This window comes from Marmota monax, unplaced genomic scaffold, assembly GCF_021218885.2.
Source record: "Marmota monax isolate L192 unplaced genomic scaffold, Marmota_monax_Labrador192_F-V1.1 WCK01_AAM20220418_F8-fsc00038, whole genome shotgun sequence".
Lineage (NCBI taxonomy): Eukaryota > Metazoa > Chordata > Mammalia > Rodentia > Sciuridae > Marmota > Marmota monax.
In genome coordinates, this window is record NW_026692498.1 from 11096828 (window position 1) to 11163813 (window position 66986).

General features: G+C 41.9%; 3 protein-coding genes across 7 annotated transcripts; 1 reads left to right on the forward strand and 2 right to left on the reverse strand.

Annotated features, from left to right (window-relative positions):
- Positions 1 to 3183: 3183 nt before the first annotated feature.
- Sdhaf2 (succinate dehydrogenase complex assembly factor 2) lies at positions 3184 to 25064 on the reverse strand. Of its 2 annotated transcripts, none has more exons than XM_046445607.2 (4): positions 24907 to 25064; positions 18142 to 18359; positions 17954 to 18063; positions 3184 to 3917 (listed from the first exon to the last, which is right to left on the reverse strand). In XM_046445607.2, the coding sequence occupies exons 1-4, from the start codon at positions 24940 to 24942 to the stop codon at positions 3787 to 3789; spliced, it is 495 nt and encodes a 164-aa protein (XP_046301563.1). In that variant the 5' UTR covers positions 24943 to 25064; the 3' UTR covers positions 3184 to 3786. The 2 variants fall into 2 exon arrangements, with proteins under 2 accessions (XP_046301563.1, XP_046301564.1); XM_046445608.2 differs by lacking the exon at positions 24907 to 25064 and adding an exon at positions 24109 to 24433.
- A 20-nt stretch (positions 25065 to 25084) lies between these two features.
- On the forward strand, positions 25085 to 47502 carry Cpsf7 (cleavage and polyadenylation specific factor 7). 3 transcript variants are annotated; one of them, XM_046445601.2, is made up of 10 exons: positions 25085 to 25174; positions 25805 to 25913; positions 31229 to 31447; positions 32287 to 32390; positions 32782 to 32954; positions 36344 to 36758; positions 37235 to 37353; positions 39551 to 39719; positions 40412 to 40579; positions 45433 to 47502. In XM_046445601.2, exons 2-9 carry the CDS (start codon positions 25860 to 25862, stop codon positions 40572 to 40574), a joined length of 1416 nt encoding a protein of 471 aa, XP_046301557.1. In that variant the 5' UTR covers positions 25085 to 25174; positions 25805 to 25859; the 3' UTR covers positions 40575 to 40579; positions 45433 to 47502. The 3 variants fall into 3 exon arrangements, with proteins under 3 accessions (XP_046301557.1, XP_046301558.1, XP_046301559.1); XM_046445602.2 differs by having other exon boundaries at positions 32782 to 32927; XM_046445603.2 differs by lacking the exons at positions 25085 to 25174; positions 25805 to 25913; positions 31229 to 31447 and adding an exon at positions 31714 to 31783.
- Positions 47503 to 50837: 3335 nt separating this feature from the next.
- Positions 50838 to 55059, reverse strand: Tmem216 (transmembrane protein 216). 2 transcript variants are annotated; one of them, XM_046445605.2, is made up of 5 exons: positions 54876 to 55059; positions 54155 to 54256; positions 53382 to 53474; positions 51629 to 51830; positions 50838 to 51420 (listed from the first exon to the last, which is right to left on the reverse strand). In XM_046445605.2, exons 1-5 carry the CDS (start codon positions 55042 to 55044, stop codon positions 51405 to 51407), a joined length of 582 nt encoding a protein of 193 aa, XP_046301561.1. In that variant the 5' UTR covers positions 55045 to 55059; the 3' UTR covers positions 50838 to 51404. The 2 variants fall into 2 exon arrangements, with proteins under 2 accessions (XP_046301561.1, XP_046301560.1); XM_046445604.1 differs by having other exon boundaries at positions 51655 to 51830; positions 54876 to 54996.
- Between the last annotated feature and the right edge of the window lie 11927 nt (positions 55060 to 66986).

Sequence of the window (66986 nt, forward strand, 5' to 3'; positions counted from 1 at the left end):
GGTGAGGATTTTATTAAATACTAACAAAACTGAAATCCACTGGGAAACAGCGCATACCTTAACTTTGTTTGCTTTTTAAAATCACATGCTGTGGTGCTTAGGGACATAAAATGATGTATCTACTTTACCCTTTGTAAAAAGAACACTCTCCTTGGCAGGAGTATCTGCAGTCAGGAGAGACTGGGCAAAAGGCTTTAATTCTTTCATTATGGGCTGGAGGCAGTAGATTTCTTCTTGAGGAGTCTTGTTTTTTTTTTGTCCTGGGGATGGAACCTAGGCAAGCATTCTACCATTGAACTACATTGAGCTACGTCCCTTAGTCCTTCTTTCTAGTTTTCATTTTGATACAGGGCCTCACTAAGTTGCAAGGCTGGCCTTGAACTTATGATCCTCCTTCCTCAGCCTCCCCAGAAGCTGGGATTACAGGGTGCACCACCACACCTGCATGTCTTCTCTTTTAGACTGATAATGTCTTGAACAGGTTAAACTTCTCTACACTCCCCTTAATGCCCCAGTAACTCCTACCAGGCATTTTTTTTTTTTTCCTTTTTGAGACAGGGTCTTGTTCTGTTGTCCTGGCTGGTCACAAACTCCTGGAATCCTCCTTCATCAGCTTCCTGAGTAGCTGGGACTATGGGTGCAAGCCCCCATGCCTGGCTGGACATGTGTCTCCCCAAGCCAGAGTACTACTGGCCTTCAGCTACATTCTTTGACTGGACTGAGGAAGATGCTAACATTGCCCCTTGACCCCAGGGGCTCATGGGAACCTGAGGTGTCTATCATGAGGTAGTTTAGTCAGTGCCGTCAGTGGACAGCCGTAAGGAGGAGTCCAGCACAGGGGCTGGCAGCTTCAGTCTCACCAACCCTCTTGCTATGCATCATGGCTGCTGGAGCTCACCTGCCATCGGGCCTTCCTCTCCTTAACTAGCCACGAAACAGCAGACAGACTGAGAAATGAATGTGAGACTCTCAACCATCTCAGTGGAGTCGCTTTCCCTGATAATGTTCAAAAGTACGAAGTAGGCTGTGCAGCCACCCTGGCTGAGCAGGACAGACAGACCAGATGACCTCCAGATAGTGCTCAAAGCCAGTAAGAGAAGGCACCTCTTCAGTGAACCCCAAGAGATACTCTACCTAAGCCACGGAGAGCTGGGCACAAGGTATTTGGCATATTGATTTTTAAGACTTAAAATGATGACGCAAGGAAATTGGGGGAGAAGGGTAGAGCCTGTCCCAGGCCAGTTTCATGTGTCACGCGGAGGCCTGTGCAGGACTCACGAGACCACTTCAGACTGGCCAGGGGAGGCAGTCACTCATGTGCCCAGGGCAGGCTCTGAATGAGGTCAGTGAGCGGTGGTGTGCCCACCAGAGAGGCGTGGGCCTAGCTGCTGTTCCACACGGCTCCTCCGGGGCTACTGGTCTTTGCTATATGTTTATTAATTTTTTGAAAATGTACTGTGGTCGGCCTAGTTTTACTTAATGCCTAATAAAGGCAAAAACTGTTGACATAGCACCCCTGGGTCTGACACTGAGCAGCTGAGGTTAGCAAGACCCTTCACTTTCAAAGATGACAGAAGCCAGCAGCCTGGGAGGAAAACAATTCCTTTAGAAGCATGCCACTCCCAGGTGAAGTGGCAGCTGCTGAGCGTCATGTTAAATGAGACAAAATCAGGGTAAGAAGGGATCAAACCCAAGAGGGGAAAAAGCCCAGCGGCATACTTGGCTTCTGGGGTTTGTTGCATAATGTGCTCAGGATAAATGGGTAAGTCACTGCCGATTCATGTGCACTCCTCACAGTCCAGATAGAGTTCTATATATAAACTCTGCCTGTTTAACATTCTACCCACGGTGCATCAGAAGAGACCCGAGAGAATGGCCAGTCTTTGGTAAGCTCCTGCTGCTGCCTCCCAAGTCTCATTCCCCTTCCTCGCTTAGGTGAGAGTGCTAGATTTTTCCATCAAAGGACCTGTTGTCACCAAGATCTGTTTTGTTTCCAGTTTTCAGCAGCTGGTTAGAATCCTCTGTGGTTACTTTAATAGGCTCAGTTTTCTGACCTGCAGATGAGACTGCGCTGCCTGTCCCTATGATGACCTCACTGATATGCCAGGCAATCTGTGTTCGGGCACAACTTCTCATCTCAGGCAGAAGCCAGGACCAAATGCTCACATTCACGTGTTCCAAGTGCATGCTGTGTGCTAGGTGCCACAAAAGAGAGTGTGAGTTTCATCTCATCTGATCTCACCTATCCAAGACAGGCAGGATTACTGTGTCCAGGTTCACAGATGAGGAAACTGAGGCTCAGCTCCATTAGCTTGGCCAGCAGGTAAGCAGCAGAGTCAGGATCTGAACTTCCGACCAGGGCACTGCACAGTTTCTGGCCAACAAAAGCTACCTGGGTGGCCAGGTTCAGAGCTACTCTCTTCAGGAGCACTTAGTGGCCTTCTAGCCTGTGATAGAGGTCATGTCTCAGAATTTAGTTTCTTCCCCAAGTTTCCCAAGTGCAGATTTCTACTAAATTTTCAGCAATAAGGTAAAGACTTTTAGCAAAAAGTTCAGGAGCTGTGTAGGCAGGCTGGATTACAGTAAATTCTGGCTTTTGACTAACTAACTGCCTGAACTTGCAGATTACTCACCCCCCACCCCCACCCAGCCCAGCACCATGTGTCTGTGGGAGCGCTATGCAGCTTCCATGAGATGAGGTAAGTAAGGGCTGGTTCCCTCCCTGGCTAGGGCCACTAAAGGGGGAGCCAGATCCACGCGGAGGCTCCAAGGGATTCACGGAACTCAACAATGCTGGGAATATACTTCCTCCACTCGGCTCTGTGCTCATCAATTCTGGCCATTTTCTGGCCAACACTTAGATGCTCCCAGCCGGTCTGAGTGCCTGACTCAGTTCTAACAGGTCTGAGGGCAAAGCCCCTCCACGAGACCACCTTTAGCAGCACAGAGCTCTCTGCAGAGGTTTCAGAACTAAACACTCCCAACTAATTCATTCTAACTACTGCATATAATGTATTGTTACTATTTGACTAAAATAATTGTGACGACTACAGAAATGAGGGGGAAAGGGTTACTTGGAAAGAAAACCTATGATTATGACCTTGCAAAACTCCATAAACATATGACTATGGGTTATATGAGAATAGACAAAATGAAAATAATTGTGAGTTAGAAAACCATCAATTTCCTTTTTTCAATATCCTTTAATATTCATGATCTTTCAACTTACAAAGTGCACGTTTTAAAAGAAATCTGATGATGAAGACGTTGACTCTTAGGCCCATGCCACTCCCGCATGCTGCCCTCATTCTGCCCGCTGTGTCTTTGACGGGTTCCACTCAGGGGGCAGAAAGGATCATCCCTGGTTGGAAGGGGGGACTTCACTTCTACAAAGCCCAGGGCCACTGGGGTGAAGGGGTGGGAGGGCAGCTTTTCATTCAGCACAGCCTGGCTGAGGCCTTTCACTGAGCACACCTGGGGCAGGAGAAAAGCAAGGCGCAGTTGCCTCTCCTACAGTGCCCTCTTGTGGCAGACCTGCACTACAGCAGCCAGACAAAGCAGGCCGAGTGCCCACAGCACTGACAAACTACATTACAGGCTCAGAGTCCAACAAAAAAATGTCAGTGCGAGTCACAGTGCACATTTACATGTCTGTCCTGGGAGAGAGATGTGTCCATCACTTGAGGGGGCAATGTCTAAGAGCAATAGGAAGCTGAGGCCAATGTCATAAATGGTTACCGTCCACAGCCAGAGTCCCAGGGCAGGCAGTGGTGCACAGTTCACAATTCAACGTGGCTTCTCAAAGAGGTATTCAAGATCTGGGGCACGCAGTCTCTGTTCTTTGTTTTTGTTTTTAGCAAAGTCTCTCAGCAGTGCCATGACTTCATTTTCAAATATTTCTGGGGCTGGTTTTGCTTCTGCAAGAGAATAGTGGGCAGAAAGAATTATGCCACAAGCAGTCAATGCTCAGACTAAAGTTTTTTTTTGTACCGGGATTGAACTCAGGGGCACTCAACCACTGAGTCACATCCTCAGCCCTATTCTGTATTTCACTTAGGGACAGGGTCTCACTGAGTTACTTAGCACCTCGCTTTTGCTGAGGCTAGCTTTGAACTCGTGATCCTCCTGCCTCAGCCTCCTGAGCTGCTGGGATTACAGGCATCAGCTCAGACTAAAGATCTTAAAACTTGAAACTCTGGCCTTGGCCAGGAACCACAGATAGATATACAGACTGTCTCCATTCCACAAAATATATGTAACATTAAACTACACCAGGGGTGACAAACCATGTCAGCCTCTATTTGTAAACAGTTATATGGAAACAGCCACTCCTATTTATTTGCACCTGATCTATAGGTCTCTTTTTTCTTTTGCATTACAATGGCAGAACTGAATGTGGTGACAGCATATGGATGCAAGATTAAAACATTTACTATCTGGTTCTCTGTGAACAAATTTGCTGACTCCAGACCTGCACAATTTTGGCTCTACTACTTTGCTTTACATTTAGTCTGTCAGTTGTTTTCTGCGTACAGTAGTCTCTCCTGTCCTATAGTTTCATTATCCATGGTTTTAGTTACCTGTCAGAAATATTACATGGAAAGTTCCAGAAATAAAAAATTCATAAGTTTTAAATTGCATGCTATGCCAAGTAGCATGATGAAATCTCATATCATCTTGCTCTAGCCCACCTTAGATATGAATCACCCTTTATCCAGTGTATCCATGCTATACCCACCCATCAGTCACTCAGTAGCTGTTCTTTTCAGATTGACTGTAAAATTCTATTTACTTAATAATGACCCCAAAGGTTAAATGTAGTGATACAAAGGAGGCACCAGGGCATAAAACACAGGAGGACAGATTAACTTTGGTACTATGCAGTGACACGGCAGAGCACATAGGGAAAACGTACGCTATCCAGGATTCGGTATTACCTAGTTTCAGGCCTCCACTGGGATCCTGAAATGTATTCCCCATTGCAAAGAGGGATTAATGAATTGTGTTTCTTCTATACATTCCCTCAAATAAAAGCTCTTTATCCGTTAGAAGTCCTTGGTTATAAGTGAAAAAAACTTAATAACTCTAGCAACTGAAGCACAAAGGAATTTATTGGAGGATTATTAGAACTCATAAAACTAACCCGAACCTGGAAAACCACATGTCGGTGAGCAGGCAACAAGGCAGCACGGAGAGCAGAAAAACAAGAGTGCCAGGCTCAGCCAAGCGGCGGCAGGCACCAGTCTGTCTTTCACCCTTGCTTAAGATGCCAATTAGAGGGGGGCTGGGGCTATAGCTACAGCTCAGTTGGTAGAGTGCCTGCCCAGCATTCGCAAGGTCCTGGGTTCAATCCTCAGCACTACCCCCCACACACACACACACACACACACACACACAGACACACACACACGATGCCAATTAGAAACAAAGCCTCTCACTGGCAAAGCTTAGGTAAGGCACTCCAGAATTACCCACCTATCAAGACTCAGTACAACGCTAGGGAGGGAATTCCTTGAAACTAAGTTAGATTCCCCCAACTCAGCACAGGGTTGGGCTGGTAAGTGTTCTGGGCTTTCTGTGACAATGGACTCCTCAAGGAAAAGGGGGACCCAAGAAATCTAGGCCTCCTCCTAGCATGTAGAAAGTTGGAAAGAACATCAAGTTCACGTTAACAATAAGGAAAAGCCAGAAAATGAGAAATATCATGACTTTTCTTGAAGTTGTCGGAGAGCTGGGGTCACGAGGCACCGAACTAATGGATAAGGAATGAGAAGCCCTCAGAGGGAAAGCTGCTCCATTCTTCTCACCTGTCAGGGCACAGGGCCAAGACGCTGGGTGGGACACAAACAGATGAGAAGTCAGTAAAACTTCTAGGAACTGTCCAAAGCCCAGCATGTGCTGGCCTGAGCCCTGGGAGCCGCACAGCCAAGGAGAGCTCGCACCCTCTCGCGGGTTCTTCCTAAGAAGCCTCCGCTGGCACCTCCTGATGAAGACGGCACAGAGCAGGAGGCTGGCGGAAGCTCCCTCAGTGACCCAGCCCATAAAGGAGGAGTAGCCCAGGTGGTAAAAGAGCACAAGGCCCAGGCCAGGTCCTCCTTCTCTACAGAACAAAAGCCTCCAGTGGCCAAGTACAGGCAAGAAAACCCTGTCTCCACAGCGTGCAGGGGGAGGACCCACGCAGGCTGGAAGAAGGGTGAAAGAACAACAAGAAACTCTAACCCCTGGGAGGGGACAGCATCACGGAGAACTACAGCTCCAGGAGCCAGGCCCACGGGTGACCTGAAGCTAGGCTGCACAGGGATAAGAAGGAAGGCCCTCCCAACTACTCCTCCCCCAGACTAGCAAGCACCACGAGGAAAGCACCAGGGATTCACCGCTGGGGGAGGGCAAGACAAAGAGAGCGTCCGTGTGGGGCACAAGAAGGGGGGAAGACTGAGAGATGAGGGCAGAACAGGAATATGGAGAAATGCCCTGGGAAACAGCTTGTACCCCGAGCACTAGAAGCTGGTGATGCTCAGAAACCAAACCAACCCAAACAGAGAGCTTGTCTTCTAATCCACTGACTTGATCCTCTGTAGAACAGCCTAGGAGAAGTATGCCCACTTCAAGGCATAATAAACCCCCCAGCCACAGTCTCTAATGTCTTTCCCATGACATCAACATCAATTAAATATGATGATACACAGTCAGAAAATTAGGAAAAATGCCGCAGTCTGGCTGGGCACAAAATCACGAGCCACTCAGCAGGAACAAACTTTATTTTTTGAAACTGCCGCCAATGTCCGGTATGCGCCAGGGAAGATTTTTTCCACCCACACGGCCTCCTCTCGGACGGCAGAAAGAGCTCCTCCCCTGGAACTCCCTCCTACTGTACTTCCCCAACCAATGGGAACTCTCCAGGAGTCCCGTAGCCGGCCTAGGTGAACAGCAGGAGTCCAATATCCATATGAATGCAAATCTTAACATAATCATATCATCTCAATGGCTAGCTGGCGTCACCTTTCGACCAAAAATGCCATGCATCATATACTTGGCTCTTAGCAGAAAAACAAAACAAATATACTATCAACACAAAGAAATCAACAGAAACAGACTCAAGGAGAACTCAGATGTTAGAACTAGGAGACAGGGGATTTAAAGTAACCATAACTGCCAGGCATGGGGGCACATGCCTGTCATCTCAGTGACTGGGGAGGATTGCAAGTTCAAGGCCGGCTTCAAAACTCAACAAAACCCATCTCAAAATAAAAAATAAAAAGAGCTAGAGATGTGGCTCAGTGGTTAAGCACCCTTAGGGTCAATCCCTGGTACCCAAAACCAAAAAGTAAAAATAGAAATAAAATAACTATAACTCGTATTAAAGGTTCTAGTGGAAGAAGCAGACAAAATGTACGGACAGATGAAGAATTCCAACAGGGAGCCAGAAACTCTAAAAGTCAAATAGAAATGCTAAAAATAGATACGCAGACTGACTCAATAGGCTTATCCTGAGATTTGACACAAGGAAATAATCAGGAGGATAGGTCAAAAGATATCACCCAGTGCAAACTACCCAAGCAAACATTCAAAGAGTAAAAAACACAAATGAGAATCCAAAAACTGTGAGATATTAAATTGCCTAATCTAAATGCAAGTGAAATCCCCAAAGAAAAGGGAATGGATGACACAAAAGGGACAACGGTGAATTCTTCAACAAAAATGAAAGATACCAAAACACAGATCCAACAGAACCCCGCGTAGGATAAATACCAAAACAAACGACACCCAGACACATTGCTATAGTCTGGATCTATTCTTCAAAGGACAGTGTCCACTATGTGTTACAGGCTTTGTCCCACCTGGTACTGTTGAGAGGTGGCGCAAACTTTTAAGAGGCGGGGGCCACTGGAGGTCTTCCGGTCACTGGGGCAAGCTCTTGAAGAAGACAGTGGAAAGCCAGCCTCCCTGACTGCCCCAGCCCTTGCCCAGTTTCCTGACTATGGTGAGCCCTTTGCTTTGCTGCCTGCTTCCTGCCATCATATCCTGCCTTGCCACAGGCCCAAAACCAATGGGCCATCTAACCATGGACTGAAACCTCCCAAACTGTGAGTCAAATAAGCCTTTCCAAAGTGAGGTGTGGTGGAACGTGTGCACGGTCCCAGCTCCTCAGGAGGCTGAAGCAGGATTGCTTGAGTCTAGGAGTTCAGAGCCAGCCTGGGAAGCCCTCTCTTGGTGCTGGGGGGTGGGAAGCCTGCACACATTATAGGCAAGTGCTCTACCACTGAGCTAAAACCTCAAGCCAAGACTTCATTTCTTAAATGTAAATAAGTTAAATTAAATAAAGCTTTTCTTTGTAAGTTGATCATCTCTGAGATAGTGACAGAAAACTAACACACACATCATATTCCAACAGCTACAAACTAATGATAAGATACTGAAAACATTCAGAAAGAAGAGACATTATAGAGAAAGAAACAAAAATACAATAGACCTCTTATCTGCAACTAGGCAAACCAGAAAGCAGCTCATTTCAACACTGTAGGAATCTGAAGCTGGTGATGACTGAAAGGAAGTGAAGCAAAGACAAACCCAAGTGCAGCTAAACTCAGGTCAAGACAACTTGATTGTGCACATGAACGGCCTAGAAATAGAAATGTGCCCGCATAAAGTGCCAGGGGAAAAACCCCACAAACTTACAACTCTATATCCAATGCCAAGAGAATTCCAAACAGCCAACTTGTACTACAAGAAATATCAAAGGCAGTTCTTCAGGCAGAAGGATTATGGTACCAGACAGAAACACAGATTTATATAAAGAAATTAATATCTCCAGATAAAATATCTCCAGTTAAAATGAAGGAAAATATAAAATACATTTTTGTTAGAGTCTGTAAACAAGTCAAAATAACACCTGGCATTTTGTCAGGGGAATGTTAAAAGTTCCTAAACAAGTCTGGATGGTGCCTGGCAAAATGCCAGAGGGAGTGGTTTGAGAAGTAACAAAAGCGAGCCATTAAGTGTGGAGATTCCTTATTGGTTGACTAATGTAACTAGTTTATGCTAATTAGATAAGCTGTGTGGAATGTATAAATACTGCTCCTGTCCTGCAATAAATGGCTCCTACTCCTGCTGTATCAACGTACACAAGTTGTTCGTCACCCCCTGATTATTCTGCTGCAGCCGGAACTCCGGCACATTTTGTATTCTTTTCCTTAGTTAGACTGTCCTAAGTAAAACAATAGAAACGTGCTGTCGCTTACAGCATGGGTAAAAATACAGAGTACAACAATGAGCACCAGAGATGAGAGCAGGACCTGGTGTGTGCTGGGAAGCCTTGACGAAGTCACATTTCCTTTTCTTTACAGTACTGGGGATGGAACCCAGGGTGAGCATATTCTAGGCCAGTGGTCTACCTCTAAGCCACATCCCTAGCCCTTTTATTTTTTGAGATAGGGTCTTACTAAGTTGCCCAGGCTAATGTCAGACTTGCCACCCTCCTGCCTCAGTGTCCTGACTCACTGGGATTACAGGCACATGCTACTGAGCCAGGCCTTTTTTGAGACAGGGTGTTGCTGTGCTGCCCAGATGGCCTCAAACTCACAATCCTCCTGCCTCAGCTTCCCAAGTAGCTGGGATTCATATAATATTTCTTTTTTTTCCATTTATTTTTTATTTTTAAATTTTTTAGTTGTAGATGGGCACAATACTTTTATTTATTTTTATGTGGTGCTGAGGACTGAATGCAGTGCCTCACACACACACAAGGCGAATGCTCTGCCACAACTACAGCCCCAATATTTCTTTTTCTTTATGCAGTGGGGACAGGGTATTGGGGATTGAGCTCAAGTGTGCTTTGCCACTGAGTTATATACCAGTTCGTCTTATTTTTTATTCTGAGACAGGGTTTGTCTGAGTTGCTGAGGCTGGACTCAAACTTGCGATCCTCCTGCCTGAACCTCCCAAGCTGCTGGAATTACAGGGGTCCACCAGGATGCCCAGCTTAGTCCTTTTGATTTTTATTTTGAGACAGGGTCTTGTCAACTTGCTGAGGCCAGACGAGAACTTGTGATCCTGTTTCAGCCTCCCAAGGAGGTTGGATTACAGGCATGCACCACCATGCCTGGCAGGATTCATATAATATTTTTTGAGGTCAGACTGTGACAAATTAAAAATGTATACTGTAGACCCAAAGGCAATTACTAAAAATAATGACAGAAATATAAATAAACCAAAGAGTGGAGAAAAAAAATGAAAGAATTTAAAAACTACACAGAAACAGAAGGAGAAAGGAACAAAGAACAGAAGAAACAGGAAACAACTAAAAAGACAGTAGATCTAAACTCAAACACATTGATAATTCAATAAATATAAATGATCTAAACACAGCAGTGAAAAGATAGAGACTATCGGATTGAATACAAAAGACACGATATTTGCTGTCTACAAAAACTCAATTTAAATACAAAAAAATGATAGTGTGTGGTATTATGATTTATGAATTTTGGTTTTCAATCCTGGTTCCTGGCCTATAATTCCCTTACCAAGGCAGGCTACAGAAACTCACATTTCCCCCTTTCTATCTTGGAGCTTCCCATAAGCAGATTCTCTGACTCACCCTTGCCCACTAGTAGGTCATAAGACCCTCCTCATTCTGGGGATTGGGAGAAAGGGTCCTGCCACATACCTTAGAAGGAACAATGCTACACAGAAAGGCCAGGAAGAATCTGGACAGGCCTTGCTGAATTTCCCCACCTAGTCTACTGGCAATCATGGCTATGCAAAGTATCTCCTTAAAACCCCAAAAGGACAGGACTCGAAGAACACACAGAGGGTCTTGGAGGGTGGCTTGCCTGGACAAGGCATGGAAGTTCCGTGCCCCCTTCTCCCATGCCTCACCCTCTGCATTCATCTGTATCCTTTGACATTTCCTTTGCAATAAACCAAGAAATGTAACTGTTTCCATGAATTCTGTGAGTCACTTGCAAAAATTAACTGAACCCAAGTGGGGTGTTGTAGGAACTCTTGATTTATAGCTGATCAGTTACAGGTACAAGTAAAATACCTGGGGCTTGCAACTAGCATCAGAAAGGGGGCAGGACATGGTCCTGGAGGCTGAACTCTCAAACCTGTGGGATCTGACACTAACTCCAGGTAGATATTGTCAGAATTAAATTCAAATCTGTGTTGACTGTGTGAGAGGACAGGGAAAATAAGACCTTTGTTTTTCTAACACAAAGATGACACTGTCTGACACTGATTTCAGTCTCACCTACAAAACCAAAAGCTAATAAATAGATATTGTTTAAAGTTGATAAGTTTGTGGTAATTGTTATGTATCAACAGAAAACTAATATAGACAGAAAGCAACACATCACACAATGTTAGTGGACATTACCATCAGACATTTCAGAACCAGGAACACTATCAGCAATAAAAACAGACAAAATAAATAATAATAAATGATAAAGGAAGTGATTTATCAAGAAGATACAATAATCTTGCATATGTTTTCACATAACATCACAGCTTCAAAATACATGAAGCAAAAAATGAGAGAAGTAAAAGGAGCAAAAGACAAATTTAAAGTTATAGCTAGAAACTTCGATATCACTCTCTGAATAAGTGAGAGAAAGTGCTCAGAAAACACCTGAAGAACAATATCAACCAACCTGATCTGGTTGATGCTTACAGAACACATTACCCCCAAGTAGAAAACACATTATGTTCAAGTGTACATGGGATATTTATCAAGATACCCACATTTCAGGTTATGAAATGGATTTAAAACTAAGTCTGGAAAATACTTGAAATTTAAACAACATACTTATAAGTAATATAAGTACTTCTAAGTATGTTGTTTAAATATATAACTTAAGTAATATAATTTCTCTTGTGACTTTCTCTTTGATCCCGAGAAATTGAAGGAAAATGAAAGCATAACATATCAAAGTATGTAATATGCCACCAAAGCAGTGTTTACAGGGCAATCTGTGGTGTCAAACGCTTATGAGAAAGAATGAGCTTTCTCCAATGAGCTCAGCTATTACATTAAGAAACTAGAGGGGCTCGGGTTGTGGCTCAGTGGCAGAGCGCTTGCCTCACACACATGAGGCACTGGGTTCGAGCCTGAGCACCACATAAAAATAAGTAAAATAAGATATTAAAAAAAAAGAGATAAAAGTTATTAAAAAAAAAAAAAGCTAGAAAAAGAAAATTAAGCCCCAGGCAAGCAAAAGAAAGGAAAGAATACAAAAATCAATGAAATTGAAAACAGAAACAATAGAGGAAAAATAAATGAAATAAACAGCTACTTCTTTGAAAAGACAAATAAGATGACAACTTCTGACAGAGACTGATCAAGAAAAAAAGGGGGGGGAAACTCACAAATTTCTAATAGAAATAAAAGGATACCACTACTGCTTCTCAGACATAAGAGAAAAAAGAAACATTAGGAACAATGTAATGTCTATATGTTCGAAATGGCAAATATTTGGAAGACAATTACCCAATCTCACCCTAGAAGAAATAACCATAATCAGTTAATCTCCATTATCAAGAAAAAACAACAAAAATTTACTTTACAGTTAAAAGATTTCCATCAAAGATAATCCCAGGCCCACATAGTGTCATTAGCAAATTCTATCAATTTAAGGAGGAAATAACACTAACTCTACACATTTTACATTAGAAAATGGAAGAGGAAAGAGTACTTCATTTTGTGAAGACAGCACTACTCTGATCAAAACCAGATGACAACATTACAAGACTGCTACACACGGGGCTGGGGTTGTGGTTCACAGGTAGAGCGCTCACCTAGCATGCTTGAGGCACTGGGTTCAATCCTCAGCATCACATAAAAATAATAAAATAAAGGTATTGTGTCCACCTACAACTAAAAATATATATATTTTAAAAGAAAAGACTATTATACACCAAAATCCTTCAATGGAGACAGATACAAAGATCTTCAAGTATTAGCAAATCAAATCCAGCAATCTGTACCATGACTATGTGATATTTTTTTTTAAAGAGAGAGAGAGAGACAGAGAGAGAGAGAGAGAGAGAGAGAGAGAGAGAGAGAGAGAATTTTTAATATTTATTTTTCAGTGGACACGACATCTTTATTTTATTTTTATGTGGTGCTGAGGTTCGAACCCAGCGCCCCACGCATGCCAGGCGAGCGTGTACCGCTTGAGCCACATCCCCAGCCCACTATGTGATATTTATCCTTGGAATGCAAGACTGGTTCAGGATTTGAAAATCAGTCAACAATTTATCATATTAGTAAACTTAGGGGAAAACATCACATTACTAAAGAAATGATCATCACAATAGGTGCACAGAAAGCACTTCACAAAATTCAACATCCACTCATGATAAAATACTCAATATACTAGAAACAGAAGGAAATTTTTTCAATCTGATAAATGACATTTACAACTAATCTACAGCTAACACACTCAAAGGTGATAGACTGGGTCTGGATATTAAAGTTGGAACAGACAAAGACACTTGCTCTCACCACTGTTATTCAACATGATACCTGAGGTTCTAGACAGTGCAATAATAAAGCAAGAAAAATATATAAAAGGCATATAGATTGGAAAGGGAAAAAGAAACTACCTCTATTCACACATGGCACTGACCATCTCCATAGAAAACCCCAAAGTATGTACAAAGAAACTTCCATACTAAGTTTGGTAAGGCCATAGATATGAATTGATATTTAAAAAAAAAAAATCAATTGTTTCTCTACATTCTAGCAATAAACAATTGAAATTGAAAAAAAATAAATAAAGTACGCTTTATAATTGAATGTGGTGACACACCCCTATAATCCCAGTAAATCAGGAGGCTGAGGCAGGAGTTTTGAACTTTGCAAATTCAAAGTCAGCCTCACCTGCCTCAAAAAATTAAAAAGGTCTGGGAATGTAGCTCAGTGGTAAAGTGCCCCTGGGTTAAATTCCCAGTACCAAAAAGTACAATTTCTAATAAAACCCAAAATACATGAAATATCTAGATATAAATCAACAAAATATGGTGAGAACCATGAAACACTGAATGCTAGGGCCCCTACTGATCTCTGCTTCCTAGACTCCCCTAGAGTGTGGGCCACCTAATGACTTGATTCTAACCAACAGAATAAGGCAAAAGTGTTGGAATGTCGCTTCTGTGTTTAGGTTCAGAACATGGTGGCTTCCATCTTGTTGGAGGACTCATTTCCCTCTAAGCTCTCATGCTCTGCTGATGCCTATGGAGAGGTTTTTGTGACAAGAAATGGAGGGTGACTTCCTAGCAAAAAACTGAGACCCTCAATGGAAAAGTCCGTGAGGAACTGAAGCCTGCCAACACCAGAATACCAAGATGAGAATGAAAGCAGACCTCTCCCTAATAAGGCCTCCAGATGAGACTGGACCATGGGCTGACACCTTGACTGCAACCTCGTAAAGCCTGGATTCCAGGCCCAGAGAAATTGTTAAGATAAATGTCAATTGCTTTAAACCATTAAGTTTGGATGATTGTATAAAACTGGTACACTGATGAAAGAAATTCAAAAAGACCTAAATAAATGCAGTAATATCTTTGCAAATCAAAAACTATTAACTTCACACAACCACAATCAAAATCCAAGTAGATTTTTTTTTTTTTTTTTTTTTGGTGGTACTAGGGATTGAGCCTAGGGATTTTATTTCTTAAAGCAAAAATAAGATTTGGTTTGATGGTACACACCAATAATCCAAGCTACTCAGAAGGCAAAGGAAGGAGTAACTCAAGTTCAAGGTCAGTTTGAGTAACTTAGCAAGACCCTGTCTTAAAATAAGAAACTAGGATGATTGACTTGCATACTTGAGGCCTTGGCTTCCATCCCCAGCACAGGAAAAAAAAAAAGAAAAGAAAATAAATTAAAAAAAAAAAAATCAAACAGTTTTAATATTCTTAGAAGAGAAAATCTTTGTGACTTTAGACTGGCAGAGTTCTTCTAATAATATCAAAAGCAAAAACCAAGCTGGGTGTTGTGATGCATGCCTGTAATTCCATCTACTCGATCCTAAGTTTGCAGCCATCTTGGGAACTCAGTGAGACCTTATCTCAAAATGAAATAAAAAGCTGGGCGCTGTCATGCATGCCTGTAATCCCAGTGGCTCAGGAGGATAAGGCAGGAGGATTGCAAGTTCAAAGCCAGCCTCAGCAATGGAAAGGCACTAAGCAACTCATGAAACCCAGTCTCTAAATAAAATACAAAAAAAGAGCATGAATGTGACTCAGTGGTAGAATGCTTCTGAGTTCAATCCCCAGGACTCCCCCAAATTAAATAAATTAATCATTAAAATGAAAAGATCTGGAGATGTAGCTTAGTGTAAAAGCCCCCAGGTTCAATCCATAGCATGTGCATGTGCACACACACACACACACAAGCCACAATCCATTAAAATTGTACTATACCAAATTAAAAACTGCTCCATTACAATGTTAAGAAAATGAAAAGACAAATATTTGCAAGACACATATCTGATAAAAGATTTGAAATCAAAGTAACTCAAGAATCCTCAACTCAATAGGAAAACAAACCACACAATTTAATAAAAATGGTGATAGTGGTGGGATATCCGAAGAGAAGCATCAACAAAGATGTATACAATGGTAAATAAACGCTTGAAAAGATCCTCAATATTCTTAGTTATTAGAAACATGGCAATTAAAACATCACTGTAGTTCTTTCCACTATATATTTCTGGGAATGGTGAATAACCAAAATGCTGGTAACATGAAGAATTGATGAAAATGAAGAGCATCAATCCCTTCCTTCACATCCAGTCCCTGGTAATCATTGATTCTGTTTTCTGTTCCTGAGGTTTTGCTTTTTCCAGAACATCATATAAACACAATCACACAATAGGTACTCCCTGAATCTGGCCTCTTTCACTTAACACAGAAGGCGAGAAACTATGGTTTACAGCCTAATTTTGTAATGGCCTGTGTGCTAAGAATAATTATTAAATGGCTGGAGAGAAAAAAAAGAATCAAAAGAAGATTACTTCATGACATGAAAATTATATGAAATCTAAAATGCAGTTGAGGAATTACAACAGAGACTACATGGCCTAAAATATTTACTATCTGGTCTATTACAAAAGACGTTACAAATTTAAACATACACTTACTTTATGACCCAGAAAGCCTTCTCCTAGGTATTTACTCAAGAACAACTAAAACTTATATTCACAAAATCTGTATGCAATTGTTTATGGCAGCTTTACTGGTAATGCCTACAACTGGAAAGAACTCCAACGTCTCTCAACTGATCAATGGATAAATAAACTGTGGAATACCCACACACCAGAATATCACAACATTACAAAAGAATGAATTAATGATATAAAGAACAACATAGATGGATCTCAAATGTATTATATTAAGTCAACACACCTGTACTGTAAAGGGCCAGAGTACATAATTCAGGCTTTGTGGGCTTTCCAATAGTCAATCACATAAGCTTCTACACTCATTCTTCATACTTAGAACTTACAGGATGGCTTCAATTTCCTGATATTAATAGTCACACATTGTTTAATGACAGACATATGTTCTGAGAACTGTGTCAGTAGGTGATTTTATTACTGTGGGAAATCATGAAGAATACTTATACAAACCTAGATGGCAAAGTGTATACTTAACCTAGATTATAATCTTATGAATTACTCATACAGAAAAGTTATACAGTACATGACTGTACTAAGACACAGAAACAAGATACCCAGGGTGTAGCACAAATGGAGATGTCACCTAATATCCATTTCTCCTATTTTCATTGATAACAAAAGCCCCCGTGTAGTTAGGTGCTTGGAATAGACTATATTATTTCTTCCTCTTAGCTAGATGTAGCTGTGTAACTGAGCGATAGTTAATGGAAATAATGGATAGGACAGATATAGCTTCAACAGCTTTCTAGGATCATGCTAAGGATGAAGGAGCAGCAATTCAGGTGGAACATGGAACTCATGACTTTTTAATAGTGCACCAGTAATATCATAGAACACAGAGTGGACATAAACACAGCCTTTAAGCAACCTGAATTCTGGCTCATAGGCAGGCCTGAAACTTATGGTCTGTCTACGTAGAGCTTAAGATAGTTGTCCACAGCAACAAGAAACTGAGTGTTACAGGAACCTTGGGAGGTCCAGACAGCATCAACCAGAGATAGGAGACACTCATGACACAGTAGCCTGCAGTTCAAAAATAACTTCTTGATTTTATTTGCACCTGTTTGTTTTCATTTCCTTAAAACTCCCCTTTAGAAATGCAAATGCTAGCCCTGAGCATCAAGATTTACTTCGAATGACTATTTATCTTCCCACTTCTCTATCAGTCAGCTTTTCAAATAGTTGCCTTTTTTGCCTTAATATCTCATCTCTCAACTTAACTCGCCTGTCCTATGATAAGCAGCCGACTTGAGACTAGTAACAATTTTTCTCCATTCCCAGCCCGGTGGTTCTTCAATCTTCCCTTTGATCCGTGAGCTTCACATACGCTTCCACTAAGTTCCCTTTATTTTTTTGGTACTGGGGATTAAAACCAGGGGCACTTTACCATTGAGCCACATCCCCAGCCCTTTTTATATTTTATTTAGAGACAGGGGCTCACTGAGTTGCTTAGGGCCTTGCTAAGCTGCTGAGACTGGCTTTGAACTCTCAATCCTCCTGCCTCTGTCTTCTGAGCCTCTGGGATTACAGGCGTGTGCCGTAGTGCCCAGCTCTAAGTTCCCCTTTTGCTTAAGTTATAGTAGGTTTCTCTCTCTTGCAACCAAAGAACCTTAACTGATAAAAAATTCTGCACATTTTGGAAACATTTGCAGTGTTTGAACTGAGTGCCTATAACATGAATGAAAGAAGAAAAACTACCTAGGATATAATTTCAGACTCAAATCAGCTAAGTCATCTTATTTTCACATTAGTCTGCTTATCACGATCAGTACCTGTGGCCCAGTAGTAAATATCCCAGTCATTACTAGGCTCATTAATCAGGCGATCATAGAGGTTCAGCTGCTTCTCCGTCATGTGATGCAGATATTCTTTAGCAAAGAGGCTAAAAACAAGAAAGAGAGAGGTTGCAAAGACTACCTCCAGTCAAAGAGAATTGACACCCAGGGTGCTGTGCCCCTACCTAAGGAGAATGCAGTTTTCCAACATCCCCCTCTTTCTGCTCTCATACAGCAGGCGGGCTCTTTTGGTTTCTATGGATTCATCAGTTCTCTCCTGCCAAGGAGGCAAAGGGATTTCAATCAAGTCCTTTTGAGAATCTGTTGGGCTGTCACCTCTGTAGAAGCGTCTGAATGATGTCACACTGAGCGAAGGAGACAACAGGCTGAGCCTTGGCAGCATCTGAAACAAACCAACCACAAACATCTTTAAAATAACCAAGAGTACCTTCACTGTCATTCAGCCAACATTTACAGTTGCGCTGGGTGCTGCAGTAGGTGCTCAATTATATTTTTATTTAGTTGTGGGGAAGCTGTGCTGATATTGTCCCTACTTTACAGTCTAGGAATCCAGGAATCTGAGGAATCCAGGAATTCAAGGCTCAGAGAGGATAAACAGTCTTCCAAATAGAACTGCAAAACACATCTTAGCCAATCATTCCAGAAATTGTCCCAGGAGAAATATTTTCTCTTTCCTTTACATTCCTTTAAAAGTCTTACAGTACAGTTTGTATTCTAATCATTCAACTGTGTTGAAAGCTGAGGATACACAGATGGTATGGTCCCCAATCTCCCAAAGGATACAATCTTGAGAAAGGCTTTTTAGGGAGCTGCGTGGGAGACTGGTTTCTGTCTTGCCTAACCCAGAGCACTGGCAGCCCTGGTATACCAGAGAAGTCCAGGGACCGATGAAAATAAGAGAGCTGAGCAACTTGCAGTAGTTCCAAGCATCACACTCAGATATCAGAGAGAACAAGAAATCATGAATGCCTGAATAAAAACAACTGTGAAGTACTTGAATTGGAAATTTATACCCATTAAGTCTAGAAAGACACATCCACAGAAAAGAACTGAAGCCCCTAGAATCTCTAACCAGGCTGACTGATAAAGGTCTTTCCTTGAACTAAGCCAATCCACATAGACCAGAAGAGGGGGATGCTTTTTAAATGCACAGATGCCGATGCAAATTTGTAAAGTAGAAGAATAAACAGGGGAACATGGCTCAATCCCAAGGACCAAAATAAGTCTCCAGAAACTGACCCTAGAGAATTAGAGGTATATAAACCACCAAATGAAATTCAAAATGACTTTCACAAAGATGTTTGGAGGATGTTGTTTGATCAAAATGAGAATTTCAGTTAACAGAAAATATTTTAAAATGAAGCAAACAAAAACTTTGAAGCTAAATACAATAACTGAATTGATAAAATTCACTAGAAGTGTTCAAGGGCACACTTGATCAAGTAGAAGAACCAACAAATTAAGACAGGCCATTTGAAATTACTATATCAGAGGAACAGAATTTTAAAAAGAAAGAGTAAAGAAAATGTAGGGGACTTAGAGGACACCATCAAGCAGACCAATGTTCACATTATGAGAGCCTAAAAAGAGGCAGAAATCTTATTTAAATAATTAATGGCTGAAAACTTCCAAATTTGGGGGGAAATGGGTATCCAGATTCAAGAAGTCCAAGAGACCCTAACTAGCACATACCCAGAAAAGTTCACACCAAGACATATTATAACCAAACTGTCTACAGTCAGAAAAGACATGAGGAAATGTGCATGAACAAAGAAAGACCAGAGGACACAACAAGACAGTGCCATCTAAAAGCCAGACAGGCCTCTAGAGAAATCAAACCAACCAACATCTTGATCTTGGACCTTAGGTCTCTGAAACCTAGAGAAAATAAATTTGTTGTTTAAGCCACTTTCTGACAGAGGTGTTTTATTATGGTAGCTCAAGCAAACGAATATAGCATATAGAAAATTCAGTTTCTGAAGCCCCATCCTAAACATTTTGGATCAGAATCTCTAGTACCTGGAAAATGCATTTTTAACAAGCCCTTTAAAGGACTCTGGTATACACTGAGGCAGGGATTCCTACTTTCTGCTTGATGATGTTTTTCAAGTCCCCTACATTTTCTTTTCTCTTTCTTCTTAAAATTCTGTTCCTCTGATGCAGTAATTTCAAATGGCTTGTCTTAGTTTGTGCGTTCTTCTGTTCCATCAAGTACGTCCTTGAACACCTCTAGTGAATTTTCTCAATTCAGTTATTGTATTTAGCTTCAAAGTTTTTATTTGCTTCATTCTTTTTTTTTTCACTTTTATATAAAATATTTAATTTTTAAAACACAGGCTATTCATGTCACATAAATATCTTCAATTTTAGGTTAGCTGCTTATGGCCTTTTTTTTTCACTTTTATATAAAATATTTAATTTTTAAAACACATGCTTCATTCTTAAATACTTTCTGTTAACTGAAATTCTCATTTTGTTCGAGCATCATCTTCCTGAGCTTGTCAAAGTTGTGTTACTTATAGCAATGACTGGGATATTTACTACCGGGCCATAGGTGCTGGTCATGATAAGCAGACTAATGTTACTTACAGTAACACAACTGGCTGAGCAATTTCTATAAAAATTAAAGAGGATGGGGAGGATTTTCATCATCAGTGTGGGGAAATTGTTCTAATAATTTGGATCTCTCATTCTGGCCAAATTTCATGCTTTTAAAAAGAAATATTTTTTGAGACACCCTTACTAAGTTGCTGAGGCTGACCTTGAACTTGCAATCCTCCTGCCTCAGCCTCCTGAATTAGCTGTTATTACAGGCAGGCAGCACTGTACCTAGTTCAGCCACTTTTTTTTTTTTCCCCTGTTAATATCAAGGCAGCATTTCAGAAATGGAGCAATATTAGGCATGGCATAGATCCATAAGTCCTAGGCAATTGTGCAGTATTGAGTATAAATTACTACCGAAAATTTATACTACGATATATTTGTGTTGTTGGGCTGGGGTGGTGGTTCAGCGGTAGAGCGATCATCTCACATGTGCGAGGCACTGGGTTCGATCCTTGGCACCACATAGATAAATAAAATAAAGATATTGTGTTCAACTACAACTAAAAAGTAAATATTTAAAAAATACATATATATATATTTGTGTTATCTTTGTAGCCATCAATAGCTTTAAATTAAAAAAAAGTATGCTTCTCAAGTTCATGTTTATATCCTTTGTTAATTAAAAATAATTGTTTTGCTGGGTGAAGTTGCGCACAACTATAATGCCAGCAGCTTGGGAGGCTGAGATAGGAGGATTGTGAATTCAAAGCCAGCCTCAGCATTGTGAGGTGCTAAGCAACTTAGTGAGACCCTGTCTCTAAAAAAAAAAAAAATTGTTTTTCCAAAAAGAAATTGTCAAAAATCAAAGATGAAAGAATCTTGCAAGCAACAAGAAAGAATCCCACATAAGACTATCAGGAGTTCTTAACAGAAATATTGCAGGCTAGAAGTGGGGTGATAATTTAAAAATGCTGAAAGAAAAACAAAATACTGACCAAACAAACAACATCTGGTAAACTGTCCTTCAAAAGTATAGGTGAAACCATGAGCAGTGGCACATGCCTGTCATCATGTAGCTCAGGAGGTTGAGGCAGAAAGATTGAGAGTTCAAAGCCAGCCTCAGCAACTTAGTGAGACCCTATCTCTAAATAAAATATAAAAAAGGGCTGGAGATGTGTCTCAGTGGCTCAGTGCCCCTGGGTTCAATCCCCAATTGAAAAAAAAAATGTATAGGTGAAGTAAAGATATTCCAAGATGAATGAAAACTAGGAGAGTTCATCACCACTATTCCTGATTTATAATCTGACTTATAAGAAATGCTGAACATGGGCTGGGGATATAGCTTAGTTGGTAGAGTGCTTGCCTCACATGCACAAGACCCTGGGTTCAATCCCCATAATCACACACACACAAAAAAAGACATGTTGAACAGAGAAATACTTAACATCCTGTCAAGTAGAAATGACAATATGCTGGATAGTAAAACAATAACATATGAAAGTATAAAACTCACTGGTAAAGTCAATACATAGAATGATAAAAAATACTGGCTGTCTGGGCACACTAGCATATGACTGTAATTTCAGCTCAGGAGGCAGAGGAAGGAGGACGGCAAGTTCAAGTCCAGCTTCTCAAAATAAAAAAGGGCTGGGGAATGCAGGTTAGTGGTAAAGTGCCCATGGGTTCAATCCCCAGTACTCCCCTTCCCCTGCCCCCAAAAGTTGATACTGTAAATGGTATGGAAATCACTTTTATTTTATTTTATTTTTTTTTAAAGAGAGAGAGAGAGAAAGAGAGAGAATTTTTTTTTAATATTTATTTATTTTTTTTAGTTTTTGGTGGACACAACATCTTTGTTTGTATGTGGTGCTGAGGAACAAACCTGGGCCACAAGCATGCCAGGCGAGCGCGCTACCGCTTGAGCCACATCCCCAGCCCCTGGAAATCACTTTTATTGGGGGAGGTGGTCCTGCTAGGTTGCCCAGGCTAGTCTTGAACTCCTGGGTTCTAGGATCTTCCTTTTTCAGCCTCCCAAAAAACTGGAAATACAAGAGGATCCCTTTGTAAATCACTTTTCATTCTGATGTAGAAGTTAAATATAAAATGTATAAAAAACACTGAGTCTATAAAAGTATTAATGGATATATAACATAAAAAGTATATGTTGTGGACTGGGGCTGTGGTTCAGTGGTAGAGCACTCACTTGGCACTGGGTTCGATCCTCAACACCACATAAAAATAAAATAAAGGTATTGTATCCACCTACAACTAAAAAAATACATATTTTTAAAAAAGTATACTTGTGACATCAATAACACAAAAGGGGGAAGTAAAAGAGCAGAGTTTTTGTATGAAAGTGAAATTAAATTATCCGGTTAAAACAGATTGTTAGAAGATGTTTCATGTAACCCCACTGGTAACCACAAAGAAAACACCTATAGAGGACACACAAAAGAAAATGAGAAATCAAATCAAGAGTAGAAAAAAAAAAAAAAAATCAATGGATGACAGCAAGAAGTGGAAAACAGAGACAAAAGAGCTACAAGATGGAAAACAAAAAATGACAACTCCTTCCTTATAGTAATACCTACAGTAATTAAATGTAGATGGATTAAACTTTTTAATCAAAAGATATTAAGTGATCCAACAGATGAAAACAAAATAAAACACACATACAAACGACATCCAGCCAGGCACAGTGGCACCTGTAATCCCAGTGGCTCAGGAGGCTGAGGCAGGAGGACCGCAAGTTCAAAGCCAGCCTCAGCAAAAGTGAGGTGCTAAGCAACTCAGTGAGACCCTGTCTCTACATAAAATACAAAATAGAGCTGAGAATGTGGCTCGGTGGTCAAGTGCCCCTGAGTTCAATCCTGAGTACCAAAACAAACAAAAAAACAAAAAAAAAAAAAAAAAAAAACCCCAAACTCCAACAATAACCTGTCTATAAGAGACTCACCTTAGCTTTAAGGACACATACAGATAAATACAGTGAAAGGATGGAAAATGATACCTCATGCAAATGGCATCCAAGAGAGCACTGATATCAGAAAAAGAAAACACTTGGTCAAAAATTGTCATAAGGGGCTGGGATTGTGGCTTAGCGGTACAGCACTCCCCTAGCACAGGCAGGACCCAGGTTGGATCCTCAGCATCACATAAAAATGAAGGCATTGTGTTGGGTCCATCTACACCTAAAAAAATGGATATTTAAAAAAAAACTGTCATAAGACAAAGCTGTTATCACCAGGATGATATAATAATTATGAACATATAAGCACCTAACATTACAGCATCCAAATATATGAAGCAAACACTGGTAGAACTGAAGGGGAAAAAACAGCAACAAAGGATAATACCCACTTTTAAAAATGGACAAACCATCCAAGCAGGGGATCAAAAAGAAAATAGAGGAATTGAATAACACTGTAGAACAAATGTCACTAACAGACATATGCGAACATTCCATCCAACAACACAATACACATTCCTCTCAGTGCGCAGGGGAATGAATATTCCCCAGGATAAATCACAAGTTATATCACAAAACAAATCTTAACATTCTTAAATTTAAGAAGACAAAATCATACCAAGTATCTTTTCCAACTGCACAGGAATAAAACTGCAAATCAGTAGCAGAAGGAAATCTGGGAAATTAACAAGTATGTGGAAACTAAACTGCCTCCACTATTGGGAACTGAATCCAGGGGGCGCTCTACCGCGGAACTACATCTTCAGCCCTTGTTTTTATTTTTTATTCTCTAGAGGTAAGGTCTTGCATTAAATGCCCAAGCTGGCCTCGAACTTTCGATCCTCCTGCCTCAGCTTCCGGAGAAGCTTGGATTACGGGCTTGCGCCACCTCGTCTGGCTACAGTATACTCTTGAACAACCTTTAAAAGGTCAAAGAATAGGCAAATTTAAAAGTATAAAAACCCAATATACAAAATATTATGAGAAGCAATAAAAACAGCACTATGAGTAAGTTTTATAGTGGTTAATGCCTACATTAAAAAAAATAAAGAGCTCAAGGTACTATGTGAAATCACGACAGGCGCTTAAAAACTGGTAGGTAAAAGGGCGCAATCACAGACAGCTGGTCTACCTCTGCCTGGGGCTAGGTGAGATCTGAACTGGGTCAGTCTCGCACGACAACTGACCATTCAACCAGACATCACCAAGTATTACCAGTCGAGCACATCGTGGGCTCCCCAAAGGATGGAAGCGACCTGAATCTCCTAAGCTGTAGGATAGACCACACTTTGGAAGTGCCCCTGATCTGGGCGATCGGGCAATTGAACGCTCCCTACAACCTCCACGATCACAGAAGACGACGAAATTCAGTCCCAGCTGCCACCCGCCCGGGACCTTAGAACCTCCGTTCTCTCACCCGCGCCACAGTCGGGAGCACGGTGAACACCGCCATTTTTCCCTACCCGCACCGGAAGCCTGCAATGCGGCACTTCCGGAAACTCCGAGCCGTCAGAACAGCCGACTTCGGCCGCCTGGGAGGACCTAAGCCGGAAGGTGCGTCCCTGCGTATGGCGGAAGTAGCGGTGCGTGTGACGCCGGCGGCGGGGGGGCGGGACCTGGGGCGGAGAGCGGTTCGCGCGCTTCGGGCCTAGTCCGGACTCGCCGCCGCCGCCGCCATATTCCCGGTAACGGGGGCGCGCGGCCGGGGGCCGGCTGGGCCGGAAGAAGGGTTGGGGTCGGCGCCGAGGCGGGGAGGGGGTCGGTTGAGTCTGGGGCGGCCGGAGTCGGCGGGCCGAGGGAGGCGCGGGCCTTTGAGGAGGGGGCTGTGGGCGCCGGGCCGGGGCTGTGGGGAGGGAGTGGGGCAGGCCTAGCTGGGGCGAGGACTGAGCCTGGGCGGGGGATGGAGGCGGCTGGAGCTCCCGGACCCGCTAGGGCTCTGGCCGGGGCCGCCCTGGGGCCTAGGCAGGTGCGGCGGGCTGGGGCTGCGGGCTTCGCCGCGGCCGTTCTTCACAGCCCGTCCTCAGGGCCCCTGAGAGCCGAGGCCTGGACTTTCCCGTCGCGCCACAGGCAGCCGCGGCGCCGTCTCGGCGCAACTCGGGTCGGGCCCGCGGGTGATGGGCAGCGAGCCCCGCGAGCCCGGGCGGCCTGGAAGTGCTGGGGGCGGCGCGAGCCCGGGGGCGGGGCGGAGCGGGTGGGGCCGAGCTTGGGCTGCCGGGATGCTGCGTCTCTGGAGACGGGAGGTTGGCAACCATTGCCCTCCTCCCAGCCTGAGACCCTCATGCCTTCTAATTTTTGTCCTTCTCTGAATACTGCAGTGGCATCTTTCTTACTTTGCCTAATCTTCGGGCTCGAGGTCCTCTTTACGGAACCATGTCAGAAGGAGTGGACTTGATTGATATATACGCTGATGAGGAGTTCAATCAGGTGAGGGGTCTTCAGGAGCTTTGGGATTTTCCTCCATCAGCTGAGGAATCACTTTCAGCAAACTTGCAGCGTTTTTAAGCTGTGCCCGTCCTGGGCTTGAACAGGCGTCTATTGGTTCTAAAAAATTTTCCCCTGGCATCCCAAATTTCCCCCTAGCGGAGACTTTAGAGACTACTGACCATTCCGTTTTATGTTAATCTGCATCCGGAGGCTTCGTTTTAAAGGGTTTGATTTAAGAGCAAATAAAAATCAAGTGTAATACGTCTGTGAATCAACTTGTGGAATTTGCTCCCCCAGAAAGCCAAAGTTGGCTGTTAGTCTCCTCAAGGCTAACCACACAGCAGCAACTCGTTTGTTAACTGTATTCATGAGGACAATGTTGATACCTGATCCTTTGCTATTCTTTTCAGACTGCGTTCCTCCCCCCATAAAGGTGCAAAAGACACAGTGTAAAACATAATTTGTTAGTTTCAGCTCCATTCCAGTTGTTTCAAGCATCATTTGTAATTAGTTTGACTCTGATCTTTGACTCTGACCTTAAGTTTGTAGGCATTTTGGTGTGATAAGTTTTATTGATGAACCATTCTATTTATGGAGAAGTGGTAAAGATGTAGGACAAATTAGGTAAAAAGCTATTGTAGGCCCACCCATGTACCTTATGTTGGATTTGTTAATGTCTTCACATTTAACATTATGCATATATTTCCTCCAAAATAATAATAATCTATGCAGTTCAGTTTTGTGTGCTTGTATTTATTTATCTATTTATTGTGGTGCTGGGGATAGAACCCAGAGGCACCCTACCTCTGAATTCTGTATCTCCAGCCCTTTTTATTTTATTTTGAGATGGAGTCTCACTGTTGCCTAGACTGATCTATAACTTGCAGTCCTCCTGCCTCAACCTTGCAAGTACCTAGGATTATAGGCAAGCCCCACCACAATCAGACTTCTTCTTTTTAACAAATATCAGGAGTTTGTCACTCACATATAGTCCACAGTCAGTAATGAAGGTGATTGTAATGGAGACAACATGTCTTTGCTCTGTATAGGCAAGGGCCCAAGTTGATAGAGATGTTGCTATCTTTATCCCATGGTTCCCAAAACCTGGGCATTGACGTCTGGTGGCAAATAGGGAAAAAGAGTAGAGAATAGAGATTTTGATGGACCAGACCCAAACACAATTAATCTGTCTCCTCTATGTCTCACCAGGACATTTCATAGCCACTCTGAATAGAATGGAAGTCTAGAGTGTAGTCTAGCTGTGTGCTCAGTAATGAAGGAAAACAGATTGGTGAACAACTGGTCAGATTCTGCTTCAATAGTTAATAGTGAAAATATCAGATATTATTGATTATTATTATTATATGGCAGGCACTAAAAGTTCTTTAGCAATATCACTTGTCATTCAGACAGGACACAGGCCTTGTCCAGTCGTAACTGCTTTGTTGGGATAGAAGTTGTTGGCGTCAACAATTTGTTTTCTGTTCTCTTCAGTTAACAAGGAACTTTTTAAATGTGTCTAAGGCAAAAAATAATATGTGGAATTTTATATTTATATCAAACAGGCAATATTTGATACTAGAGAAGTTGAAGAAAGCGTAGGTATTAAGTGTCTTTTGTGTTAGAGAAGATAGAAGAAGGGGCACTATATCCCCATGAGTTAATTTTTGGCAAAACTGGTTTTAGTAAAGCTAAAAGATAAAAGATCTTTAGGGCAGTTAGAAGCTGACTCAGAATGAAAGCAGCTGCCAATATAGTTTGTGTTTTAGAATGTTTTAAGAATGTCATTGATTTGCTCCAAGAATCCCCTCACGTGCATTTTGCTCCTCAAGGAAAATTAACAGAGTTCCTAATGGTGCTTACTCCCTGATCTCTTATAGCATGTGCTACAAAAACCTCTTTTGCACAGCTACTTTATTCCTGTTATATCAGAAGACCTGGTAATTACAACTGCTGTTTATGTCTGAGGAGAAAACCCTGGAAAGGTGACTGAGTATTGCTGTTCTGCTGAGTGTTTTGTCTCTATTCTTTTTCATACTGAGATGGGCTTTCCACCCTATGTTCAATTCTTTTCCTTACTTTCATCAACAAGTGTTTCCTAAGCACTGTGTCACGGCTAGTGAAGTAAAAGGGGAAAAAATGGATCCGTATACTCAAAACAGGTTCGAGGCCTGGTGGGTAAGGGTGAAGGTGATGGGTGCTAAGCTGAGTAACAGATAACAGTGATGGGGAGGAAAGGTTTAAGGTGAGAACTATGGAGACGGCTGTTATGAAGCCGAAACTTTTGATACAAGAGCCTTGGTTCAAAAAAAAAAAGAAGAAGAAGAAAGAAAGAAAAGAAACAATGAAATCAGGCATGGTAGTACCCACCTGTAATCCCAGCAACTCAGGAGGCTGAGGCAAGAGGATTGCTAGTCTGAGACCTGCCTTAACAACTTAGTGAGGCCCTCAGCAACTTATCAAGACCCTGTCTCAAAAAAATAAGAAGGACTGGGGGACTGGGATTGTGGCTCTTGTGACAATTTTGTTTTCATTGAATCCTTTGGTTTCTAAGGTGGTGTCCATAAATTTAAGATTGTGCGGGATTTACTGTATCCGATTCTTTTTTTTTTTTTTTTTTTTTTTGATAGACCTTTATTTTGCAAGTGAGGTATTGGGTTCGATTCTCAGCACCAGGTATAAATAAATGAATAAAATAATGTCTATCAACAACTAAAAAAATATTTTTAAAAAATAGGGACTTGGGATTTAGTTCAGTGGTAAAATGCTCTGGGTTCAGTCCCCAGTACCAAAATTAAAAACGATGGTATGAAGTTGGTTACTTTGAGAAAAGTAAACCTTAGGCTAATTTCTGCCTTATGTCAGATACTGGGGGCTGGAGGTTAGATAAACTGAGTACAGTGGTAGGGAAAATCTTATTTTAAATTCAGAATCACACAAGTTTTCTTTTGTAAACAAATAATTTATTGAGATACTCACAGTTGTATTCTATTGAACACAAATTTTTCTTGAGAATTTCCTGTTTAATTTTTTTTAATTTATTTTTTAGTTGGACACAATACCTTTATTCTATTTATTTATTTATTATATGTGGTGCTGAGTATCGAACCCAGGGCCTCACACGTGCTAGGCAAGTGCTCTATCGCTGAGCCACAACCCCAGCCCCCTGTTTAATCTTAATGGAATAAAACTTTCAACATCTCTGCATGAAAAATGGTGTTTTTCACTTAATTTATAGAATTAGGTTTTGTTTTCACGCCATCTTTGGTAATCTGAAAAACCTCAGGCCTTATCCAGTTTTCTGCCTTAATAGCTGAACAAGTAAAATTAATTGATGTTGCTAGCAGATTTAAATCCCAACATAACTTGATACCTTGTTTCTCCATTAGAACTCTCATCAGACTTTCCCTGTGTTGTTCCCACCAACTTCTTGGCCCAGAGAGACCATTTGACAATTTTGTTTTCATTGAATCCTTTTGTTTCTAAGGTGGTGTCCATAAATTTAAGATTGTGCAGGATTGAGAGTATCCAATTTTTTTTTGATAGACCTTTATTTTATTTATTTATTTATATGTGGTGCTGAGAATTGAACCCAGTACCTCACACATGCCAGGCAAATGTGCTACCACTGAGCCATAGCCCTTCCAATTCTTGATCTTGAAAAAGTAGATTGGTTGCCTTCAGGCTTAAAATATGAAGGACTTCTTGGTAATGCATCTGGTTTCTGAGCTATCCATATCTGCATGTTAGTTTATTAGCCAGTTTTTAGTGATACTTTCGTATTACAACTTTTAGACACATCACAGATAAAAGGAGTTCCAATTTGGTTCCTTCAAAAATCCATGATGCTGTGTTTCCTTATTCCCTTTTAAGTTTCACTTGAAAATCCTTGATTTCCCCCCTTCAGAAGTACATTTTTCCCTTGATACATACGATGAGGGGCAGGGGAGTGGTCCCAGGGCCTTCACCCCATACCACAACTCCTCTGATGCTTCAGTCCCATAGATACTCATGATGTAGTCTTTGTGTGTGATCTATGTGCAATCTTCCTTTGTACTGTAAATTATCTCTAAAGTACTTATGATACCTCATTCATCGAAAATGCTCTGTAAATAGTTATGGTATAATTTTTATTAGAATTATCTTTAAAAATTAATTAGTTAATGTTCTCAGTTTATAGTTGGCAGAACTTGTGGATTTGGAACCCACAGATATAGAAGGCCAACTGAAGTGCATTCTTAAGGATAGAGCACTGGACTGGGGATATAGCTCAGATGGTAGAGTGCTTGCCTCGCATGCACAAGGCCCTGGGTTCAATCCCCAGCATCCAAAAAAAAAAAAAAAAGCAAAATAAGACAAAGAGTAAAGAGAAGCAAGGAAGTAATAAAGGTAAGAGCAGAAAGACAGAAAAAAGACACTTGAGAAAAGGATAGAGCACTACCTTGAATTATTAGGCAAATCACTAGACCTGAGACATGACTAAATGAGTGATGCAGCACCACTGAGCTACATCCCCAGCCCCGTTCTTTTTGTTCTTTGATAGTTATTAGTTGAGATTGAATCCTGTGAGTTTGAGAGTTTACCTAAGTCCTTTGTATAAGCTGAAGGATCTGAATCAGTAACACTTAACCTTTTTTTTTTTTTTAATTTTTTAATATTTATCTTTTAATTATCGGCGGACACAACATCTTTGTATGTGGTGCTGAGGATTGAACCCGGGCCACACGCACGCCAGGCGAGCGCGCTACCACTTGAGCCACATCCCCAAGCCCCAACACTTAACCTTTTTTTGCATTGTGGTACCCACTGTAAATGCTTTCCCCCCTGCTTTACGTTTCTAGATAAATTAACTCTATTTTTATTAAGTATAATAGTATTATATAGATTACGTGTGGTTTTATTATTTGTTACTATGATTTTTAAAATAGCATAGATGTTAAAAGTAAATTTTCATTGATGTATTTTGAATGCGGTCTTTAGAACTGACCTTGTTGATAACAGTAGTACATGCCTCATATTTCCTTCTTAGTTTGCTTGCTTGTTCACCGTGTGTCTTTGACTCTCACAGGGGGCTAAAGCCAGAAACATTGCATACTGTTAACAAGGTGTTGGAAGAGAAACCTGCATAAGGATAGCTGAGTGATATAGTTTCAAATCAGGAAGTTTTTCTTACCTTGTTTCCTAGAATAGGACAATGAAGTGTTGTACACTATTTTACAAAAGTAGTTGTAGATTCTATGTAAACTAGAATGAAATACAAGGTACAAAATGAAAGGTTTGCAGGTGCATACCTTTGCCAACCCCTCATCTTTTAGGACCCTGAGTTCAACAATACAGATCAGATTGACCTGTATGATGATGTGCTGACAGCCACCTCACAGCCCTCAGATGACAGAAGCAGCAGCACTGAGCCACCTCCTCCTGTTCGCCAGGAGCCATCTCCCAAGCCCAACAACAAGACCCCTGCAATTCTGTATACCTACAGTGGCCTGCGCAATAGACGAGCAGCTGTCTATGTGGGCAGTTTCTCCTGGGTGAGCAAGGGTAACCAAAAGGCTTATGGGTGGCTGGCGGGGGAGAGCACTGGGAGGTGATGGCATTTTCAGAAACCACTGTTGCACTGTTTTGTGCTCTGATGGGGTTGGATTTCTTTTTCCTGGGATCAGGTTGGATTGATCTCTGAAAGAGAACTATCCTGAGGACGTACTGGTGCCGAAGAAAGCAATGATTAAGTGGGTAGTTGCTTTTTCTGCCATCTTATTACTGCCCCTGACCCTGGGGCTTTATGTCTAGCAGGGTCATCTGTGGGACGAGATTTCAGAGTGAACACCTTGAACTCTTGGTGGTCATTAGATGGTCCTGTGATAATGGTGGGTGATGGGGATCAAAGACCTTGATAGCTCTAGTACACTTGGGGTAGGTGTGACTATTCTGCAAAAGTTATTGTGTGACATGTTTTTGGGCTGGTGGGGGAGGTTTTTTCCAAATTAGGAACTATATATACTGAGGGGAATGTTCTTGGCAGTGGTCAACTCCAGCCTGTCATATCTATAACTAAAAGTTGCTAGCAATCAGTGTTTGAACTAATGACCAGCCAGCCCAAATGGCAGTCAATATTAAAATAGGTGTTAACCTTAATTCCTAAAGATGGTGATTGGGCGGTGGGGTGATTTGAAATTCTGTATGGGTGAAAACAAATGGAAAAACCTACACTAATTGAAATGTTGCTAGGGTTTTGGGTTTTCCTATGGAGGGGGAGGTCATGATGTGACTAGATCCTAGGTTTGGGAGCTGGGTTTGGGACATTCTGGGTGGGTGGGGAGGGAGTGTGTTGCTCTTGACATTTCTCCTTTTTCCATCTTGCCGGCCTCAGTGGACCACAGACCAGCAGCTGATCCAGGTTATTCGCTCTATAGGAGTCTATGATGTGGTGGAGTTGAAATTTGCAGAGAATCGAGCAAATGGACAGTCCAAAGGGTGAGGTCTGCATTTGGGAAGCCCCTTGTAGTTTGGGACCATTGGGGTAACAACTACACTATATTTTAGCCCTGTGTTTTAACCCTTCCCACCCATGGCTCAACTTACTGCCTGGTCTTGGCATACTACCTTAGAAAGGGAACCTACCTGTAATGTAGTAGAACATTTATCTGTTTAGGGGCAAAGAATGCTGATTTTCAATGCAAAAAAAAAAAAAAATTAAGGATTATGAGAAGGCATCTTTTTTTGTTAATGGGCGTGTAGGGGTGTGTGTGTGTGTAATTCAGTGAGGTATCTTTTGCCAATTTTCACTGAAAATGGAAGAGAATTTCTCAGTTCCTCTTTCAGTTATCTAAATAGATTTCGCTTGTTTTTGCTTTTCTTTTTTAAGGTATGCTGAGGTGGTGGTAGCCTCTGAAAACTCTGTTCACAAATTATTAGAACTCCTGCCTGGAAAAGTTCTTAATGGAGAAAAAGTGGATGTGAGGCCGGCCACCCGACAGAACCTGTCACAGTTTGAGGCACAGGCTCGGAAACGTGAGTGCGTCCGAGTCCCAAGAGGGGGTACGTGGAGACCATCTGTATGAAGGGGGGAAGGCTGTGGGTTTGTTTACTGTAGTGTGGGCTCAGCCTACATGAAGGAGTTTGGGGGAGGGTGCTGGTGCTTATGGGTGGTGGCATGATGGATGGGGAGGCCAAAGAGAGGTTTATATAAAAGCAATGCTCTTTTTCAAAGAATCAGAGAAGTTCAGATTATAATAATAATGGGTTCTGACATCATTGTGTCACCTTGGGCAAGTCACTAGGGCTTCTTTCCCCCATGAACTAGATGTATAATGTTTAAAGTTCTTGTCAACTCTGAATTCTGTATTTCTTTCTAAAAATTGGCATTTTGTTGTTGTCGTGTTGAAGAAGAACCCAGGGTTTGAACCCAGGGGGGCTTAACCATTAAGCCACATCCCTAGCCCTTTGTATTTTTTATTATGAAACAGGGTCTTCTCACTAAGTTCCTATGGCTCTCTTTAAACTTGTGATCCTCCTGCCTCAGCCTCCCAAGCTGCTGGAATTACAAGCATGCTCCACCACGCCTGGCCTAAAAATTGACTGACTTTTAAGACATGCCTCTCTTTAAATTTACAAGAAGCATTCATCCTAAAAAGTAACTAAGATGTATAATCATGGCTATAATCTCGTCATGAGCATAGGTTGCAAGGGTGTTCTTTAAGGAGTCGACTAAAAGAAGTATTAGAAAATAAGTATTTGGGGCTGGGGATGTGGCTCAAGCAGTAGCACGCTCGCCTGGCATGCGTGGGGCGCTGGGTTTGATCCTCAGCACCACATAAAAATAAAATAAAGATGTTGTGTCCACCGAAAACTAAAAAATAAATATTAAAAAATTCATATTCTCTCTCTCTCTCTCTCTCTCTCTCTCTCTCTCTCTCTCTCTCTCTCTCTCCCCCTCTCCTTTAAAAAAAAATAAGTATTTGTTTGTTTGTTTTTATGGTGATGGGGATCAAACTCAGGGCCTTGCACATGCTTGGCAAGCTGCCTATTACTGAGCTACATCCTCAGTCTGAGAATAAGAATTTAACAGTGTTTCTTTAGTATTGTCCAAGAGAGGGCACACATTAGAGGGCATCAAATATTTCCATCTGCTTGGCAAGTCTACTCTATTAAGAAAGTTGTATCATTCTACCTTAGCTTGATAACAGTATCCCTTAAGTTCACCTTGCTCACTTTATTCTGACTCACTAAGCCATCTTCTGATATTAATTTGGTTTCCCAACTAGGCTCTCCTACTGGGAAGAGAATGCGCTGACCAGCTGACAAAAGTATTCCGGTCTGCTTGGCAGTTATATTTCTCATTGTAAATTAATAAATTGGCATTATGATTTATGAATCAGTCTCTTGTGAATTTGGTTAATGTGAATCAATCTTCTAGGGTTCAGTTACCCCTGGTAAACTGTTAAAATCAAGTTTCTGAAACTGAAATCTGAGGACCAGACCTTGGATTGCCCTGGTCTCACAAGGTGTAGCCCTGCAAGGCTCTGCTCAAGACAACCAGCTGCCTTTACTTTTCTTTTAGTACTGTGGGGAATAGCAGTTTCATCAACTACATTCTGTCACTCCTTAGGCCCACCTCTAAAAACAGTGGTACCTTTTATCATTTTGGTGCATCTTTCTGGTAGAAATATGGCTCCTTCTCTTTTTCCTAGGAACAAGAGTTCCTAGCTAGATTGAGAGCCTAGATGGATGTGGTGTGAGCTCCCAAGTCCTTTGTGTTTGAGAATCTTTTAAATTCATCTCTCCCCTGATTTTTCTGAGATGCATAAGTTACATCTGCATTGGGGGTAACATTGCTGCCTCTCAACTGTTTTCTCCTCAGTGTTTCCTTTCTTTGTCAAAAAGATGGTGGTGGCTGAGGGCTATATTTCTGCTCTGTCATGCTCATGGACTTAGACTCTTTAAATTCACTAGGTAAAGTTGGTGTATTTCCTTTGCTTAAGAATGGCTGCTTCTCTGGGGACTCGTAGTCATAAATACAAAACAGAACCTTTGCAGATGTAAGAAAGTAGCTGAGAAGGTAGTTAGATGTCAGAGGATCACACATTCTTAAACCTTCTATTTTATTCCGATTGAGAGAACTCAAGGAAGGTTGCCATGTATTTGAAATATGAAGAATAAGAGCGCTGTGTCAAGTACTGGCAATGTACCACAGTAAAGAAATCAAGGTGGTTGTTATTGATTCCTGAGTTTTAGTTTGAGAAGCACTCCTCTTTTTCTCTATACTTGATAAGCATCTTCTACCTCCAAGACTTCAAGGCCATATGATCACAGTCTTTTGAAATCTACATTAACTAGGCTTAACCTGTGAAATTTGGGGAAACAAGTATAACCAAATGACAGTGTTAGAAGCCATGCTTCCATTTATTTTTATGTTTTGCTCCTGTCGTACACAACACCATGCTAGTGTGCTCTGATGTTCCCAGTAGGCCACCCTGAAGGGTACAAAAGTTAGGCCATTGAAATATAGTGGGAGTTCCCCAGATTTGAAACATGTTTTTTACCAAGCTTTTGCTAAGCATTTTGCTGTCAGCTGTATGCCATCTGCTCATTCTGTGGGTAGGCCTTTTCTTGGCTTATCCCCCAATTTCTCTTTACCTTTCACTTAACCTTCAGTCTTATACTCTTCATTGTGTCTCTTCTCTTCCAGTTGCCAATTTGGGTATGTGGCTAAAGAAAATCAAACTATGCCATGCCCTCCCCTTTTTTTGCCCAAATCCTCTGGCCAAAGCTCAGTAACAAAGAGCATTGCAAGAGTACAGCATGCTTGAGAAGGTCACCTAGTCCTAATCTAAGGAGAGCCTCTGAACTCTTCAAGAGTTGTGAGATTTCATCTTATCCAGAGTTGGGCTGAACATCAATGAACATACTTCAGTGCTGTCATTTTCTATGGATTATTAGGATCATTCTGCAATTAAAAATATAAAATCCAAGGGTAAATTATGTTCTGAAAACTTTTGAGAGTTTTGAGTAAAAGCATCCTTTGATAAATAAAACTTAAGCGGAGTTTAGCATTTGGGGTTTATTCTTAACTGAGATGCTTTTGACCTTTTTCTCTGAGGCTAAAGAAAAGGCAGTAGATGTTTCCTCCCTTTTAAAAAATATTTTTATATTATTATGTATATTATTGTATTTACTTTTTAATATTTTTAATATGGACCTTTATTTACTTATTTATATGTGTGGTGCTGGGAGTAGAAACCAGTGTCTCACATGTGTGAGGCAAGCACTGTACCACTGGGCTACAGCTCCAGCCCCAAATGTTTCCTTTTTCTCAGCCAAGTCAGTTACCTTCCTCAGTGTAGTGTCAGATGACTTGCTGAGGGATAAGCTGGTCTAGGATATGTCTGAAGCCTGGGTGATAACATTAGCTGTGCTTTGCCTTATAGGAATACCTCCACGGGCCCACTCTCGAGATTCTAGTGATTCTGCTGACGGACGGGCCACACCCTCTGAGAACCTTGTACCCTCATCTGCTCGTGTGGATAAGCCCCCCAGCGTGCTGCCCTACTTCAATCGCCCTCCTTCAGCCCTTCCCCTGATGGGTCTGCCCCCGCCCCCAATTCCACCCCCACCACCTCTGTCTTCAAGCTTTGGGGTCCCTCCTCCTCCTCCTGGCATCCACTATCAGCATCTCATGCCCCCCCCTCCTCGATTACCTCCACATCTGGCTGTACCTCCCCCTGGGGCCATTCCACCTGCCCTTCACCTCAATCCAGCCTTCTTCCCCCCACCAAATGCTACAGTGGGGCCTCCACCAGATACTTACATGAAGGCCTCAACACCCTATAACCACCATGGCAGGTGAGGAGCATCTTGTTCCCTTCAGATCTAAGCCAGTAATAGTTAGGTCAGCAGTGCTCAGCATTCTGTTCTTCATGAAGAAGTGAACACTGAATACTCATGCTTTCCCTTATGGAAACTTGCCATAGTGTTGAGTCTTGGAATATAATTTACTGTCTATCAGTGTTTTTCCTTTAGTGCTTTTGTTTGTATCTTAACCACTTGGCCCAAACCCGATCCTTCATATCCTCTTTTAAGGCGGTTGAGTGCCGTAAATGGCTACAACAAAAACCACAGTGTCTAGCAATGTTGAGTCCTGGCAAAACTACAAAATCATATGACATAATTCCTGTCCTTGAAAAGAAGAGGAACACATAAAATACCTGAACAGCTGAGAACAATTTAAGACAATAGAGCATAGTTAAATAATACAGTACTATAGAATATGGTAAAAGTAATACAGGATGTGGACAATCAGTAATATTATCTCCCTTCAGCCGAGATTCGGGCCCTCCGCCCACTACAGTGAGTGAAGCTGAATTTGAAGAGATCATGAAGCGAAACAGAGCAATTTCCAGCAGTGCCATTTCCAAAGCAGTGTCTGGAGCCAGTGCAGGTAACTGACTCTTAGCTGTGCTGCCTTTTCCCTACTTTTGGTTTTTCCATCAGCAAAAGTTCCACAAGTTAAAGTTGGTACACTCTTAGATATCATGTGTGGCACACTTCAAAGAGCAATAGCTAACTGGATTTCTTGGCTTTGAGAAAACTCCAGTGGTGTTATTTAACCTGTGGCTACACCTGCCTCTATGAAAACCAACTTAGTGCCTACAAAATGAGCAACTAATAGATACTAACACAATGTTGTATTTATTGTAAAATGAAACTCCTAACATATGGAGGTCTTCATCTCAGTGGTTGATCTTTAGACCTAAACTGGATCCAATGCCAAATATAGAATGTTGCCTTAACTAGGTGATGATTAGCCTGTACTGGAAGGCAAGTATATTGGATGTCATCTTAAGGCATATTGTGCCCTTTCAGCTCAGTTTCCCTGTATTAAATGGGCAGAAGTAGCAAATTATAATTCTAAAAGCCCTGAGTGTGAAATCTTTGGTTCCTAAAAGAAAAGGTGATTGAAAGCTTCAGTAATGTGGACTTAGTTTCACATCATGACATGAATTATGTTCACTTTCTTCCCATGAGTTTACCACCTGAACAGTGTCCTAAGAAATAACTCTAAGTATTAACATCTGTTTTCTATAATATCTCATTTTTGGCTGCAAAACTTGAATCCACAGAGGAGGTTAAAAACAAGGTGTATGAGTTCTCTTCAATTTTTTTCCCCACCAGAAAAACCTACATTGGCATCTGAGTAAACTTGTGTGTGGGTGTGTCTGTTGCTGGAAACTCTGAACCCAAAATGTCACATGTGCTAGGCAAGTGCTCTACCACTGAGCTACACCCCTAGCCCTTTTTCTTTTTTTGAGACAGGGTCTCACCAAGTTGCTGAGGCCGACCTCAAATTTGCAATCCCTGCCCCAGCCTCCTGAGTAGCTAGTATTACAAATGTGCCCACTTAAGTGAATCTTTTTAAATTGAAAAGTAATATATGTTCATTGTAACAAGTCAAATGTACAGAGGAATTTAGAAAACGTAATCATTGTTTCTTCTTCACTGCCAATGCCTTCACCCTAAGATAACCAATAATTGAATCTTTATCCTTAATCTCCATCCCTTTTTGTTCTTATTCCAGTCTTTCACGTCACAAATACTTACTGAATGTGCCCGTAAAACAAACAGGTGTTTCCTGCCTAAGTGAAACTGATATCCTGGCGCTCCTGAGCCTCTGCAGGATAACAGTTCTTCAGAAACTCTATTCTGTTCTTATTACATCTCCCAACTAAGCTACCACTCCTCATTTACACTGCCCTGTGTGGATTCCACCTACCCTTGTATTTTCTGTCCTTAATGCTTTTAATTTAGCTTGTAAAAGTAGTGCACAAGTACCCACTCCACCATGATTATCCCTGAGCCAGGCATTGCTTAGACTTGGTAAATGAAAGGGCTGGTTATTGATGACATCATAATTTTTAAAAATGTATAAGTACAATTACAATAATGTCTTGGTTAACAACAGACCACATAAATAGAGATATTGTGTCCACTTACAACTTTAAAAAAAAATTAAAAAAATAATTCGTAGAAAAGTGCAATGTTAAAAAACAAAAGTCCTCTATAGAAGGAACAGTACAAGACCAACGGTTTCCTCTGCATTTTTTACTATATCCTGGAAGCCTATTAATATATAAAGTCTGATATTTATTGAGGTCTTGCTACTGTCAGTGTGCACATGGTACACTATGCTAAGCACTTTACATGGATTACTTTGTTTACATAACAGATTTACTGTGTGCTTTTAACAACTATGTAATTATGTCTGTAATCATTATTCCTTAATGTATATAGCCAGATCCTATCAAAGGTAATATAACCACACTGAAACGTTGTTAGGCACACATACTTTTGTGAGCAGAAGTAGAAAATTTTAAGTAGAATTGCTGGATCAGTGTGCACTGTGCACATTTTTAATAGATGTTGTCAAATAGCCCTGGCATCTGGCAACATCTGTCAGATTCAGCTCAGTGGAATATATGTCTTTCCAGTTCAGTACCTGCCATGCCTGCTCCTCCATTTTAACATGGTTCTTTGGAGCAGCTAATTCCTTTTGGTTTGTGTCCTCCTGAATTCTCCTTTTGGTCCACTTAGTTTACTGCCTCTGCTCACCCTTGTCCTTTCCATCCATCTCCTGTCAGGGGATTACAGTGATGCAATTGAGACCCTGCTCACAGCCATTGCGGTTATCAAACAGTCCCGGGTCGCCAATGATGAGCGTTGCCGTGTCCTCATCTCCTCTCTTAAGGACTGTCTTCATGGCATTGAGGCCAAGTCCTACAGTGTGGGTGCCAGCGGGAGCTCTTCCAGGTGAGTCGATAATTGTTCCAGCAGCCTTCCAGCCATGAGCAGTACTCTTCCATGGCTTGGGAAGGACAGGTGGGGAGCCCAGGGTATCTGAAAAGGACCTGACACCTGACTGAAAGAGTGGACCTAGACTTCATGTCTTTTAAGAGGAGTTAATCACACTTTCGTTAATTAGTGTTGTAATTGGAATCTGTGCTGGTGAGGCTGTGGGCTCAGTTAGGAGAAAGACTGATATTAAGAGCATGGGCTTTTGAATCATACACACTTCTTTTGAATCTCAATTCTGTTGCTGACTAGTTAACAACTTCCAAGTGTCATTTTCTTTTAAAAAAGGAACAATAGGGGCTGGGGTTGTAGCTCAGTGATAGAACACTTGCCTAGCATGTGTGAAGCACTGGGTTCAAGTCTTAGGCACAATATCTTTATTTTTTTATGTGGTGCTATCTACTATCTACACCTAAAAAAGGAACAACACTTAGCACTACTAGATACATTAGTAAAGATCTTAACAAATTTAACTGTCATCATTCTCCCAAAAAAGTTTAGTCTTCAAAGAGCTAAGATCCTTAGACAGTAGGCCCATGGTAGAAGAGTGAAAGAGTAGTTTAAGCAAATACTGGGAGACACCAAACACCACACTCTTTGAAAGAATGTGGTAGGCCCTCTGAATGAGGCTGAAGGATCTTTTCTGATAGGAAAAGACATCGGTCCAGGGAGAGGTCACCCAGCCGGTCCCGGGAGAGCAGCAGGAGGCACCGGGATCTGCTTCATAATGAAGATCGACATGATGATTATTTCCAAGAAAGGAACCGGGAGCACGAGAGACACCGGGATAGAGAGCGGGACCGGCACCACTGAGAAAGGTGGGAAGAATCTCCTTTCCTGGCCTGTGGATGGTCTTTTATAAAAGAAAGATTATTCGTAGTGAATATTCCTCTCTTCCTCCCCCCTCCCTGTTATTTCTCCTCTTCTCTCTTTTCCACGAAGCAAGTAAAGGCAGCAGGGGTGGAAAGGACTTTTGGCTTCAGTTACTAAATGCTTGGGGCAGATTTCTTGCTTGTGTGGGGGGAGTCTAACCCTGAGATTAAGCTGTTTTAATTGGTTTCTGGACTGCCTTAACCTGGCATCTGAGCAACAGCATGGCATAATGGTTGAGAGCATGGTGTCAAATGCCAGAAGCTGAATCCCAGCTCCTCCATTAATGAACCTTAATACTGTATTCCTCAGTTTCCTCATGTGTAACTGAAGATAATAAAAACAACTATCTTACTAGCTTGCTTGACAGCTCAGTGAGATAATCCATGTAGCACTCTTAGTGCCTGTCACATAGTAAGTTATCAATAGATGGTAACTATTGTTGTTATCATTATCATGTTTTAAACCCACTAAACCTTCAAGTAAAAAAAAAAAAAAGGAAAACTGATGAAGACAAAAACCAAGACTATTAATTTATTTAGTTTTTAAGGTACAACACTAATGATTTTAATAATCAGTATCTATTAAAAAGATTCTGAATATTGGGATTTTACAGAGGAGAAAGCTGATCTGGAAAAAAATATCTTTTGCAACTTTAGAGACTATGTGGAAGGATATTTTTGTTTTCAGTACTGTTCTATTCTTTTTTTTTTTTTTTAGTAAAGCAAATGCAGTCAGGTTGAGAGGAAATTATTAACTCAGGTAATTGAAAAGTTCAGTTAGAATTGCCTGGATTCAGGGTTTCTGGCTGCATCAGCAGGACTTAGCCTTCCTGCCTCTCAGCTCTACTTCTCTCCATGTTTTCATTCTCAGAAAGGTTCTGTCTTGGGGGAGGAGCCTGTAGTTCTGGGTTACAGCCCGCCAGTTAGCAGTCTAACTGAAAGAAAGCTTGTAGCAAGGAAACAAGAGCAGTTGTTGATTTTGTTTCTGTGGAGATCTCTAAAGTAGTCCAGGCTTTGGCTAGAAGTCTCTTTGTGGTTCCCGGGAGCTACTACTGCATGATCCTGATGACCTTGGGAGCTGTTCTCAACTTTGCAGTTGCAGATTAATGAGTCTCTGGTGCTACTTACTTTGTCTTATATGAAGTATATTATGAAGATGTCCTTGGTCTTTTGCCTGTTTAATTGTTCTGAGGTAATAATGGTAATTAAAGGGGGGTAAGAAAAAAATAGTAGTTCTGTTTGGCATCTTTGGGGTAGATACATGGATAGCTGGATCAAGAAGGGAAAAAAAATTCTTACCACTTGTATGTCCCTGAGTTCATGAGCAGTAGCTGGACTGAAACATTTGAAAAATCAGTGTCTTGTCTAGTTACAGCCTGTTAACAAACAAGAAACGATTACTCTTATTTTGGCTCTTGCCTTTTGCTCTGTTGTTTGGCTTTATGTGCCATAAACTATAAATAGACTTATAGCTAGTTGTTCTTTTCATCTGCCATAGGAGGCAAGTAAGTGAGAAGATGAGAAGTTACTGATTTTTTTTGTTTGCCTCCCTTCTCCATTCTTCAACCACTGTGTCCCACAAGAACCTAGAATACTTGACAATACAAAGTCTAGGATAGCCCACATAGCCCCAACAGTTAGGTTGTGGGGCTTCTAGATTTTGCAACAGGTTGAGTTTTGGGAGTGCTCACATATCCTCTGGCAAAGCAACCTAATATAAGAGATGGGGAGTTTACGAGTGGCTTTGGCCTGTTTTAGTCTCAGGGAGTGAGCAGAAGGGTAAGCATTAGAATAGTCTTGGTTTAGCACCACCCCTTCAGTACTAGTACTATTTCCTCCTCTCATTTGAGCTGGCACAATTGTAGTGTTAGATAAAAAACCACCACCCCCTACCCCCCATCATGCAGGCCACAGTGTGTGTCCCAGAGCTAACAAATAGGGGTTGATTGGTCTGTGCAAAGCATGAATTATATCTCTGGGGCCACATTCAGTTTACTAGTTAGAATATATAACTTCGTGTCACCATTCATGCTGGATTTGTTCCTGGCAGGCTATGAATATGGAAATTGTCAGGCGAGATCCTCTGAGCCATCAGTGCTTTGGGGATTGAGCATCTCAATTTAAGTCATTAGCTGTCACTTTACCTCATTTTTTCCACCTACAAAATGGGACAATACCTCCCATTATGAGGATGATTCAATTTGAATAATTATGAAAGTCTTAAAATAGTATTTCCAGAAAATAGTCATTTGATGCTAGTCTATGACCAGATAAGGAATATTAACTTTAAGCCAGATTTTTCACTGCCCTGCTTTTCCTGGTCACCCTTTAGATATGTTTTTATTCTATTTTGTTTAGTCCAAAATAAATTAATAAGATACCCCAAAATATCAATTTCTTATGTCCTCTTTCTAAGGACTCAATTCAACCTGCATTTACCAAGTTGTGTCTTAGGAGGTTTCGTACTGCAGAGATGGTACTAGGCCTCACTTACCTTAGCAAACTTAATTTTTCAAGCTGTGTGTGCAAGCAGTCTTTTAGTTAAAAGAACAGAATTATATTTCTGTTCTGTTAACAGGTCCTTGAGCAGGAAGGGTATGTTCTGTCCAGAGGCAATAGAGCACCAACCTTCTCTGTCCTTCCTTCCTTGATAGAGGGCAAAGCTCTAGACCTAAAAACTGATTGGCCCACTGAAGCAGTCTTTGATTTCTGCTTGCATTCAAACATTACCATAGAATGTAGCCATAGACTTTTCAGAACTGGATGTTCTTGACACACTAGTGATTCTCTGCATTTTGATTTGTAAGAACAGTTTACAAATCATATCTCTTCCTGGGATATGTGCATGTTCTGAAGTTTGATAATGTTCTCTGGCTTCAGTTTTCTGTAGTTTTCAACTATGTCGGTTGTCTTGTTATTTTAGAATATTATTTTATTTTAAATATAATCATTCTCACCATATTCCTCCTATCCTCCTGGTCCATTGAAAAACTGAGCTCTGTTCAGTTTTGATCTAGTTCAAAGATTCAGAAACCTGAATGGTGTGACATGGAGAATTCACTAAGAGTTTCAGTTTTCACTTATATAAAATGGGACAGGCTAGCAAACAGGAGCCTCCAGGTTTGACCTCCAGTGCTGGGCGGGGTGGGAGTGGGGCTGGGGGTGGTGTAACAAAAAATAAAAGGAAATGGGACAGATACCTGCCTACATAGGTGTTACAGAAGCCAGCAAGACAGAGGCCATACAGATTGAAGATCCAAGCTGAAAATAGCACCATTATAGGGTTAGAAGGGTCAAGTGCCACATGGATGCGTTTTTTCCTAGGCTAGCTCCTCCAGGTGTTATGAGGCCTCTGTACAGAAAAATGCATATATAAAAGGTGAGCATTTGTGTGTAGGCTGTGTTGCTAGTTGGGGCTTGGTGGAAATTCTAAACTTTGTCTAGCATGCATAAGGCCCTGGATTCAATCCTAAATACTAAAACAACAACCAAAAAAAAAAAGTCTGTAATTCGAGATAGGTTTTTGCTAAGTTACAGAGGCTGGCCTTGCAGTTGCAATTCTCTTGCCCTACTCTCCTGAGTCACTGGTGTGCACCACTAAACTCAGCAAAAATTCTATAATTCTAAGTCTGAATTTAGTTCTCCTTTTTCCTTTTGACTATTAAGGCTGTTTTATATCATCAGGCTGACCACACTACCATCTGTAGATAGGTACTACAATACTGGAACTAGGGCTGAGTGTACTGGGGAACCTTAAGGTTGGCGGTGATGTGACAAGTAGATTAACAGACCTTTGGGCAAAGGCTTTTAGGTTTCTTTGATGGTAATTGCTACTGATTATTTTCTTTTCCTTCCATGCTTTGCTTTTTTTAAGTTGTTCCTGCTTTGTGTTCATATATTTCTTGGTCTCACTCACAGCTGTCATCTGTGGAAAAACTTAAATCTTCTTGATTTTTAGTACAGTTTAGGAAACTCTGGGGGCTGGGCACAGTGATGCATGCCTGTAATCCCTGTGGCTCTGAGGCTAAAACAGGACAATTGTAAGTTCAAAGCTAGTCTCAGCAACTTAGCAAGGCCCTAAGTAACTCAGTGAGACCCTTTCTCTAAATAAAGTACAAAAGGGTTGGGGATGTGTCTCAGTGGTTAAGCACCCCTGGGTTCAACCCTCAGTACCAAAAGAAAAAGAAAAGCCCTGGTCCTGTGTGTGTGTGCACACGTGCACTACTTATAAGGACATTGCTTGGAACCTATTTTACCCAGTGTTTCTTTAAACAAAAATAAAACTTAGGAGTTAACTAGAAGTTCATGCTCCCTGCTGGAATATTTTGGGGGTTGACGGATTTGGTTTTATACACACATTTTTTTCTTACCACCGTACATCCCATTTCTTCATTTTTTTCCTTCCCCTCAAGATAAGCTGTGACTTAGAATAGATTTTCTGAAGCAGTATTTAAATTTACCATATTTTCCCTTACAGCAACTTTTCTTGAAATGTAACAGTTTCTATACTTTGCTAGTCAAAAATCTCCTTTCCAGGCTGCTTTGTGTTGTGTTTTCCCCCAACCTTAAAGTAAGATGTTACTGCTTTTTTTCTCTTTCTCAACTGCATCCATTCCCTCACTGCTTCTCAGTGTCAGGTGATCTGCTTCCTTGCTTCTACCCGGGCTTGCATTCTCTGTCTATATCTCCTAACTCTTACGTTGTAAGTTAAGAAAATGCTAGCATATTTCATACAAACCCCTACTGATAAGAAAGTAACCTCTGTGTTTTATTTCTCCTCTTCTGATATTCTCTTACAGGAGTCTGATTGGAAGCAAATGTTTTTTTTAATGGACTTGCATCTCCTCACCTTGATCAGGACTAAAGGACGGAGGCCGCTCCACCTCTTCCCCTTCCTCCAAACCCTTAACTCCCTCCTGACACCCAGGGAATACCCTCTGCCCTACAGGTTTGAAGATGGCTTGGCAGCCCTCCCAATCCCACACTCCTGTGTGCTGGGGGAAAGAACCTAAAGACTTTGTGTGGTTGGGAGGGGTGGCAGACAGGAAGAAAGCAACATGTTCAGGCCCTGGTCTCCATAGAGAATGGTGCTTTGTCCATGGAACCGTATCTGATTCTCCAGGAGCAGTGCAGTGGTGAGGTTGATGGGAAGACTTCCTTCCCAAAGAAAATAGATTATCCGTGCAGGATCTTGGAAAGTGACTGGGTATGCCAAAATATACCCAGGGTCCTGCCCTCAGCACTAGGTTTGATGGGGTCAAGAGGGTCCAAACCCCTTGCTAACATACCACTTCTTTAACTCCTTTACCTTCTCAGCCCTTTGAGGAGGGACCAGGAGAACAGAAAATACCTTGTGAAAAGCTACTTCTGTTCTTGGTTTTCCCCTCTCACGTATTGACGGTTTATTTCCCTGACCTCCCAGAGGGCTGAACTTGAGATTTCGATTCCCTGCTGCCCAGCCTTCTCAGTGGACTTGTCCCTCCTAAGCTGAGAAGGCCGTGAGGTTGCTTTCTGCTAGGTTGCCTGGCAGAGCCAATTGCCACCCTCTGCTGCTTAGTGCTTGGTTGCTCTTGAAATAACCAGCTCTCTGAAGTGTTCCCTTTCCCTGGGGCTTTTCCATTTAACACATGGAGCCCTTCCCCCAAGAAGGCTGCTTCCTTGTTTTAGAGGAAGCTACTGCCATTGGGAGATGGGGATATCGGGACCTCAGCAATGAAGAACCTTAGCAAAGTACCAGGAGGAGTGAGGAAGGAGGCAAGTTGGGCAGGATATGGCCTACTTCCATAGGCTTTTCTTTCTTCAGGTTTGATGTAAGCATGGGCTTGCATCCCCCAGGTACATACTTTTACTTATTGTGGGATAACCCAGCACTGGTAGGCAGGTAAAGTCACAAATTTGGTGTCTTTCCATCTGTTGACATTGATGTAATAGCTCCACTCACTCTGCCTGGAGGTCTTCCTCCGATAAGGAACAAGGAAGAAATGAAGCCTGACTTGAATGAACTCCGCTCAGAGTTCTAAGGACCAGCACTCTGGGGGCCATTTTCTACACGGGCAAATGGAATTGCTTTTCCCATAACATCCAAATTGTGATGTGGTTGCTGTTGAGGAAGGCAGCAGCAATAGGGTCCTGCAGTACCCATGGGGTGATGCTACTTCTGCATATATCTACGGGGCATATGACATCTAATGTGAGAAGAGACGTGGCATGTAAGATGAGACGGCATGTGAGGCATAGGGTCGCTGGAGACCCTTCTGGCTTAGAAGGGAGAGACTGAATTGGACTGAACCCTTCCTCTGTTCCCAGCACGTTTCTGATACACCCCTCAGTCACTGGGGGAATCCCCCAGGGTTGGAGAGGCACATTCCCTTGGGACAGAGGCTACAGGTTGTAGCTTTTCCCCCCTGTCCCCCAACCCTGTCCTTACCACTTCAGAACATGGCACCCTGCCCAACTGGCCAAGTGTTAAGTGATGTGCTTATCCTCGAGAGCAGCTCCGGGTGTCTTTTTAAAATGTAGAGAAAACCAAGTAAGGTGACAGTTTAAGGAAAAACAATATATAGAATATCTGAAAAGCCGTTTACCCGGAGAATTATTTTCTCCCCATTTTCTTTTTGTTTTTACTCAATGACAATTTTAGTTTTATTTCCTGATAGCAAAAAGGAAAAAAAAAAAAAAAAAAAACAGCCCTCAAAAAGGCCAAGGCCCCCCATCCCCCTGTTGTCGGTGATTTGTTTGTCTTTCTGATAGGTTGAAAATTGTGTAATAAACTTGATGACGCTGTCAATCTTTTATACTGCATTGTATTTTTTTTCCTTTTGTAACAAAATATTTTTAAATAATAAATGGGGTGTGAGCTGTTTTGTGGATTCTGCATTGAATAGATTTGTTGAGGTGTTGGGCATGGGCATGGGCTGATGTAGATGGTGTGGGATGTAGCAAAACCCCAAGTTCTTAGCTGGAACTGCACATTGCTCTACAGCCAAGATTGATGAGCCTCCTAAGAGACCTTAGGAAAGTACTAGGAGGAGTGAGGAAGGAGGCAAGTTGGGCAGGATATGGCCTACTTTGGAGGTGCCCCTTGAAGTTTTAGCTTTTTTCCTTAGCCTTCTAATACCCTGGTTAAAGGAAACTTCTCAGTCATCCTTTACCCATCAAAGTAAGACTTAACTAGATTCAGAGAATATTTCCTACCTTATAAGAGCTCAGTTTACATTGCATCAAGTTCATGTAGGGAAGAAAGCTATCTGATCACTAGTGCCTAGTTCCTCCATCAGTTTAATCATGGAAAAGCAATGTAGCCTTGGTCTCTTTTCATCTAAAAGGTGAAAATAATAGCTGTTCTGTCTTTACACATGGGTTTTGTTGTTGTTTTGTTTTTAAGGTGTGGGGTCTCACTATGTTGCCTGAGCTGGTCACTCCTGGGCTCAAGTGATTCTCCCACATAGCCTGCGAAGTAACTGGGACTACAGGCGGGTGGGGCACCTGTCTTCACAGGAATGTTTTAAGAACCAGAGATAAAATGTGAATATGTCCATCTAAATTGGAGGAATAATAGATGAGAAAGCTTAGTAGAAGTGCTATAGGGTAATCTTGGGTTTCCAGGAAAGCTATTTAAAAGCTTGGTGAAAGAAGTTTGTGCAGGGCTGAAGGTCTGTAAGCAGAGTGATCATATCACAGATTTACTATTCTGATGACAAGGAGTTCAAGGTTAACAGCATGTCATTACCCAATAACGTAACCAAGTTGATCTCTATAATCCATTTGATGTCTAAATATGAATGGAGGAAACAGCATTCAGTAGAGTCAGAGGTGGTTCACGATATCATCTACAAAAAATGTGAGCTGGGGTTGTGGCTCAGTGGTAGAGCGAGCACTTGCATGTGCAAGGCACTGGGTTTGATCCCCAGCACCACATAAAAAAATAAACAAAGGTATTGTGTCCATCTACAACAAAAATATTTTTAAAAAAAATTTTTTAAAGGCTGGGGATGTAGCTCAGTTTTTAAGTGTCCCGAGTTTAATCCCTAGTCCCCCCCCACAAAAAAAATAAAATAAGACAGATATGTGGGTTACTTGTAGTTCAAATTCTAAGCTGAATACCCTTGAACATAATGTGATGTGACAACATGAGTGTATCTCCTGCCCCATAGAATCATATGGGTTAAATATTGTCTTCAAGACACTGGATGTATTTGTTTCCCACAAGTTTCCATCATGGGATGAAGCCAGAAACCTAAACCTGTTTTTTCTAAAGCTTTCTCATTTGTAGTAGAGATGACCATGCAGTCCACTTACTAGCTCTAGTTGTGAGCAACTGAGCAGTCTGCCAGCTTGCATGACCAGACCCGCTCCACTGTCCCAGAACATTTACGTATTGGCCATAAAGTGGTTTTCCTCACACTCCAATGCACATGGCATCTGGCCACAGTAACTGACTTCCCATCCTCCACTGCCTTGATTTTCATAATACACATTACTCTGGTGTGCCCAAGAGGCCTCAACAACTTCAAGAAGAATAACCATTTATGGAGCCATCCTCAGGAAACAATGGTCTATGCTTCCACTTAACCTAATCATGTCCTCATTTTTTTGACCATTATTCTCATCTGCAAGTGGTACCTGTTGAGAAATGGAATTTTCTTCATCTAGAGACACTTATACGGCTGGGGATATAGCTCAGTTGGTAGTGCTTGCCTAGCATGCATAAGGCCCTGGGTTCAATCCCCAGCACCAAAAAAAAAAAAAAACTTGTACAAGTCTTCTAGTTCCACCTGTCAGTAACCAGTTGTGAATACTACAAAATAGGGAATTAGACTTAGTTGATCTCTATAGTCCCTCTGGTTTTTTTTTTTTTTTTTTTTTTTTTTGGTACTAGAGATTGAACTCAGGGACACTCGATCACTGACCCACATCCCCAACCCTATTTGTATTTTATTTAGACATGGGGTCTCACTGAGTTACTTAGTACCTCACTTTTGCTGAGACTGGCTTTGAACTCAAGATCCTCCTGCCTCAGCCTCCCTAGCTGCTGGGATTACAGGAATGCACCCCTCTGAATTCTAAAGTTGAGATTTTATAAGCCACCTCTACACTTCCAACTGAACTTTCCGTTTATTTATCTGTGCTGCTTGAACGATAGATATAACCACTGAACCTCTAAATCAAACTGGGAGGTCAGGAAGGATGGATTCCCCTCCAGTTGGATACTAATGATTACATCAAAGCAGGGCCAGAGAAAGCAATTGTGAGAAGCAGCAGAAAATGGTATTCATGGAATTTGAGATTGAACTATCAGGGAAGCTCCTGTTGGTCTTTTTGTTATTATTTTTTATGGCTGATGAGACCTGTCCATTGTAGTTTTTGGATAGACCCCAAGGGCAGCTGGGAGGCAATAGCACGGAGTGGAAATTAAGAAAAAGCATCAGTGCTTTGGACAGTGGAGATCATAAGACAGGAAGGAGCCCAATGACCGGGAGGAAAAAAAGCCAAGTTAAAAACCATCATAGAAGGTTTAAAGGTCAATATTTTTTTAGTAAATGCAGATATTTTAGGATTACATCTGATAGACACACAGGCCTCAAGGTTTCCTAAAGTGGATGCTGTCTTTCATGGCTCCTGGTGTCTTCTTGGGACAAGATACAGAACAACTCTAAATGTGTAAGATGAAATGAAATGCATTCTGCTGTCATATATAACGAATTTAAGATTAAATTAATTTTTTAAAAAGAGTTCAAAAGCTATCTGAAGAAATGATACATTTACCTGGGTACCATTTTTTCCAGTTTTTTTTTTAAAAAAGAAGAAAGTATGTGTTCCTTTAATTCAAAAATTTTACATCAATGACTGAAAAGGAAATGTGTGTGTTGAGTTTAGAATGTTTCTTCCAACAACACGTGGCCCATCTTGGAAAGGAGTTCCAGTTATCTGTAGGAGCAGTGGAAGACAAGACTGACTCTGAGGCAGAGGGAGAGCATTTAAGCAGTCTTTTGCAAATAACAACTGAAGACAGTGCCTTTCAGGATTGATTCAGGCTGCAGCTTAAGGAAGACAATCAGTGGGACACCATTTCATCACTGCCTTTGTGTCACACTGTATTACTAAGCACAGCCTCAGAACATACTGCTGTGATAGTCTTTACCTTCTCTTGGAGAGGATGAAATTCTAGGAACAGGTGTCACAAGGAAAAGGCTGCCAACCCCACAACAGAAAATACATATTTATTATAAAATAGTGTTTGCTTCATGATCAGAGTAGAAAAATAATACCATAAGCTACTACAAAGGTTCTGGAGCTCAGTGTCCTTGAGAGACGGGGTAGGAGGATTTTGCATCATTCTGGGAGCCCACCACCATGAAGCTCTCTGTGTGCATACAGGTCAGGTGTGGCACAGCACATACAGGGAATATATTGCTCGGGTCCTCCTGGAAGCCAGGGAGTCTAGATGGTCCACACAAGATGCTCTGGCCACAACAGTCAAAGAGGAGAACTTGAGGTCAGCAAGAAATTGTTCTGGGATGGACCAGGTTGGGGATAGCCTTGCCCCTCCCTAGAATGGAGTATAGAAGAGTCTCTGGGGCTGACAGTCCTGGTCTAGCCAGTCATGCCCACTGGCCTTCTGTGGGCTGGACACCCAAATGTCAGTGCTGAGGAAAAGCCGTACAACCTTTCCAGGCCAGTGGTGACCCCCGCTTCTCACAGGTGCAGGCAACAGTACCAGAAGTATATATGTGTGGTGTCAGCCTCAGCTGCAGGCTGAAATTTTTGTACTTCAAATCCTGTCCATACTGATGGCAGAAAGAAAAAGAAAATGTTAAAAGACCAGTGAACAAGAACAGCTGGTCTGAACTGTTTCATATTCCAAGTCTCTTAGCCCAGAAGTGGGAGAGGCAGTCCCACAGAAACCCCCTTAAATATAGTCCTCTAGACCCCTCAAGCCTCCAAAGAACAAGGACTCCCTCCCTGGGGTGGGAACCCGGCCCTCAGCAGCAGTACCTGGAAAAAGCAGCTAGGGTAAGCACCTCAAGCAGCAGCTCTGAGCCACAGAAGAAGAGCAAGATGCCGTTCATGATGGCTTCCAGGCGGAGTACGTAGGTCTGTAGCAGCAGGTAATAGGAGGCCATCATGGCAGATGGGAAGGTCAAGGCCACACTAATGCCAAGTGGCATCTTTCGCTGGCAGAGGTTTCCCTTTGTACCTGTCAAACATAGCCCATGGAGTCACCTCCAAGTGGACTACTTTCTCTGGCCTCAAGGGAAAGGTGGGAAGGATATGAGGGACTGGCAAGCAGAGAAGTACTCTGAGGGGAGGTGCACGTTTACAAGTGAATCCCACTGTCCTAAAAAGCTTGGGGGAGTTACAGGTTTGGAGTCATTTACTCCAGGGGTCCTGCTTCCAGTCTGGCTCCCACACAAAGTACAATGGGATCTTCAGAAAAAGAAAAACAAAAGTGTAATTATAAAAATGATATAATCATTGAAAATTTTTCAACTACTTCAAAAGTACTTTCAGAAAATATAAAAAGCATGCATTTTTATATACCAGAATGTATAAAAATATCTGTTCCCCACACCCCCTTTAAAACTTGATATTGTAAATCTTTATTGTTGCCCGTCCAATGGGTGAAAAAAAATGCTGCCTTATTGTTTCCATTTGCTTTTTATTATGGAATTTGGGCTGCTTTTCAAATTTACTGGTCCTCTGTAATTATTCTCACTTGAACTATTAGTGTCCCTTTTTAACATTATTTTGTCTTTTCCTTAGTGACTAATGTGAGCCTTTTTTCTCCTTTCCTGTATGTTTCAAGGACTTTTCCCTCAGCTTGTGCTTTCACACTGTTTCCAGGGATGAGACAGTCTAGTTAACAAGGGTTTTACTCTCTATTTCTGAGAATATAAAACTTGTGCAAAAGAGATTCTTATTCAGCCAGGTACAAAGGTATGTGCCTGTAATCCAGGAACTTGGGAGGCTGGGGCAGGAGGGCTGCAAGTTCAAGGCCAATCTGAGCAACCTAGTGAGACTCTGTCTCAAAATTAAAAATGGGACTGGGGATGTAGTTCAGTGGTAAAATGCTCCTGGGTTCAATCCTCAGTACTGCAAAAAGAATTAAAAAATAAAAAAGTCCTCATCCAGAGAAGTAGAGAGGATCATAGTGCTGTACAGGCATGCCTTGGCACCAGACCCGGTTTACAGTTTAATCCATTCTCCCAAGCAAATCATTAAGAGAAAACAGGCATTCTCGCAGTAGTTAGGCAACTGCAAAGGAATTATCTAAGATATCATGCTACTGCCTGCCTTTACCCCTGCAGAGCAACAGATACATAAACCCTGACCCAAAATATAAAGCAGCAGCTTGAAGCTGGGGATATGGCTCAGTGGTAATGGCATGTGTGAGGCCCTGGGTTCCATCCTCAGCACTGGGGGAAAAAAAAAAAAAAAAAAAAAAAAAAAAAAATATATATATATATATATATATATATATACACACACAAACACACACACATATGTATGTATAAATATATACACACACATACATACATACACATGTAATATACATTTAAATACACACACACATATTTATGTATACATATAAAGTGGCAGCTTGATGCTTCAGAGAGGGAGTAATGGAATATACCACCAGATCAAATCTGTAACAGTGAGCCCAGGTTATGCACTTTGTCTTGTTAATCAAGTTACAGATACCAGCTTGCCTCATAAGGAATGGAAATATTCTCTGAACAACACTTACCAAAAAATAGTCGAATTACTTCAATTCCAAGATAAAGGAGGAGCATCACCACATCCAATACTAGGTTGGCTGTTGGATACGGCAGCAGGAGACCTGCCAATAAAAAGCCAGAGTCTACAAACAACATATAACAACACCCACAAGAATTGCCATATACTTGAGAACAAAGAGGACATAGTCTTAACTTTCCATGAACTACTTAGGGAGATATGGGCATTATTACAGCCTCAGGAAATGTTATCTCATAGTGTGACTATGTCTATTAGAGGGAGGCAGGCTTTTACTTCTAAGTCTATGGGATCTCCACTTCAAAATGATTGCATATACAGGGATACTGAGGCCACTGCATAGTTTCTGAGGGTCACCAATGGGCTGAAACTGGGGTTCAGCAAAGAAAAGTGATAGTAAAGAGGCAGATGGAGAAACCTACGTTTCCCAAACTTCAGAAATTCTTGTTAAAGAGTTTCCAGGGCTGGGACTGTGGCTCAGCGGTAGCTACTTGCCTTGCATGTGTGAGGCACTGGTTTCGATTCTCAGCACCAAGTATAAATAAATAAAATAAAGATCTGTCAACAACTAAGGGGAAAAAAAAAAAAGTTTCCTAAGGAATCATTCTCAAAGAAGCCATCTGATGGAGAGACTTCAGCCTTGTAGTGAAGAGGAGATGCTGGGGGCAGAAAAGAACAAAAAGTAAGAAGGTTCTTGATAAGAGTTTGCTCTGAGCTGAAGTGAGAAAAGGAAGCTGGGGCAGGGGTAGTCAAGCCCAGGCTTACCTTTATACAGGAATATGAAGAGTTCTAGCAGGAAATAGGTAGCATAATACCACCCATTCAGGAAGAACAAGATTTCCAGGGGTGTTGAGGACAACCGGTTACCTGAAAAGACAAGCACAGAGAAGTGGGATGGGTGGAAGGAACAGCTGAAGCTCTGTTCCTTGTATGTTTCAATGTCTAACCTCGAGAAAACATGAGGTCACAGCCAGTGAGATGGGCTACTTAAAGGCACTTCCGATTGCTTTTAATGAGATGGTGGGGGTGAAGGGTGTGGTATTCATGAGCTTCCTCTCCTTCTTTCCCAGGAATTACTGTCAATCTCTGCTCTTTTGGCTTGCGAGGAGAAAGTCAAAAATAACTCAGAGGTCATCATAGCTGCTAGGCACCTCAAAGATGTAACCCCGTCACTACTTGGGAGGAGAAATCAGGATGCAGAGACCAGCACTGGCCTGTTCCAAGCCAGAAGATTCGTAACTGAGCCAGCCCAGAATAGGCCCAGGCAAGGATGTAGGGGTACAGTATATGAGACTTGCACCTGGACACCTTCATGCACTCAAGGTGGGCGGGGTTGCGACACCCCACCTTGCAAAGGGAGGAGCGATGTCCCTAACACTTGCGAATGGGAGATTTAGGTCGAGCTCTGGAAAAGAAGGAGGGTAGCGGGGCTGGCGGGATACCGATGGGATCGGGACCAGAGACTCACACACCTCCGAAATCTCACCTCGCGGCGCCATCTTCAGTCCCCATGGAAACTGCGTACGCGGCAGCAGCCGCTCCCAGAGCAGGGAGACGCTGCCGGAAGCAGGGGACGGAGCGGCCCAGCTTCTGGCCCCTCTGCCAACCTGCGGTACTCTATGGTAACCCCTCGCGATCGCGGGTCCACTACGCATGCGCGGGAGGAATCCAGCAAATGGCGTTTGGTCGGGTGTCAGCGTCACCCTGAGCGAGAACAGTGGCAACTCTCGAAGCCTATTGTCCGCAATTCCTGGGGACAGAGGCAGGGCCAGCTTTGGACACTCCTTATCCTGGGTTACAGGACTTTGAGCATAAGAGGCCAGTTGCTGTAGTGTCACCAGAGGATGGACCCTGGTCCCACGATTCTCTTCTATCAGCGTGTGAAAAACGAGAAACGGTACGCGCGACGGTGCTGTACAGATGCGGGCCGGAGGTTAGACGCTGTCCTTCCTGCGGCCGATTTATGTACTAGGAGTTACAGTCACCAGAATGAGTCGGAAATAGAGCGTCTTTTCCAGGAGCAGAAATAAATGAGACATGCAAAGCTAAAACGTGGTCACCAGACTCATAAAGTGCAATGGAAGTTGAGAGGACAAAGTGCTCCCAGGTGGAAATTGAAAGAAGTTTCCAAGAGATTAGCCCTTTGTCAGTCAGGGCATGGCAGGCAGGTAACAGATGGCAAACTTGAACTGGATAATTGGAGAAGAGTGACTCACCTGGCTAGTTGAAGTGTGGGTGGGTCAGTCTTGTTACCGCTATAGGCTTGAGCAACTCCCTGAACCTGGAGAAAGTACTGTGTGTAGCGGGCCTCTCACCGGGCCTGGGAAGGCCTGGGAAGCTGGTGGGAAAATGTCCGACCTTTATGCCTCCCAACTTCTGCACCCTGATCTCTGCTTGAGCCTTCCATTGGCAAAACTGCAGGCTAGAGGACAGGGAAAGCCCTACTGGGGATTGAACCTGGGGATACTCTACCCCCGAGCTACATCTTCAGCCTTCTTTTATTTTTTGAGACAAGTTTTCACTAAATTGCTGAGGTTGACCTTGAACTTGCAATTGTCCTGCCTCAGTCTCTCAAGTAGCTGAGAATTACAGCCATGTGCTACTGCCTCAACTTCAACTACATTTTATTAGGGTCCCTCTAGCAAAGTGATAAATAAGGAGAAAAGGGGTTCAGATCTTCCACCCCCATCTCTATTACTTACTAGACAAAAGCTATTAGACAAATTCCTACTCTGAGCCTCAGATGGAAGGAAGATGGGCCAGTTACTTATTTTGTAAATAAAGTTTAAAATGGGGACCATTTCCATACCCAACATTTACATATTAGGTAGTATTTTTGTATTGTATGATGAAAAGTGACTTAAATAACATCTAACTCTTTAAGAAAAATATTGCTGATCCATGTCAGAGTATGCCACAATTCCATAAGTAACAAAAATGGACACTGAGACCAAATCACTCACAACACAGCAAGCAACAGAAGCCTCAGCATGGCAGCCTGGATCATCTGTCCTCAAGTCTATGAATAACTCAGTGAGCCCAGATGGTGGCATGAACAATCAGTTTTGCCACAGCTGAGAAGCCCAGGGCCAAGGGCTCAACACATTTTTTTTTTTTTTTTTTTTTTTTAGCAAGCAGCAAATCAGACTAAGCCCCTTCCTCTGGGGAAGGAGAAATTGCACAGTAGTCACATGGTTGCCTTGACCTACTGAACTATCTGTGTGCTCAGTATTAAGGCCTTTGAGGACCCTCAGTAAGAATGTACAGGGCTTCTGCGGGCCCATGGCAGACTGTTCCAATATCCAGTGGCCTTATTAAACTGATTATTCCTGATGGGTCATGCTAGATACATCTGGCTTTTTATGTACATAACACATTAACAGCATTTTTACTTCTTTTTCAATCCTTATACCTTCAATTTCTTTTTCTTGCCTTATTGCACTAGTTAAGACCTCCAATATAAAGTTGAGTAGAAGTGGTAATAATGGATATTATCTGAAATACTGTCTCCTTTTTTTCTCTCTTTCTTTTTTTTTTTTTTTTTTTGTGTGTGTATGTTGGAGATCAAATTCTTAGATCAAATTCAAGGGGAAGTATTTAATATTTCATCATTAATATATACTATAGATTTTTATAGATACTCAGAAGATTAATAAAGTCTATTTTTAGTTTGCTTAAAGGCTTATAGCACATTTTATTAAGTGCTTTCTCTGTATTTATTGAGATGACCATATGATTTTTTTTCCTTTTACTCAGCTAATATAATGGATTATTACATTGATTATTCCAGAGTATAACCAATCTTACTGTTCTGGAAACAAACCATTTGGTTATTAAATTGTGCAGGAAAGAGTTAAAATAGGCCAGGTGTAGTGATGCATACCTTAATCTTAGTAACTTGAGGCAGTAGGATCTCAAGTTGGAGGCCAACCTGGGCAAATTAGAGAGACCCTGTCTCAAATTTTTTTTAATTTATTTATTTATTCTAATTTGTTAAACATGACAGAAGAATGCATTTCTTTTTTGTTTTTTAATATTTATTTTTTAGTTATAGATGAACACAATATCTTTATTTTTATGTGGTGCTGAGGATCGAACCCAGTGCCTCATGAATTATAGGCAAACTCTCTACCCCTGAGCCACAACTCCAGCCCAGAAGAATGCACTTCAATTCATAGTACCCATATAGAGCACAATTTTTCATGTCTCTTGGTCACAAAATAGAGTCACACCATTATTCGTGTCTTCGTACATGTACGTAGTGTAATGATGTCCTTCTCATTCCACCATCTTTCCTACCCCCTGCCTCTTCCCTTACCCTCCCTTAACTTTGCCCTATCTAAAGTTCCTCCATTTCTCCCATGCTCCCCCCACATCTCCATATGGATCAGCATCTACATATCAGAGAAAACATTCAGCCTTTAGTTTTTTGGGATTGGCTTACTTAGCATAATATTCTCCAACTCCATCCATTTACCTCAAATGCCATGATTTTATTCTCTTTTAATACTGAGTAATATTCCATTGTGTACATATACCAGTTTCTTTATCCTTTCATCTACTGAAGGGCATCTAGGTTGCTTCCACAATTTAGCTATTGTGAATTATGCTGCTGTAAACATTGATGTGGCTGCATCACTGCAGTATGCTGTTTTTGAGTCCTTTGAGTATAAACCAAGGAGTGGGATAGCTGGGTCAAATGCTGGTTCCATTCCAAGTTTTCCAAGGAATCTCCATACTGCTTTTCATATTGTTTACATCAATTTACAGGCCAGCAGTGCATGAGTGTTCCTTTTTTCCCCACATCCTCGCCAATACTTATTGTTGTTTGTATTCTTTTTTTTTTTTTTTAGTTGTAGTTGGACACGATAGCTTTATTTTATTTATTTTTATTTGGCGCCTAGAATCGAACCCAGGGCCTCACACATGCTAGGCGAGTGCTGTACCACTGAGCCACAACCCCAGTCTGTGTTGTTTGTGTTCTTTTTTTTTTTTTTTTAATTTATTTATTTATTTATTTTTAAATTTTTTTATTGTTGGTTGTTTGTGTTCTTAATAGCTGCCATTCCGACTGGAGTGAGACGAAATCTTAGTTTTGATTTGCATTTCTCTAATTGCTAGAGATGTTGAACGTTTTTTCATGTTTGTTGATTGATAGTATGTCATCTTCTGAGAAGTGTCTGTTCATTTCCTCCCATTTACTGATTGGGTTATTTGTTTGTTTGTTTGTTTGTTTTTTGGTGTTAAGTTTTTTTGAGTTCTCTATATATCCTAGAGATTAGTGCTCTATCTGATGTGCATGTGGTAAAAATTTGTTCCCATTCTGTAGGCTCTCTATTCACTTCACTGATTGTTTCTTTTGCTGAGAAGCTTTTTAGTTTGAATCCATCCCATTTATTGATTCTTGATTTTATTTCTTGCACCATAGGGGTCTTATTAAGGAAGTTGGGACCTAATCCGATGTGATGAAGATTTGGTCCTACTTTTTATTCTATTACTCTGGTTTAATTCCTAGATCCTTGATCCACTTTGAGTTGAGTTTTGTGCCTGGTGAAAGATGGGGGCTTAATTTCATTTTGCTGCATGTGGATTTCCAGTTTGCCTAGCACCATTTGTTGACGAGACTCTCTCTTCTCCAGTATATATGTTTTTGGCGCCTCCTATCTCAAATTTTTTAAAAAAGAGCTAGAGTGTAGCTCAGTAGAAAGCATTGGCCTAGTATTCATGAGGCCCTGAGTTCAATTCTCAGTACAAAAAAAAAAAAAAAAAAAAAGTTGTGACAATACTATCCTAGAAAGGCCTGTTGGCAAGGTTGGCTCTTGGCTGGCATTTGGGAATTTGGAGTTTGGAAGCGTTCCCAAGAATCCAAAGTGACCTCCTGTGCCTAAACTGTTCAAAGAATGGCTTATAATGAAAATCTGTTTTCCTTCAGGGAGTCTGGAATTTTGGTACATGGTAGGCAGAATGTGCCTGGGTAATCAGCTCCTGATAAAAACCTTAGACACTGAATCTGTGAGTTTCCCTGTAGACAACATTTCATGTGCGTTGTGGGAACTCTTTGCTGAAGGATTGAGCAGGACTGTGATTCCACTAGGAGAGGACCTTGGAAATACATTCCTGCGCTCCTTGGACTGCAGCCCACGCATGTTTCTCCTCTGCTGATTCTGCTTTCTTTTTCCCCTGTAAAGTCACAGCATGAGTACAACTGCATGCCAAGTCCTGTGAGTCCTCCTAGCAGTGCATGAACCTCCCTTGGTCTCAGAGGCTCCCGGTACAGATAGATTATCTTTCTTATATTACTGAACTTCATTTGTTAATATTTTTTTTCAAGTTTTTACATATGTTCATGAGAGATTAGTCTGTAATTTTACTTTCTTGCCAGAACCATGTCAAGTTGTGCATCAAGGTTAAGTTAGCTTCATAAAATGAAAGAAAAAGCTTGTCTTCTCTTTTTAATTCCTGGAAAAGATTATAAGTATTATTTTTTATTTAAATATTTGGAGGAATTTATTGATGAAGCCATGTAAACCTGGAATTTGTGTGAGTGTGCACAAATTCAAAATAACCAAATCCTGCCAGGCGTGGTGGCACACACCTGTAATCCCAGAGATTCTGGAGGCTGAGACAGGAAGATCTGAGTTCAAAGCCAGCCTCAGCAAAGGGGAGGCACTAAGCAACTCAGTGAGACCCTGTCTCTAAATAAAATATGAAAAAAAAAGGGCTGGGGATGTGACCCAGTGGTCGAGTGCCCCTGAGTTCAATCCCTGGTACCAAAAAAACAAAACAAAACAATAAATAAAATACAAACTAGGGCTGGGGATATGGTTCAGTGCTTGAGTGCCCCTGAGTTCAATCCCCGGTACCTCCCTCCACCCTGGACAAATTCCTTTAATATATGTAAAATCACTAATATCTTCTTCTTTTTTTCTTTGTACTGGAGATTTAACCCTGAGGTGCTTTACCATAGAGCTACATTCCCAGCCCTCTTTTATTTTCTGTTTTGAGGTAGGGTCTTGCTAAGTTTCCTGGGCTGACCTGGAACTTGCCATCCAACCATGTCAGCCTCCTGAGTCACAGGCATTATAACCATGGGCCACTGCACCAGGCTTTCTTCTTTATTTTCTGATTAAAAAGGGCATCACAGACATTTTGATATAGGTTGGGTTTTAATTATCATTCAGTGCAAAGTATTTTATGATTTCCCTTATGGTTTGTTATTTGTCTTATGGGTTATTTAAGGGGTATTGTTTCATTTCTAAATGTTTAGTGGTTTCCTAGTGTGGTACTCCCTTGCCTTCAGCTGGGTATTCATTCTTGAGCACCTTAGGTGGGATAATAAATAGGGCATTTCCGCCTTTCAGTGCCTGCAGTGTTGCACTTGGTCAGTAGAGGGCACTGGAGGAACAGTGCAGGAAGATGAGGGCTTGCTTCCTGGCTTCACCGTGCTCTGGTTAGCTTTCCATCAGGAGTGCATGTGTTGGGGACATCTGGTGGTGCTCTGCTCCTCTTCATGCCACAGGCAGGCACTGGGAAAACTCGCGGACTTGGGCGAGGCTCGGTGCTTACCTTGCTAGGGCTCTCCTGTCAAGGTTGCTGCATACTCCAGGCCTTGCACCCAGGGCTAACCTCTGTGCACCTGCCCCACCGCCTTGGCTTACCTATGCCCTGGATGGTTTTAAAACCCAAAGCCCTCCAGGAATGGATGCCTTGCTCCACAGCTCCCCACCTCCCTCTGTATGTCTGCTCACTAACTCAGTTTTTCCGCTCCCCTCAGAGTTGACTCCGCATGCGCTGTGTGGACTACAGGACTCCAGCTCCTTGCGAATCTGCACAATGGCCTCCGCTCACTGGGTCTAGGAGGGGTGTTCCTCATGCCTCCCAACATGGGTGCTGTGTGCTCTGGGCCTTGTTCCTGCAGGCGATGTCCCTATGCTACTTGCACAACTGCCCACTGGCCTCGGTTGCTGTGTCCTGGAGCAGGGGCTGTATCTTGCCAGGCAACTGTAAATCAGCTCTGGCAGCAAACCAGTGGCAAACCAATGACTTTTCTCTAACACTCAGTGGACTACAGTGTGGTCTGAACGCAGCCTGGGGAAGGGGACTCTGTCAAGTCAGTTATTTTTATTTTATTTAGTTGTGGATGGACACAATATGTTTATTTTATTTGTTTTTATGTGGTGCTGAGGATTGAACCCAGCCCCTCATTCATGTTAAGCAAGTGCTCTCCCACTGAGCCCCAGCCCCAGCCCCCTCCTTGGCTGTTCTTCTCTTCACATCTTTATAGTTCTTCTATCATCATTTAATAATTCCTCCTCTCCTCCATACTGCGGACTGAACCCAGGGACACTCCACTACTGAGCCACATCCCCTATGGCCTGACCAAAGAAGCAAAATTACCTTTTCAAACAAATTCAATAACATTTAAGTCCTTGCTCAAACCTTCCAGAAGTTTTCACCTCCCTCAGAATAAAACCCAAAGTCTTTTTTTTCTTCTTCTTCTTCTTTTCTGGTACTGAGGATTGAACCCAGGTTTGTTCTACCACTGTGCTACACCCCCAGCCCTTTTTATTTTTTATTTTGAGTCAGGGTCTAAGTTGCCCAGACTGACCTTGAATTTGCAATCCTCCTGTCTCAGCCTCCTGAGTGGCTGGAATTATAGGCGTGTACCCCTTTGCCTGGCTATTGCTTAATAATTCTTCATTAAACTTGCCATGTGAGGTTGGGGTGTAGCTTAGTAGTAGAGTGCTTGTCTAGTATATCTGAGGCCCTGGGTTTAATCCCTAGCAACACAAACAAACAAACAAACCTTTCCATGTTTCAATTACTGTGTGGTTTCTGTATCCTGATCTGGCCCAGACCAAATCATCTACCTATCTTACTGATTTCTAACTCAGCTCCATTATTGTCAAAGAATAATAATAATAATTCTTCTCCTCCTCCTCCCCCTCCTCCTCCTCCTCTTCTTTCTTCTTTCTTCTTCTTTTTTTGGTACCAGGGATTGAACCTGGAGTCACTTAACCACTGAGTCACATCCCAGAGTTTTTCTCTTTTGACACAGGCTCTTGCTAAGTTGTTTAGGACCTCACTAAATTGCTGAGGCTGCCTTTGAACTCACAGTCCTCCTGTCTCAACTTCCCGAGCCACTGAGATTACAGGCATGCGCCATGGCACTCAGCAAAGAAATTCTCTTTATTCTTTAAATTTATTTAAATTTGTTCTTTTAAATTTGTTGAGAATTGTTTTATGGCCCAGCATATCTTGCTTATTGGTAAATATTCTTTGTATTTGAAAAATTATCATTCTGTATTTAGATATTGTAAGTGAATTAATTGAAAAAAACAGAAAAATTGAAAATAATCTTCATTTGGGTGCAGTGGCCCAAACCTGTATTGTCAACTGCTTGGGAGGCTGAGCCCGTAGCATTGGTTGAGCCCAGAAGTTGGAGACCAGCCTGGGCAACATAGGGAAACCTCATCTCAAGAAAGGATGGAAGGGTCTGGGGATGTGGCTCAAGCCATAGCGCGCTCGCCTGGCATGCGTGCAGCCCGGGTTCGATCCTCAGCACCACATACAAAGAAAGATGTTGTGTCTGCCGAAAACTAAGAAAATAAATAAAAATTCTCTCTCTAAAAAAATAAAATTATAAAGACCTCTGTTTAAAAAAAAAAGAAGGAAGGAGGGATGGAAGGAAGGAAAAATCTTTATGTTTATTTACTCAGATACTCAATATTTCTGTTGTGCTTCATTCCTTTCTGAGGATCCGAGTTTCCATCTTTTCATTTCCCCTCAAGCCAAAGAAAACCTTTAGGGTTTCTTAGAGGACTGTTGGCAGTGTGGGGCCTCAGAAAATTATACTCCAAAATGAAGGCCTCTGAAGCAAAGTTTCTCTCGTTTTTTTTTTTTTTTTTTTTTTTTGCCTGCATGTCTTTTGCTCCTTATTGTCTCCCAAGGCAAGCCCTAGAAACTAGAACTCTGTTCTCCAAAACAGATCACATAACCCAGAGCCCCCTTTCCCCAAAGCCAGCCATAAAACCTAAAAATATTCTTTTAACTCTCTCTCCTTAAGCCCCATAGTCTTTCCTTATAATACTGTCCATAAAGAAATCAAGAGCCTCATTCTAGAGAGAACTTGCCTCACACCCAAGAGGAGGAAATGCTAGAACCCGGGGCTGAGAGCATCTTAGCGGACAGGCCTGGGTCTGTCTGGGCGCCCACACCGGCTGTTTCCATCAGCTCAGACCCTTCTTGTGCAGACACATTTGTACCAAGCTGTCCCTCTTCATTGCACCTAAGCGTGAACATGGATGGTTCCTTCCTGTCCTTTGGGTCTTCCATCTGAAGTCTTATCTCATATAAAACTAAGGTCAAATAAATGTGTTAGCTTTCCTCTTGTCCACCTGTTGTTTGTTACAGGGGTGCAGTCCATGACCTGGCGTGATGGGCAGGAAAGGAATCATCCCTTTTCCATCCCTACACCATCCAGTGCTCTTAGTTTTCTTGTATATGACAACATCTTATTTCAGCTTCATTCTTGAAATTTTGTGGGTTTTTTGGTTTTGTTTGTTTTGCAGTACTGATGATTTAATCTAGGACCTTGTGCATGCTGAAGTCAATTTTTGATGAATATAGAATTTTGAGTGAATCTTTTACCTTTAACATTTTAGAGTTATTCTAAAATACTCTTTTCCGGCCTGTGATTTCTAGTGAAAAGTCAACTAAAAACTATTCCTCTGTGTGTAGTTTGTGGTTTTTCTCATGCTGCTTTCAAGATTACAGGCGTGTGCCACCACACCTTGGGCAAGGTGTGGTGGCACACACCTGTAATCCCACGCACTCAGGAAGCTGAGGCAGGAAGATTGCAAGTTCAAGGCCAGCCTCCCAACTAAGAGAGGCCCTAAGTAACTATGAGACTCTGTATCAAAATGAAAAATAAAAAGGGCCAAGAATGTATGTAACTCATTGGTTAAGTGCCCCTGGGTTCAATCCCAGTACCAGAAAAAAAAAAAAAAAAAAGATTTGTTCTTGGGGTTTGGGCTTAGTAGTTAGAACATGTGCTTGACATATTTGAGGCCCAGGGTTTGGATCCCCAGCACCAAAAACAAACAAATAGATTTGCTTTCCATCTCTAGTTTTCAATACTTTGATGATGATATGCCCAGATATACCTTTGTGTGTGTGTGTGTGTTTGTTTCAAGTTGTGTTTACCGAATATCTCAAATCTGTAAATTTCTTTCACCAGATTTGTGAAATATTTGGCTATTATTTTTTAAAATATTTTTTCTTTTTTTATTGATTTTATTTTTTTAAATACACAACAGCAGAATGCATTACAATTCTTATTACTCATATAGAGCACAATTTTTCATATCTTTGTATATAAAGTATGTTCACGCCAATTCATGTCTTTATACATGTACTTTGTGTTTTTTTGCATTACAATTATTATTGCACATATATACCACAATTTTTCATATTTCTGTTTGTGTATAAAGTAGGTTGATTCCCAATTTGTGTCTTCATACATGTACTTTGGATAATGATGTAAATATTTTTTCTGCTCATCTTTCTCTCTGCCTCCTGGGGCCCCAGTGACTGTGTGTTAGGCTCTCTGATGTTATCTAACCAGGCCCCGAGGCGGGTGCTGTTTTCCTTTTCCTTTATTCTTCTGTTTGGATAGTTTCTGTTGTCTGCCTTCCTCTAGTTCATTGATCATTATTGTATTTCCTCTTAAAATCTGTTTTTTAAAAAAAATAATTCGTTTCATGGTTGAGGTTTCCTGTCTTTAGGCACTAAAAACATATTTTCACAGAAGTTTTGATATCCTTGTCAGTTCCAATATCTGAGATTATCCGAATTATCCCAGATAGTGGCAGATTTGAGTGTTAAATTGCAGGGACTCTGGTTTCTGTTATTTTTCTCCCAAGTTTCACGGGGTAGTTACCTTGGGTGGGTAGCACTGCAAACCAGGCTTAGAGTTCCTGTTTCATTATTGTTATTGTTTTCCTTTTGCAATGCTTGGAATTGCAGATGCTCTACCATTGAGCTACACACCGAGCCTACATTGCTTTTCTTTAAAGGGGTTGCTTTGAGTGTGAATCGTGTATGTGTAATTCAGAGCTTTGAAAATGACTTACGTAGGTAAAATCTGGGAATTTCCCTGTCTGGCTCTTTCCTTCCCTGGATTCCCATATTTCCTGACTTCTGGGGCCTAACTCGGGGCTCCTGTTCTGTGGTCTTCTACCAGCATGCCCTCCACAACGCGCTGTTGCCCGGTGTTCAAAGTAGACAGCCGAGTGGTCCTCGGTTCTTGGGTGTTAATGCCTGAGATTAGGGCACTACCTGGGTGCAGGACAGAATCACAGTGAGATACAGAGCACTTAAAGCAGGTTTATTGCAAAGGGAAGGTACACATGGGAGTCCGAGATAGCAAGTCAGTAAGAGGCCGACTGTGCAGGAATGGTTGGACTTGGGGCTTTTATTGGAAGGGTGTGATCTCCAAGAGGTCTGAAACTTTGGCGTGACAGTTCGTCACTCCTTTTCCAGTGCTGGTGCAGTTGTTGCCCTTTGTGGAGAGAGGCCTATGCCTATGCCTGTGTCTGTGCCCTTGGCTCCTTTTGCCCTTTCTGGTCTGGCGCCACCCAGGGAAGCCCTTATTGCCCTCAGCTGACCTTGGTGCTGCCAGTCATAGCTTGTGCTACCTTGAAAACAGGATATGTGCCCTGCGAAAGAGGATCCATGCCAATTTGCTGGCCGCAGGTCCAGGATGATGGGTTTTGGGTTACTTGCCCACCCACCCAGATGGATCTCCTCCATAGCCCCACCCAACACAATAGAAGGCGGGATTCCTGTGCTTAATGGTTACCTCCTTGCAAAATGGGGTGGGTCAATGCACGATGGGTACTGAGTCCTCTGCGCCAGGAGACCTTTTACAGTCATCCTCCTTTCTCTGGTTCCTGCCCATTCCTCGCTAACTGCTGCATGCTAACAGCTTTGCCTGATGCCAAGGTACCAGCAGCAAACATAAGAAAGGTTTCCAGCATCATACCCCCGACCCCATCACATGGGCAGTGCACGTCATGACAAGGTTGGAGGGAGGGACCTCCTACACGACGGTGTGAAAACCCAGTCCCCACGTGCCCCCGTAAAGACATCAGCTTCCTCTTGTGTGTATGGGCTCCCTGGTGACTGCCTTCCCTTCATTTTGCAGTGTCTTCTAGTAGCTGCCTTTTGTGTCGTGCCCAGATTTCATAGCTGTAAGTGGAGCGACTCCTTCCTAGGATCTAACTCAGCCATCACTGGACACAGAGTCCCGGAGGGTAGTTCAAATAGTCTTTCCTCCATATTTTCGTATATTTTCTGGAGCATCCCACCCTAGATAACTCCTTGCCTGCTTTTTCCAACATTTGGATCTTGTTTCTATTTTCTATCTTTTCTCTGGTTTTATATAATATGATCCTATCACTTAGCATGTTAGTAATTTTCTTTAGATGCAGAAATTATGTATAAAAAAAAATCTCAGCTTTTCTAGTTTGTTTTTCTTCCACCATTTCCGTTACTAGACACATAGAAGGGAAGCTGGTCATCTTAATCCAACCAG

Coding starts and splice junctions, on each gene's coding strand:
- Sdhaf2 (XM_046445607.2), bottom strand. CDS start 24,942: ATGGCGGTGTTCACCGTGCTCCCGACTGTGGCGCGG. Junction 18,360..24,906: donor TGCTCCCGACTGTGGCGCGG/GTGAGAGAACGG, acceptor GGTTTGTTTCAG/ATGCTGCCAAGGCTCAGCCT. Junction 3,918..17,953: donor TATTTACTACTGGGCCACAG/GTACTGATCGTG, acceptor ATTCTCTTGCAG/AAGCAAAACCAGCCCCAGAA.
- Cpsf7 (XM_046445601.2), top strand. CDS start 25,860: ATGTCAGAAGGAGTGGACTTGATTGATATATACGCTGATGAGGAGTTC. Junction 32,391..32,781: donor GCAAATGGACAGTCCAAAGG/GTGAGGTCTGCA, acceptor TTCTTTTTTAAG/GTATGCTGAGGTGGTGGTAG. Junction 32,955..36,343: donor CGTCCGAGTCCCAAGAGGGG/GTACGTGGAGAC, acceptor TTTGCCTTATAG/GAATACCTCCACGGGCCCAC.
- Tmem216 (XM_046445605.2), bottom strand. CDS start 55,044: ATGCGTAGTGGACCCGCGATCGCGAGGGGTTACCATAGAGTACCGCAG. Junction 54,257..54,875: donor ACTGAAGATGGCGCCGCGAG/GTGAGATTTCGG, acceptor TTGTCTTTTCAG/GTAACCGGTTGTCCTCAACA. Junction 53,475..54,154: donor CTTCATATTCCTGTATAAAG/GTAAGCCTGGGC, acceptor TTTTATTGGCAG/GTCTCCTGCTGCCGTATCCA.